The following is a 72089-nucleotide window of genomic DNA, read 5'->3' on the forward strand; positions in this document are numbered from 1 at the left end:
TGGCAGTAACCCACCTCCTGCAAGAGTCAGACATGGCTGCTGGGACCACTTTGGAGGCCTCCACCACCCCTCCCTGGACAAGTTCCCACTCATGCTGGGCACCATCCAGCCCCCTTTCCCAGATGAGGCATGCTGGGTGCTGGGAACCAAGAGTTGGAGTCCTCCTGTGAGGGGAGGTGGAGGGTTGCTGACTGTGGCCTGTGTGGGCCTTTTGTTGGTGTGGTGTGGGGTGGCCCAGGCCCATTGTGGGCAGCCTATGGGGTCCTCTCAGGTTGTGTTCTTGAGGGATTTTCAGAAAGAGCAGATGGGGGGGAGCTGCCTCCCATGGGCCACACAAGAGTTGGTTTGCTAGGAACTCTCATCCCTGCTAGATTCTGATTCATAAAATGGCATTTCAGGACCAAACTAAGTGTCACAACCACAGCAATGCTTTTAGGGCCATGTGAACTTGCTATCATCTAATCTCGTGGGCTGATGCAGCCCAGGTCTCATGTGCCATTTCTGTCCTTAAAAGTGGGGTCTGCATGCCAGCCATCCATGTCAGTTTCAGAGCAGAGTCCCCTGCATCATTCTGTGGCCATGGGAGCTGAATCCAGACTGGTGCCAATAGGCCACTAAAGAAGCAGGGCCACTGTGGGATGGCTGACCAGGGGTAGGTACCACGTGTTGTAGACAGAGTAAGCTGAGCACATTGAAGAGGGCTTGCTGCCTGGCAAGGGGACAATGGGCTCTATAAACACCTTCCACTGGTCAAGTGTGTGGTGCTGTGGGACACTGGATGGGCAAGGATTGCTAATGTAGGAGGTGATAAATTGCAGGTTCCATCCCACTTTCTTTTATAAATGATAAATTGTTTAAAAAAGTAGACAAACATCAAAATGAGTGTCATTTTGACTCATCTGACTCTCACTCCATCCTCTGTGTCCTGGTCCAGCCTGCTCTCTGCTGCCCAGTGCCCCTCCCATCCCTGCAGGGGCCTTTACTTCTGAGGGCACAGCCACCTCCCTCAGGGCCACCCCAGCCCTGTGTGCTCCCACTCCTGCAGGTGCTCTGCAGGCCCCACTCTCACCATTTCAGGTCCAGCCCTTGTCCTCATGCCTCCCTCCCCCAGGATCCCCGGGCCACCACACCCCTGCTCCCCTGTTCCCTGCCCCAGGACAGTGGCCCACATCCTCACTTGATGCCGTAACGCTCCCTGAACATAATATTGTTTTGGAAGGTGGCTCACATCCATGTCGATAAATTTGATCCAGAGAGTAGAGACTGGCCTGCTCTTTCATTCTCTGTGGGTAGAGCGGGGTTGGGGGGGGCAAGTCAGAGGCCTGGAACCCTAACCAGCAGAGCAGGCACTGCCAGCTCAATGTGAGTGTTTTTAGAGAAACCTTTCTTTTGCTTGTTTGGAGCCAGGCAGGACAAGGGTGCCAGGTCACAGCCTGTGCCCAGAAGCCCTGTGGATAATCAGCCGTGGCTTCTCCAGCCCAGACCCCCACCCAATGGTGACACACTGGCCAGGCCACCAGATCCCCTCCTCCCCCACCCCACACAAGGCAGTCCAGATGACAGTGCCTCTGCCCTGGTCTGGGCTTGTCCCCTGGGAGGCTCTCCCAGGTGTGTGTGTCCAGGGCAGTGGGATGCTGGAGGGCAACTGGGCCTCTGTCCTTGACCCCTCTGAGTCCCACCACACATAGGCTGGGTGAGGCAGAGGGCCAGAAGGGCCTTGTTTTCAGGGCCTTTTGAGAGCCTGAGGACTAAGTGTGATGCTGGCTCTTTTCCCACAGTGTCAGTGGGTGTTCACCATGCTCGGGGCCTCTCAGATCACCCATCATTGAGCAACTTGGACACCTGTGGCCACTATCACACCCGCTCCCTTGCACTTCTCCTGATGATGCGCTCAGCCGGGTGCATAGAGCACCTGGGCTGTGGGACTTAGGGTACCCATGGTGGATGGGGCTGAGTGGCAGGAACTGGCCATGGGTAGGGACCTCTCTTGGTTAATGGATTGAGACCTGTTTCTTGACCCAGGTCAGTCAGGCTGTGTTCATCTGGCCTGTGGTCTCTTCCATGGTTTCTGTGGGGTCACCTTGCTCTTTCCTCTTGGCTTCTGTCCCTTGCCCTGTGACTCTGTCCCCCTCAGGGGTATGGGAGGCCTTAGTGTGATGCTAGGTGGCACCTGTTGCAACCCTGGACTCAGTGTCTGCATGGTTGGCATGGCTTTCCTGGCAGGTGGGCCCTGGGCCTATAAGCCTGGGAGGTGCCAGGAAATCTGGGACAGGCGGGGTCCCTGAGGCACAGGTGGAGGGCCATACCTGGTATTTTCCCTTGGTTCTCTGCCTTCACCTTCTCCAGGTCCAACAGCAGAGACCATGCCTGTCCTCTCACCTGTGGGGGGATCCCCTTGTAGACCCGCCGGCGCATCTGCAGGTAAGAAGGGGCCCTAAGACTGGGTGCAAGTGACACCCAGTGACATGAAGCAAGAAGTTGCTCAGGAGAGGCCTCTCCGGCCTGCCCGTCTCAGCTAAGGATAGCTGTGGGTGGATGGCTGTCCACTCGTGGGTCCTGGCTGGTGGCCAGGAAAGCCCAGGACCCAGACCACTCCTTCAGGTCAGATGCTATTTCTACCTTTTACTGTCCCGTATTGCCCATTCCTCAGCATTCCCCATTGGGCTCGCCTGTTTGGCTCTTTGGGAAAAGGGGACATGGTGGTGTTAGCCAAGCTTCCTGCTTCCCTAAAGTAGCCCTGACTCAGGGCTCTGATCTTAGAGGAGGCATGAAGGCACAGACCCTCACAGCCCAAGGACCCCCAACAACTCTGGGGTCAGGCAGCAAGGAACCACAGCCACTGCGTGGCCACCTCCCACCTCCCACCAGCATAGCATGGACTGGCTCTCACCTTGACTCGTGGGTGCTGAGGCTGTGGATGCTGAGGCCCTGGGTGCTGAGGCTAGGCTGCTCCTGACTACAAGGCAAGAGAAGTAGAGCTGTGAGGACCAGGTGTCTGGAGGCCCCCAGCCCCTGCCACCCCCCATCTTAACCAGGGATACCCTGACGGAGGAGGACCCAAGGTGGGTGCCAGCTCTGGAGCAGACTGCAGCACCCCAGGCAGTGCCCTACTTCCACTGAGGCTGGCCACCCCCTCTGCACTGTGCACCCCCACTCCTGACCTGACAGGTGTGTGGCCCCTCCCAGAGCAGACCCAGAAACTTCATCCCAGTCTCCCCTCCCCCATCATGGCCAGGCCAGCCATCCTACCCTGAATCTCCTCCTGGCACCACACAAGGAGTCAAACTCCCCCTGCCTCTGTCACCTTCCTGTGAGCTTTTAGGTCCTACATTACCATCTCCTAACCATCTGTCCAATATCTGAAGCAACATCTCACTGCCCTTCACAGTGTCCCCACATGGCCCCCTGGCTGGGCCCACTGCCCTTGGAGACCTGTGGGCCAGGTGCCCCTCCCCCTGTGGCCAGGCTCTGTAGAGCCACTGCAGATCAGGCTGAGCCCTGACCTGACCCTGCTGGATGGCTGCCCTGGGCTCTCCCCAGTGTGGGTGTAGAGGCCACAGGGCTAAGGCCCAGGATGGCTCAGCCTCCAGTTTTTCCTGTATATTCTTTAAGCTCTCTCACCCCAAGCCTAGTGTGGACCCTGGTCCCCAGTGGCCACCAGGATTTGAGGCCCTGAGCTAGACAGAAGGGTTCTGCCTCCAGAGGTGTTTCTGCAAATGGTAACCCTCCCTGGGGAGGGGGGAGGGGGTATCAAGATGACTCACGGCAAAAAGCCTAGCCTGTCTGTGGCCTTGTAGAGCAACAGGTCAGCATCATCCCATGGGTCCGCTGGAGTCCCTGACCGGCGCCCCTGAAACCCAGATGGGGCACCAAGGTGAGGGGTTACAAGCAGAGTGTCCTCAGGAGCCCAGGAACCTCTGATGGTGGCCCAGCATGAGAACCTGCCCCAAGGAGAGCCACCTGCACCTCATCTTCTCCTACCTTCTCTGATCCTGCATGGGACACACCTGCTCCTGCTGCCTCTGAGCTTCACATGGTCAGCCTTTGCTCTGATCCCCCAGGGACACACTTGCCCCTTGGCTGTGATTCCCCACCTTGGGCCTCACCTTCCCCTCAGGGAGTGGTCCACACCTGGAATATTTTGATTCCCATTGGGGGATGTACCTGCTCCTGCTGATGACAATGACCTTTGGGCCTCACTTGTTCTACTTGGGTCTTGTCCCCACCAGGCCTCCCTGCCTGCCCTTGGCTCTGACCCCTTCCAGGGCTGCAGCTGCTCCTAATGGCTAAGCTCCCTCTGGTGCCTCACCTGTTCATAGCTGGCAATGATATCTGCTCGTTCCAGGGCCAGCAGGGTCTCCAGCTTTACCATGTCTGATGCTGAAAGAAAAAATCCAAATATTCCAGTGCATGAAAGAGCTTCAGAGAACCAACAGGTTGAAGTGGGCCCCCTGTTGGCAGCTCCCCTTCTATCTGATCAGACAGGAGAAAACCATGCTGCCTGGGTGGGTGACATCCCAAACATCCTAACACTTCCACTTACAGACCCTTGCCAGCAGCCTGGAGATCCTGTCACAATGAGATAAGGAGGAAAAAGAAGGCGGCCAGGAGGCCAAGGCCAGCAGCTGTCCTGCAGCACCGGGGTGTGAGCTCCCTGGGCCAGGGGAGCTGAGGGAAGAGAAGCTGCCAGCTGTGGAGGGCCTCACAGGCTCATAGGACTCATATTTTGCTTAGGCATCAAAAGCCCAGGGAACAAAAGATAAACATTGATAAAGTGGACTTGATTAAATTTAAAACAGCTGTGCCTCAAGTGACAAGTGACACTGTCAAGAAAATGACAACCCACACAATGAATAAAAATGTGAGACTGACCTGACAGATAAGAGCCCAGTATACAGAATATGGCCAAACTCCTTATTCCACTATAGAAATGGCCCAAGTAGACATTGGGCAGAGGGCCTGAATAGACTTTCCTGCAAAATCAAGGCCAAAGGGCACAGGAGACCAATCTCAACATTAGCATCAGGGGGATGCAAATCAAAGCCAGCAGAGGACCAAACTTTTCACCCACTGGAGTGGCTGTTACTGATCAAATGAGGATGTGGAAAAGCTGGCACCTTCCTGTTTGGCTGGCAGGATTGTAAAATGGGGCAATTTCTTTGGAAAACCAGGCTTTTCTCCAAAAGTTAAATGAAGAGTTGCCACATGATACAACAGGTCCTTTCCCAGGTATACACCCAAGAGAGAGGAAGACAGGGACACAGATAGATGTACATGCACATTCATAGCAGAGCTACTCCCAAGAGCAAAAAGAGGGCCCCATCTAAGTAGCCCTGGACAGGTGGCTGGAGGACCAGGATGTGGTGGTACATCATTCAACCAGAAAAAGAGGGAAACACTGCCACGTGCTGCAACATGGATGGATATGATGCTCAGGAAAGAAAGCAGACATGGAGACCACATGCTGTGAAGTTCCATGGAGGTGCTGTGTCCAGCAGAGCCAAGCCCCGACAGAAAGAGGTCAGTGGCCCCCAGTGCTGGGGGCAGGGTCCAGTGGGGGTATGAACTGATAGATTTTTTTCATGAGGTAGAGGAAGGTGGAAATAGTGGTGATGGTGGCATGGCTCTGCTAATACACTAAATGCCACTGAGTGGTATGATTTAGCACCTACATTTGATGTGTAAATTTTAAGAAAAAAGCTCTGAGCCAGATTCCCTGCCTTCTGGGCCCCAGGAGGCACTGAAGTTGGAAGTGGAAGGTGCACAGGTGAATATAAGGCCCAGTATTCTCCCATCCAAGGAGAGTCCTTTGCTCTAGCCCACTAAGCTCTTCCCTGACCATGTGCCCACTCTGGATGTGTCCACTAGGGAGGCAGGGTGGGATGTGGGCACCAGAGATCTCTAGGACAAGAGGCTCCCATCGGTTCCATTCCTTTTTTTTTTTTTTTTTTTGTCATTTTGTCTTTGGGGCCACACCTGTGGCATACGGAGGTTCCCAGGCCAGGGGTCCAATTGGAGCTGTAGCTACGGCCAATGCCACAGCCACAGCAATGCCAGATCTGAGACAAGTCTGTGACCTACAACACAGCTCCCTGCAATGCTGGATCCTTAACCCACTGAGCAAGGTCAGAGATCAAACCCTCAACCTCATGGTTTCTAGTTGGATTCCTTAACCTGTGAGCCATGACAGAAACTCCTGCTCCATTCCTCTTAACTCTCAGCTGATTCTTCCTGGTGAATCAGGGAAGAGCACCAGCCCATTGGGGGGGGGTGGAATTGGTAAAAGGATAATATATTTGACCATAGGCAGCCTCTGTGCTATGAGATCATCCCTAGGTTCACAGTTCTGAACAAGTCACAGGGGGAAGGGCCTCATTTTCCCTGTTCACATTGTGGGACACATCTGTTCTGGGACAACGCAAAGAGGGTCCAGCCAATGAGGAACACAGCTGGAGTCTGTGGTTCAGATGACACAATGGGGGACAGGATGCTGAACTGGGTGAGGCTCTTATGTCCCCAGCCCACAGGCCACACATGCTCACCCAGCTGGTGTCCCTGATCTCAGTGGGTTGGATGGGAAACCTCCAGGATCCAGGCCAAAGAAGAGGCTTGGAGGGACCATTGGGACCTGGAGAGTTGCCTGAACTCAGACCTCCTCCTCTGCAATTGCCCCATGTTGCTCCTCGTCCTTCCATTCCTGCCTCTCGACCTCTTCCTCTTCTGTCTCCCTAATGTCCGCCTCCCACCACCACTTTTCCACATTCCTCCAACATCCACACTCATCCACAGTGGTCTCAATGCTACATTCTGCCCATTCCCCAGGGCCCGTGTCTCCTTCATCCACCTCCGCAACAGTCCTCCACGTTCCTCCTCCCCATCCATGGCTCCTCCACCAGCTATTCATCCTTCTACCTCCTACATCCATCTCTCCACCTGATCCAGCTTCTTTGTAAGTCCACCTCTTCCTCCTCCTCCTGCATCCTCTCTCCTCACTACTCCTCCCCACCTTCCTTTTCTGGGCCAGGGGTCTGAGCTCAGACCTCAGGTTCCTCACAGGTATTCAGGTACCTCTGAAAGCATCCCACACACCACAGATCCCTGAGCGGGCTGCATCCTCAGTGGTTGGTGCTGTAGATCCTTGTCACATTGGCTACAGACCAGAGTGGTCCAGGCTCCCACCAGAGGCCCCTGTCCCCTAGTGTCAGTATGTGGTGAGGGAGCAAGTCACACTTACCTGTGTGTCCTCTCGCTGCTGGTTCTGTGCCTCTTTGGTGGAAATGCACCCAGGGACGGGGTGGGAGAGGTGGAGAAATGGACGAGCGTCAGAGCAGGTCAGAGACCACAGGGCCTCCAACTGCCTGGGGACAAGATAAAAGTGAGTGCCAGGCAGAAGACAGAACTGTTGGTCACTGTTATTCCAACAACAACAGGGCTGAGGGCAGAGGTCACAGTTCATGCTGAGCCCATAACTAAAGACTCATCATCTCCAGGGGCAGGGCTGTAACCCAGCAGGACAAGATGGCAGGGGAAGATGACAGGGGAAGCTCTAACCTGTCAGGTGATGGACCCAGGCACATGGAAACTCAGGAAGGCTTGGTCCCCCAACCCTCACCTTCCTCACTCTTTCTCTCTCCATCCCTCTTAGGAATTCAGGGAAGATAATGATGTGGACTCTAAGCTCCTGGCTTTGACATGACTCAGGCCAGCGATGGACCACCCAGGTAAAAGCAGCTCCCAGATTTCTCTGGGTCTGAGCATCAAACCAGTGGCTCACATGGGTACACTTTTAAGTGACACCACGTGGATCCCAGTAGATGAGGCTGTTGGCTGGCCTGGACCTGAAAGTGTACTTCAGCCCCTTCTCCATCTCACCTTCATTCTCTTCCATCCACCTCCCACTCCTCCATCTCCTCGTGCATGGTCCTCCCACTCTCCCTCCTCCATCTACATTTCCTCCATCATCCCCCTCCCCATCCATCAAAATTTTATTTTCTTCCTCACAGTCCTGTCTTTAATGCTCCTCATCACTCACCTGCTTTCTCCATCCTCCTGCATCCACCTTTTCTCCTACATCCATCTCTCCTCTGACTTGACCTTCCTTCCTCCCCATCCTCCTTCTCCTCCTGTGCCTGCATCCTCTCCCCTCCTCCTCCTACAACCTCTCCCCTCCCTCCTATTCCCCCTCTTCCACTTCTGGTCCAGGATTCTGAGCTCTGACCTCAGGCTCCTGACAGGGACTGAGGCACCTCTGTCAGCAGCCCACATCTCACAGAGACCTAAGTGGGCTACACACATGGTGATTGGTGCTGGATGTCCTTGTCACCTCAACCTCAGACCAGAGTGGTCCAGGCACCCACCATGGGCTTCTTTACTTGAAGTGTCAGTAGGGGCTGAGGGTACAGCTCTTGCTCACCTTTCTGACTCTCGCTGTTAGATGTGGGCCTCTCCTCTCAAGATGGTAACGAGGTAACCAGGCGGGTGTGGGGATCAGGTGGGTCAGAGCAGGGCAGGCAGGTGAGTGAGCGTCAGAGCAGGTCAGTGACCACGAGGGCCTCCAACTGCCTGGGGACACGAAGCAGAATGGGTTCAGAGCAGCAGATACAACTCTGGGGTCTCTGCCATTCCAACCAATATGGTGCCCATCCCACTGGCCAGGAGCATCACTGACTCCTTGACCTGAAAAGTGACTTTCTTTTCTGGGAGGGTCCTCTGTCCACACAGGGGAGCATCAGCAGGGGGAGATGGAGACTGGCTGTGCTGGAAACTTGCAACCAGCTGGTCCACCAACCCTTCTTGCACTCCACTCCCCTGCCTGATTGCAGTGCCAGGAGAATTCTGATGTGGACCCTAAGCCCTTGCCATTGGACTTGAATCAGGCCAGCTATTTCATACCACCTTGTCCTCACCCAGCTTCCTGAGGTCCCTGGGACTTAGCATCAACCCAGGGTCTCAGTAGGGTACAAGCATTGCAGGGACCCCATCCAGATCCCAATAGAGCTGGTTCTGGGCTGGCATGGACCCCCTGCTCCCCGCTCCATTCATCCATCTAGGACAAAGGTCAGATGTCTGGGTCAGTATTAAGCACATAACCAAGGAGGTTATCCTCTCCAGGGACAGGGCTGTAACATGGCAGGAGAAGTTGACAGGAGCAGGTGTCACCTGGCAGGTGAGGGACCTGGGCAAATAGGTCTTCACTAACATTTGGACCCCAACTCTGACCTTCATTCATTCCTCCTCTCCCCTCCCACTTAGGGTTTCCAAGAAAGTACTCATGTGGACTCTAAGCCCTTGAAGTTTGACTTGACTCAGGCCAGCAATGTGCCACCCAGGCCTCACCACACTGCCGGATTTCACCAGGTCCAAGCATCAAACCAGGAGCTCACTCAGGTACACCCTTTAAGAGACCCCACACAGCTCGCCATACTACCTACTCTGGGATGGCCTGGACCCCTTTCTTCCCCTCCCCCCTCTTCCATCTGTCCTTCAACCTCTTCCATCCATCCATCTCCTCCTGCTCAGTCCTTTCCTCCCCCTCCTCTATCTATTCCTCTTCATCCTCCTGCTCTTCATGCTCTTCCTGATCCATCTTCCTTGCATCCTCCTCCTCACCTCCGTTCATGTTTTCTCCTCTTCTCACTCTTGTCCCTATTTCTTATCCTCATTCACCTCCTCCCTCCATCCTGCTGCATCCACCTTTTCTCCTGAATCCATCTTTCCTCTTGCTAGACCTTCCTTCCTTTCTTCCCATCCTCCTCCTCCTCCTGCATCCTCTCCCCTCCTGCACCTCCTTCAGCCTCACATGTCCATCCTTCTCCCTCTCTTCCTTTTCTGGACAAGAGTCTGACCTCTAACCTTGGGCTCCTCCAGGTCGTCGGGCACCTCTGGCAGCAGCCCATAGTTCATGGAACCCAGAAGGGGCTTCATGCTCAGGGATTGGTGCTAGAGGTCCTTGTCACCTTGACCTCAGACCCATGTGCTCCAGGCACCCACCACAGTCCTCTTCCCTTGAGATATTGGTAGAGGGTGAGGGTGCAGCTCAAGCCCACCTTTCTGACACTCCCTGTTGGATGTGGGCCTCTCCTCTCAAGATGGTAAGAAGGTAAGCAGGTGGGTGTGGAGATCAGGTGGGTTCGATCAGGGCCAGAAGATGAGCAAGCTTCAGAGCAGGTCAGTGACCGCAAGAACCTCCACCTGCCTGGGGACATGATGCAGAGTGGGTTCCAGGCAGCTGCAAGTTCATTCTAATTCCACACAATATTGGGCTAAGGTCAGAAGTAAGGGTCAGTACTGAGCCCAAAATGAAGGAGGTCATCCTTTTCAGGGACAGGGCTGTAACCCAGCAGGGGAGGATGACCACAGACAGATGTAGCCTGACAGGTGATAGACTCGGGCACATGAAAACTCAGGAACACCCGGTCCCTAACCCTGCTCTTCCTTCACTCCTCCTCTCCCCTCCATCCTAGGGGTTCCATGGTGAACCCTAAGTCATTGCCATTGGACTAGAATTAGACCAGCAATTTCCCACCCAGGCCTCCCCCAGCTCCCTGTGGTTAGCGAGTTTGTAGCATTAAATTAGGGTGTAAATCAAGTATAATCTCTAGCAACTCAACTTGGAACCCAAGATCAACTCTCAGGGCTGGCCTGGACCCCCTGCTTCTCCTCCACATCCTCTTCCATCTCTGCTTCATCCTCTTCCATCCACTTCTTGCACCATCCATCTCCTCCTGCTCAGTCCTCCCCTTCCTCTAACTCCTCCTCCTCCATCAATTGCCTAACACTTCATCCATCTTTTTTCTTCTTTCTCTCACTCCTGTCTTCATTTCTTGTCCTCACGCACCACCTCCTCACCTACATCCAACTCTGGTGTAGCTGGACCTTCCTTCCTCCCATCCTTCTCCTCTCCTGCATCTGCTTCCCTCCCTCCTACTCTGAACCTTGCTTTTCTGGGCCAGGTGTCTTTTGCTCTGACCTCAGGCTCCTGACAGGGACTCAGGCACCTCTGGTAGCAGCCTGCACTGCAGGGATCCCTGAGGGGGCTGCATGCTCAGTGGTTGGTACTGGAGGTCATTGTCACCTCCCCCCCCAGCCCTGAGTGGTCTGGGTACCCACCAGTGACCTCTGTACTTGAGGGGTTGGTATGGGATGAGGGTGCAGCTCCTGCTCACCTTTCTCACTCTCACAGTTGGATATGGGCCTCTCCTCACAAAATGGTAACAAGATAACCAGTCAGGTGGGGGAATCAAGTGGGTCAAAAAAGGTTGGGCAGACAGATGAGCAGGCGTCAGAGCAGGTCAGTGACCACGAGGGCCTCCAACTGCCTGGGGACACAAAGCAGAGTGGCTGTCAGACAGCAGGCAGAATTGTGAGTTTACTGTCATTCCCCCCACATAGAGTTGATGGCAGAGATCAGGGTCAACATTGAGCGCATAACCAGGGAAGTCCTCCTCTCCAGGGGCAAGGCTCTCAGGAGAAGGTGACTGGGGCAGCTGTAGCCTGGCAGGCAATGGACTTGGGCATATCAACCCTCAGGAACACTTGGTCTCCTATCCCTGACCTTCCTTCACTCCTCCATCTTAGAGGTTTCTGGGAGGATAGTGATGTGGACCCTCAGTTTTTGCCTTTGGATTTGAATCAGGACAGAGATTTCCCACCCAGGCCTCACCCAGCTGCCTGAGGTTCCCTGGGTCACAGCATCAAAGAAGGTGCTCCCTCAGGTACAACTTTTAAGAAACACCATTTGGAACTCAATACAGCAGACCCTGGGCTGGTCTGGACACCCTGCTTCTCTTTCACTCCCCTCTCCATCTCACCTGCATTCTCTTCCATCCACCTCCATCTCCCCACCTCTCCTCCGCTTCCTTCCTCCTGCTATTCCCCTCCCCCCAACCATCTGTCTTTTACTACCTCACCCTCCTGTATTTTATACTCCTCTTCAATCACCTCGTCCTTCCTCCTTTCTCCATCCAATTCTGGTCCAGCTAGACCTTCCTTCCTCCCCATCCTTCCCCTCTTCCTCCTCCAGCACCTGGATTCTCTCCCCTCCTTCCTCCTCCCCCTCTTCCCTTCTGGGCCAGGAGTCTGAGCTGTCACCTCAGGCTCCTCAAAGGGACTTGGGCATTCTGGCCCTGAGGGGTGCTGCATGCTCAGTGGTTGGTGCCGGCAGTCCTTGTCACCTCAGCCCCAGACCTGAGTGGTGCAGGCACCCACCAGTGGCCTCTGTCCTTGAGGTGTTGGTAGTGGGTGAGGGAGAAGTTCAAGCTCACCTTTCTGACTCTCACTGTTGGGCTTGGGCCTCTCCTCTCAAAATGGTGAAAAGGTAACTAGGCGGGTGTGAGGATCAGGTGGGTCAGAGCAGGGTGGGCAGGCGAGTGAGTGTCAGAACAGATCAGCAACTCTGAGGGACTCCAGTAGCCTGGTGACATGAAGCAGAGTGGGTATAAGGCAGGGTGCAGAACTCTGGGATCCCTGCCTTTCCACCCACAGTGGAAATGGGCCATCCCCTTGGCCAGGAGCAGCATTGAACTCTTGACCTATAAAATGACTTTCCTTTGGTATGAGATCCTCTCTCCACACAGGGGAGTGGGACCAGGAGCAGGTGGAGCCTGGCTGAACTGGTCATAGGCACCTGGACTCTCATGACCAGCTGGTCCTCCAACCCTGACCTTCTTTAACTCCTCCTCTCCCGCTGCTTGTCAGAAGTGCCAAGTGGATATGGATGTGGACACTAAGCCCTTGCAGTTGGACTGGCATCAGGCCAATGATTTCCCACCTCATCCTCACCCAGCTCCCTGAGGTTCCTGAGGTCCAACCATCAAACCAGGGGCTCATTCAGGCATGGCTTTTGCAGGGACCCTTCCTGGAACCCATAGAGCTGGCTCTGGGCTGGCCTGGACCCCCTGCTCCGCCTCCATCTATCCATCTTCTCCTGCTCCTTTGTCCTCCTCCTGCTACACTTTTCCTCCTGCTCCTTTGTTCTTTCCTGCCTTTCCCCTCCCTCTTTCCTCCACTTCGTCTCCTCCTGAAACCTCTCTGTCTAATCTTCTTCCCACCATGCCCCCCACCTGAAGTCAGTTTTCTGAACTCTGACCTTGGGCCCCTCACATGGAATCAGGCACTGTGGGCAGCAGCCTTCACCCCTTGGAGACACAAGGGACTGCACGCAGCTGGCTCATGGTCAGGGCTGGGTTTGGCATCATCTTGGCCGAGACCAGGGAGGACTGAGTCACCGACCCGCTTGCCCCTGTCCCCAAGAGTCAGTATGCAGTGCAGGTTTTTCTTACCTTTCTGGCCTCTTGCTGTTAGAGCTGGTCTCTGCTGTATAAATGGACCCAAGTTCAGGTCGGTGGGTCAGAACAGGGAGGGCAGGCAAGTGTCAGAGCAGGTCAGAGACCACAAGGGCCTCCAACTGCCTGGGGACACAAAGCAGAGAGGGTGCTATGCAGAGGGTTGAACTTGGAGGTTGCTGCCAATCCACCCAAAATAGGACCAAGGTCAGAGGTCAGTGTTAGCACTGAATCCACAACCAAGGAGGTCATCTCCTCCAGGGACAGGACAGTCAGCTGGCAGTGGAAGGTGACTGGGCCAGCTGTAGTGGCAGGCAATGAACCCAGGCACAGGGCCCCTCAGAAACACTTGGTCCCCGACCATGACCTTTCTTCACTCCTCCTCTCCCCCTCCCTATTAGGGGTTCCAGGACAGTAGTGATGTGGACACTAATCCCTTGCCAATGGACTTAAATCAGGCCAGAGACTTTCCACCCAGGCCTCACACAGCTCCCTGAGGTACCCAGGGTCCAAGCATCAAACCTGGGGCTCACTACACCACTGAAGCAACCCCATCTGGATTGCAGTACCACCTGCTCTGGGCTGGCCTGGGTCCCCTATTTCTCCTCTTCCCCCTCCTCCACCTCTCCTTCTTCCTCTTCTATCCATCACTTCCATCCACCCATCTTCTCCTGCTTAGTTCTCCCCCTCCTTCATCTACTCCTCTCCATCTACCTGCTCTAATTCCTTCATCCTTACTCTTCCTGCTCTCACTCCTGTCTTTTTAACTCCTCCTAATTCACCTCCTGTATCCACCCTTCCTCCTACTTTCATCTCTCCTTGGCTAGACCTCTCTTCCTCCACATCCTCCTCTTCCTCTTCCTGCATCATCTCTCCTCCTTCCTTCTCCCTCTCTTCCTTTACTGGGCCTGGGTTCTGAGCTCTCACCTCAGGCTCTTCACAGGGACTCAGGCATCTCTGGCAGCAGCCCACACCCCACAGAGCCCTGAGTGGGCTACATGCTCAGGGGCTTGGTGCTGGAGGTCCCTGTCACCTCAGGCCCATACCTGCGTGGTCCACACACCAACCAGTCGCCTCTCCTTCCTTGAAGTGTTGGTAGGGTCAAGGGTGCAGCTTATGCTCACCTTTCTGACTCTTGCGGTTGGATATCGGCCTCTCCTCTCAAAATGATAACAAGTCAAACAGGAAGGTGTGGGAATCAGGTGGGTCAGAGCAGGGCGGGCAGGCGAGCGAGCGTCAGAGCAGGTCAGCAACCACAAGGGTCTCCAACTGCCTGGGCACAGGAAGCAGAGTGGGTGCCAGGCAACAGACAGAGCTCTGGGGTCACTGCCATTCCACCCACAGTGGAGCCCACCCATTGGCCAGGAGCAGCCCTGAACCGTTGGCCTGAAATTTGACTTTCCTTAGGGGGAGGGTCATCTCTCCATGCAGGCAAGGGTGACTGGGATGGGATGGACCTGGGCACCTGGACTCTCACAACCAGCTGTCCCTGAAGTCTAATCTTCCTTCACTCCTCCTCTCCCACTGCTTGTTAGCAGTGTCAGGAGGATACTGATATGAAGAGTAAGCTCTTGTGGTTAGTCTTGAATCAGGCCAGTGATTTTCCCCTCAGGCCTCAATCAGTACCTTGAGGTTCCCCACATCTGAGCATCAAACCAAGGGATCACTCAAGTAAAATATCTACAGGGACCCCAACATGACTCTTAAGGAACTGGCTTGGGTTGGTCTTGGCCTCCTGTCCTCCTGCTCCCCCTTTCTGTGCTGGTCCTCCTCCTGCTCATCCTTCTTGCCCTGTTCCTTCACTGTTCATCTTTCCTCCTTCTCCCCTGCATCACCTCCTCCTGCCCCCATCCCCCCACTTCCATTTCTCTTCATCCTCATTTTCCTTTCACCTACCCCCCTTCCCCACTCCAGAAATCTTTTGTCTTTTTTTTTTGTGGTTGTTGTTGCTATTTCTTGGGCCGCTCCCGCGGCATATGGAGGTTCCCAGGCTAGGGGTCGAATCGGAGCTGTAGCCACCGGCCTACGCCAGAGGCACAGCAACGCAGGATCCGAGCCGCGTCTGCAACCTACACCACAGCTCACGGCAACGCCGGATCGTTAACCCACTGAGCAAGGGCAGGGACCGAACCCGCAACCTCATGGTTCCTAGTCGGATTCGTTAACCACTGCGCCACGACGGGAACTCCCCCACTCCAGAAATCTTAGCTCAGACCTTGGCCACCTTCATGAGCCTGGGCACTGTGGCTGCAGCTGGCACCCCTTGGCTCCCTGAGGGGCTGCATCCCCCTGGCTCACCTTCTGTGCTCCAGTGTTGGTGTCAGCTCAGCCACAGCTCATGGGGAAGGGGGTCACCTGCCAAGTGGCCTCTGTGCCCAAGGTGCCCATTAGGGATGAGGGTGCCTCTCTTGCTCACCTTTCTGAGCTCTCGCTGTTGGAGGTGCGCCTCTCCTCTAGAAACAGTGACAAGGTGGATGAGGGGGATGGTGGGTCAGAACAGGACAGACAAGCAAGCTCCAGAGCAGGTCAGAGACCACAAGAGCTCCCAACTGCCTTCGGACACGAAGCAGAGTGGGTGCCAGGCAGCATCGGAACTATGATGTCACTGCCATTCCATCCATGAGGGCCCATCTCATTGGTCGGCATCAGCCCTGAGCCCTTTACCTGAAAGCTCTTGCCTTCGGGGGAGGGTCCTGTGACCAAACTGATCTCCCCCAGGAGGCCTGGCCTTGTCCCACTGTCCCTTGGCCCACCTCCCCAGGTGTCCAGCACCCCTTGGAAGGGTGTGTATCACAGTCGTGTTCTGTTCCTGCCCACAGGACACTGCAGAGCTTTTGCATTTATACCAACACTAGGGACCATCATTAACTTGGGGCCCGTGTCAGTGGCTGTGTAACATGTGTATTAAGTCACAATCATCACAGTATACCATTCATCATTTTTAGTGAAAGTTCTGCAAGTATTGACAAATACATATAGTAGTGTACTCACCATATTAATCAATATGCAAAATATTTTATCACCGCAAGTATCTCCCCATGCCTCTTTGTGTCACCTCCTGCCTGTACCTTGGAAAACACTTGTCTTGGAAAACAGTGACTCATTTCCATTCTAACAGTTTTGTCTTTTTGTCTTCCAGCTTTATTGAAGTATAATTGAGAAATTAAAACTGCATATATTTGGAGTTCCTTCTGTTTTGTGATTGGTTACAAATCAACTGCAGTGACTTGGGTTGCTGTAGAGGCACAGGTTCCATTCCAGGCCTGGCACAGTGGGTTAAAGAAACTGTCCTTGCCATAGCTGTGGCATAGTTCTCAGCTAGGGCTTGGATTCAATACCTGCCTAGGGAATCTCCGTATGCCATGGTTGTGGCCATTAAAATAATTGTATGTATTTAAGGTGTATGATGTCATGACTTTACATATATATATATACACATACACACACATATATATATATACATATATATACACATATATATATACACACATATATATATACACACATATATATACACATATATATACATATATATACATATATATACATATATATACATATATATATACACTCATATATACACACATATATACATATATATACATATATATATACACACATATATACTGTGAAATGATTACCACAGTCAAATTAACTTATATATCCCTCAACTCATGTGAATACCTAATCATTTTATTTTTTTTGCTTCCATTGTAAATGGGACTATTTACAAAATTAAAATGAAATTGCTTTTCAAATGATTCATATAGAAGTATATAAATGAAATTATTTTTTGTTGATTTTTGTATCTTGTAGCTTTGTTGAATTTGGTTATTAGTTCTAACAATTTTTGGTAAGGTTTTTTTCTTTTTTCCTTTTTCTTTTTTCTTTTTCTTTCTTTTTTTTTTTTTTTTTTGCATTTTCTGTATGTAAGGTCATGCCCAGTATTTTGTCTTTTAAATCTGGCTTCTTGTTCCTAGTATCCTGCATTTGAAGTTTATACATATTATTATATTTACCAGTAGTTAATTTCATTGTTGAGTAGTAGTCTAAACTGTATCCCCTGTATCACTGTTTATACTTTTCTCTATTAAGAGATAGTTTCTAGCTATTTGAGATTGTGAATAAAACTGCTATAAATATTCATGTATAGGTTTTTATAAAACCAAGGAAACAAATAATATGACATCATTATTTTCAAAACACTGGATGCCAGAAGCAATTTCCAGTGAACATTGAGCAATGGGAAACAAACAGGTAGGGCTCTAGGATTTTTCCACTTCATTACCTTTAAAATGTTTCTAAGTTTTGATACAGTGAGAGATACCTCAGAAGATCCTGGTAGACTTTCTGAGTTGAGATGGTGTTGAGTGTCTGAGGAAACCAATGAACCAAGGCAGATAGAATTCTGATGATAGAATATTACATAGGCTATACTTGGAGGGTTGAAAGAGAGATTAAGAGAGATTGAGGGAGGGGATGTTGGAGATCTGGAGAGGATCCCCATCAATTCATGGATTTGAGGAAACTGCTAGAGGCTGATGAAAGTTTTACTGAGTTGGATTAGAGAGAAGGGTCCCTGATGCTCACATTGGACCAGGAATGGTGCCTATTCTCACCAGCTAGAAAAATGTGTGGTTCACAGGACCATTGCAATGGGCTGAATATTAGAAAGATTTTGCATCAGTAGTGGTACATAATTAGCCCCTGACCAAGCACTGCTCCAGACCTGCCTCATAAACCATTACAAGAAAAAAAAAATCCCAAAATAAAACATCCAAAAAACTCATAAGTATTGTGTTTAGAATTTTGTGTTTATATTGATGTGGGATATCAATTTGATTATTTTTGTTTTGATCCCTTGTTTCATTCTAGTATAAAGGTTATGCTGGGTGCATAAGATGAGTTGGGGTATATAATAATTTCCTCCCATTTCTAAAATTATTTAGGTAGGATTGGTACTATTTCTTGTTTAATTTTTGTATAGAATTCATTAGTAAAGCTCTATGGGGATAGAATTCTGTTTAGGGAAAGGAAGGACTCCAAATAATTGATTGTATTGGGTAGTAGATTATTTTAGCTTTACATCATTTTATTAGTGTGTTTATTTAGAAGGTTGTGTGTTTCAAAGCAGTGACAGTTTACTTAGTTGAGAAGTATTTTATCATAAATTCATTTATCATATGCTTTAGTATCTTTTTAAGTTCTGTATGATCTGCAGTGATGACATTTTCTTGATTCTTGATTGATAATTTATTTTTTCTGTATTCTTCTAAATCCACTTTGCTAGAAGCTTATCAATTTTATCAAACTTTCATTGAACCAATTCCTGGATTCATATGTTTTATAGATATAAACATATTATATATATGTGTGTGCGTGTGTGTGTTTATATAGGGATATAAACATATTCATATGTTTTACATATATCTTCATATGTTTTATATATAGAGAGAGAGAGAGAGAGTCTTTTTAAGGCCATGCCTGTGGCATATGGAAGTTCCTGGCCTAGGGGACAAATCGAAGTTGTAGTTGCCATAGCTATAGCAATGCCAGATCTGAGCCACGTCTGTGACCTACACTACAGCCCACAGCAATGCTGAATCCTTAACCCACTGAGTGAGGCCAGGGATTGAACCCATGTCCTCATGGATACTAGTTGGGTTCATTGCTGCTGAGGCACCACAGGAACTCCTCAATCAATATTTATTTCAATGATTTATTTCTCCTATATCCTATTTCTATGCTATAATGTTTTCTGTACTTATTTTATTTTCCTTTTCTAGCTTTTTGACATAGAAGCTTAGGTCATTTCTTGTAATATTTCTTGTTTTCTAATACTTGATTTTAAAGCTGTAAATGTCTCTCTAGCCACTCCTTTAGCTGCACCTAGTTAATATTACATACATAATATGTAGCACAAATTGTATGTAGTTTATACATATAATTCATCAATATCTTTAATATATCTTGTATATATGTATACCATTATATTTCTCTTGAAATTTTATTTTTCAAAATGTTCATGGTTAAATTAGACTTGTGTTGCTTAATTTGCATATATTTGGAAAATATTATATTTTTGTTAGCAATTTCTAGTTGAATTACATTTTCTTTATTACATATCTATACATCTATCTCTATAGATAGATAGTCTGTATGATTTAAGTCCTTTGAAATGTATTGCAACATTTTGTGGCATATATGTGTGTGTGTGTGTGTGTGTGTGTGTGTGTGTATATATATATATATATATATATATATATAGGTTTTTTTGGTGAATCCTTCATAAGAAGCACATTGAGATAAATACAATTAGTTCCACAAATGTTTCTCTATCTCCACTCTTACATGAACACAAATTTTATCAACATGTCGCTTGAAAATCTGGGGCAAATTTTGTGACAGACTTTATCTGCATTAGAAACAAGTTTTAAATGATTTGTTCTGAAGTTTGCGTTCATAATCTTCTGGAAATGAGGTCAGATGTCATCTGCAAAGACAATTTTTAAACAGTTTTGCCTATTTTGGGGATAATGATTTAAATAAGAAAATTTGTACATATTTCATTTCTACCCAGGCTGGGCTTTTTCCCTTTTGGTGATCTGACCTCTATTTATTCTTTTATAATTTTTTGTAAGTCCTATTATATAAGGTGATTATCTGGAGATAAAGAGTCTACCTTCAAAATTATGACTAAGGTCCCTAAGAATTTAATTAGATAATGATCACCCTTGTAGATGCCCCAAATGAATGACTCAATAATATGTGCTGCAGTTAAACGTAGATAAAGTGTTTCCAGACCTTTGCCCTTACCTCAGAGAGTATTTGCCTGTACCAGTAATGACTTGACTGGCTTTTTCACAAATTAAAATGATTTAATCAAAACAATAGAGTATGTATACCAAATTATTCTTCATCCTCCAAGAAACCCAAAGTTCAACAATATGGAATGAAAACCAGATATTATAACTAGTTGAGAATCAAAACGTGGCAAAGACTGTTTCACTATTTCAATTTGATTGGTAAAACTCAAATAGCATTTTTTTAATCTAAACAATTCATCCAAAATTTACAACTTTCCCTTCAATCAAAATGTTGATTAAACATTTGTTTGTTCATAGGAGAAATTCTGCCTGCCATGAGTATTCTTAATCTCTGTTCACAATCAAGATTCAAATTTCTTCAGATAAAAGGACATCCATACTCAACTGGAAAATTCTCAAAAAATTGAAAAGTCATATTTTTCTGAAAGAATGACATAAATAAAATTTTCTGCGAGTATGGAAACAGTTCATGGTCCAATGAGGGCGCATGTATCTGGCCCTTTTGTGACTTTGAGATGACATCCGTGCATGAAGGACAAGGGAGAAGCCATCACCACCCAGAATATGGCTTGGATAACTGTCTCCTTGTGTAGGTAACCCAGGAACTGTATTTATACATAAGATTCTGAACTAGGCTTTTCATTTTGCAGGAGTTAATTGGTGGTGTGAGAATTTAGTTTTCTAAATGTTCCTCCATCTGACTCTCATGATCAGCCAAGTTAGTTTGTGATGGCCAAGATATGTGGAGATCAACTCTATGATGTAATACTCTTTTTGAATACTTTCATATTTAAAGATCTGGAGTAAACTTACCTTCTCTAACATCAGGTATACTTAGAAACTAATTTCAAGTGTAACAATTTGGGGATATTTTTTAAATTATTTTTGGCAGATATTTCTAAATTTGGGGGGGATATTTTTGGCAGATATTTCTAAATCTCATGATAGGTTCAATTGAGATGTTCTCTAAGCAGTGCTGGTTAATCTGATAAACTCCAGAAGGTGATGTGGCATCTATAGCACTTAACTGAGTGACTTTTTAATTCTGTAGTAAGGAGGCTGTTACTTCCATTCTTTTTTGCTGTTGTTGTTCACACCTGAATTTCAGCATCCTATTATGTTGCTTGGCCATTTAGATGTTTTCTCCTTTAATTGTTTTCTTTACATGTTTTATAGATAAATAGATGATATATAGATAGATGGATAGATAGATGATAGAGATATATATAGTTTAAATGTTTTTTAATTTTTATTACTCAGTGAATTTATTACATTTATAGTTGTACAATGATCATCACAATCCAATTTTATAGGATTTCCATCCCACAACCTCAGTGCATCCCCCCACGCCCCGAAGTGTCTCCTTTGGAAACCATAAGTTTTTCAAAGTCTGTGAGTCAGTATCTGTTCTGCAAAGAAGTTCATTGTTTCCTTTTTTCAGATTCCATAGTCAGTGAAAGCATTTGAGGTTGGTGTTTCATTGTATGACTGACTTCACTTAGCATGATAATTTCTAGGTCCATCCATGTTGCTAAAATGCCAGTATTTCATTCCTTTTAATGGGTGAGTAATATTCCCTTGTGTATATGTATCATGTCTTCTTTATCCACTCCTCCGTTGATGGACATTTAGGTTGTTTCCATGTCTTGGCTGTTGCAAATAGTGCTGCAGTGAACATCAGAGTACATGTGTCTTTGCGAATCATGGTTTTCTCTGGATAGATGCCCAGGAGTGGGATTGCTGGATCAAATGGTAGTTCTATGTTTAGTTTTCTGAGGAATCTCCATACTGCTTTCCACAGTGGTTGCGCCAATTTACAATCCCACCAACAGTGTACTAGTGTTCCTTTTTCTCCACACCCTCTCCAGCACTTATTGTCTGTAGACTTTTTGATGATGGCCATTCTGGCTGGTGTAAGATGGTACCTCACAGTTGTTTTGATTTGCATTGCTCTAATAATGAGTGATGTTGAACATCTTTTCATGTGTTTTTTGGCCATCTGTATGTCTTCTTTGGAGAATTGTCTGTTTAGAACTTCTGCCCATTTTTTGATGGGGTGGTTTGGTTTTTTTGGTATGGAGCTGCAGAAGGTGTTTATAAATTTTGGAGATTAATGCCTTGTCAGTTGATTCACTTGCAAAGATTTTCTCCCATTCTGTGGGTTGTCTTTTCGTTTTGTTTAGGGTTTTCTTTGCTGTGCAGAAACGTTGAAGTTTGATTAGGTCCCATTTGATTATTTTTGTTTTTACTGTCATTACTCAGAGGTGGATCTGAGAAGATGTTGCTGTCGTTTATGTCAGAGAGGGTTTGGCCTATGTTTTCCTCTAAGAGTTTTGTAGTGTCTGGTCTTATATCTAGGTCTCTAATCCATTTTGAGTTTATTTTTGTGTGTGGTGTTAGGGAGTGTTCTAATTTCATTCTTTTCCATGTGGCTGTCTAGTTTTCCCAGCACCATTCATTGAACAGGTGTCTGTTCTCCATTGTATATTCTTGCCTCCTTTGTCATAGATTAGTTGGCTGAAGGTGTGTGGGTTGAGTTCTTGGCTTTCTATCCTGTTCCACTGATCTATATTTCTGTCTTTGTTCCAGTACCATATATGGTTTTAATGATTGTTGCTTTGTAGTATAGTCTGAGGTCTGGGAGCCGGATTCCTCCAGCTCCATTTTTCTTTTTCAGGATGTCTTTGGCTATTCTGGGTCTTTTGTGCTTCCAAACAAACTTTAAAATATTTTGTTTGAACTCTGTGAAAAATGTCCTTGGTAATTTGATAGGGATTGCATTGAATCTGTAGGTTGCCTTAGGTAGTATAGTCATTTTGATAATATTAACTCTTCCAATCCAAGAACATGGTATGTCTTTCCATCTATTTGTGTCATCTTTGATGTCCTTCATCAGTGTCTTATAGTTTTCAGAGTACAGGTCTTTTGTCTCTTTAGGTAGGTTTACTCCTAGGTATTTTATTCTTTTGGATGCAATGGTAAATGGGATTGTTTCCCTAATTTGCCTTTCTGCTCTTTCATTGTTAGTGTATAGAAATGCCATAAATTTCTGTGGATTAATTTTGTATCCTGTGACTTTGCCAAATTCATGGATGAGTTCTAACAGTTTTCTGGTAGAGTCTTTAGGACTCTCTAGGTATAGTATCATGTCATCTGCAAATAGGGATAGTTTTATTTCTTCCTTTCCAATTTGGATTCCTTTTATCTCTTTTCCTTCTCTGATTGCTGTAGCTAGGACTTCCAAAGCTATGTTGAATAGCAGTGGTGAGAGTGGACATCCTTGTCTTGTTCCTGATCTCAGCAGGAATTCTTTCAGCTTTTCACCATTGAGAATAATGTTTGCTGTGGGTTTGTCATATATGGCCTGTATTATTTTGAGGTAGGTTCCCGTTATGCCCACTTTCTGAAGGGTTTTTCTCAGAATTGGGTGTTGGATTTTGTCAAAGGCTTTTCCCACGTCTGTTGAGAGGATCATATGGTTTTTATTCTTCAGTTTGTTAATATGGTGTATCACACTGATTGATTTGTGGATATTGAAGAACCCTTGCATCCCTGGGGTAAATCCCACTTGATCATGATGTACAATCCTTTTAATGTATTGTTGGACGTGGTTTGCTAGTATTTTGTTGAGGATTTTGCATCAATGTTCATCAGTGAAATTGGCCTGTAGTTTTCTTTTTTTTTGTGGTATCTCTGTCTGGTTTGGGTATGAAGGTGATGGTGGCCTCATAGAATGAGTTTGGGAGTATCCCTTCCTCTGCAACTTTTTGAAATAGTTTCAGAAGGATAGGTACAGCTCTTCTCTAAATGTTTGATAGAATTCACCTATGAAGCCATCTGGTCCTGAACTTTTGTTTGTTAGAAGTTTTTTAATCACAGTTTCAATTTCAGTTCTTATGATGGGGCCATTCATCTTTTCTATTTCATCTTGGTTTAGTCTTGGAAGATTGTACTTTTCCAAGAATTTGTCCATTTCTTCTAGGTTTTCCATTTTCCTGGCATATAGTTGCATATAGTAGTCTCTTATGATCCTTTGTATTTCTGTGATGTCCGTTGTTACTTCTCCTTTTTCATTTCTAATTTTATTGATTTGAGTCCTCTCTCTTTTTTGCTTGATAAGTCTGGCTAGGGGTTTATCAATTTTGGTGATCTTTTCAAAGAACCAGCTTTTCATTTCATTGATCTTTTCATGGTTTTCTTTGTTTCTATTTCATTGATTTCTGCTCTGATCTTTATGATTTCTTTCCTTCTACTACCTTTAGGTCTTGTCTCTTCTTCTCTCTGGAGCATCTTCAGATGTAAAGTTAGCTTGTTTACTTGAGCTTTTTCTTGTTTCCTGAGGTGGGCTTGTATTGCTATAAACTTTCCTCTCAGAACAGCTTTTGATGCATCCCATAGATTCTGGATTGTTATATCTATGTTGTCATTTGCTTCTAGGTATTTTCTAATTTCCTCTTTGATTTCTTCAGTGACCCATTGGTTGTTGAGTAGCATGTTGTTGAGTCTCCACGTATTTGTGTTTTTTGCAGGTTTTTTCTTCTTGTTGTTGATTTCCAGTCATATAGCATTGTGGTCAGAAAAGATGCTTGATATGATTTCAATTTTCATGAAGTTACTGAGGTTGGGTTTGTAGCCCAGGATGTAATCAATCTTAGCGAACGTTCCATGTGCACTTGAGAAGAATGTGTATTCTGTTGCTTTTGGATGGAATGTCCTATAAATATCTATTAAGTCCATCTGGTCTAATGTTTCATTCAGAGCCTGTGTTTCCTTATTGATTTTCTGTCTGGATGATCTGTCCATTGCTGTAAGTGGGGTGATAAAGTTCCCCACTATGATTGTGTTATTGTCGATTTGTCCTTTTAAGGTTGTGAGCCGTTGCCTTATATATTGTGGTGAACTTATGTTGGGTGCATAGATATTTAAAATTGTTGTATCTTCTTCTTGGATTGATCCTTTGATCACTATGTAGTGACCTTCTTTGTCCCTTAAAATATTCTTCACTTTAAAGTGTATTTTGTCTGTTATGAATATTGCTACTCCAGCTTTCTTTTGATCCCTGTTTGCATGAAATATTTTCTTCCATCCTCTCACTTTCAATTTGTATGGGTCCCTAGAAGTGAAGTGGATCTCTTGGAGACAGCATATATATGGACCTTGTTTTTGTATCCATTCAGCCAGTCTATGTCTTTTGGTTGGGGCATTTAGTCTGTTTACATTTAAGGTAATTATTGATATGTATGTTCTTATTGCCATTTTATTAATTGCTTTGGATTTGTGTTTGTTGCTCTTTTTTCTTCCCTCCTTCTCTTGCTCTCTCCTCTTCTGGTTTGATGACTATCTTTAGTTTCATATTTGAGTTGATTTTTCTTATTTGTTTGTGTATCAATTGTAGATTTTTGGTTTGCATTTATTCTGAAGTTTTATATGAGTCTATATATATCTGAGATTGTTTGAAGTTGTTATTCTCTTAATTGCAAGTTCATCTCCAGTGTCCTGAATTTGTACCCACCTCTTCTCAGGATTTCTGATTTTGGCGGCATAATTGTGCATGGATGATTTCTTATCTTTACTGTATATATACAGTATATTTCTTATCTTTACTGTATATATACCTTTACTGGTGAGCCTTGTCATTTGCGGTATTTTTGTTTCCTGTTGCTGTCTTTTCTTTTCTGCCTAGAGAAGTTCCTTTAGTATTTGTTGTAAAGCTGGTTTAGTGGTGCTGAATTCTCTTAGCTTTTGCTTATCTGTGAAGGTTTTGATTTCTCCTTCAAATCTGAATGAGAGCCTTGCTGGGTGGAGTAATCTTGGTTGGAGGTTTTTCGTTGAGTATATCATGCCACTCCCTTGTGGCCTGCAGAGTTTCTGCGGAAAAATCTGCTGATAACCTTATCAGGGTTCCCTTGTATGTTATTTGTGTCTTTTCCCTAGCTGCTTTCAAGATTTTTTTTGACTTTAATTTTGGTCAGCCTGATTAATATGTGTCTTGGCATAGTCCTCCTTGGGTTTATTTTATATGGTACTCATTGTGCTTCCTGAATTTGAGTGAGTGGTTCCTCTTCCATGTCAGGGAAGTTTTTGGCTATTATCTCTTGGAATTTTTTTTCTGTCCCCTTCTCTCTCTGACACCCCTATAATGTGGATATTGGTGCATTTAACATTGTCCCAGAGTTCTCTGAGACTCTCTTCATTTGTTTTCAATCTCTTTTCTCTTTTCTGTTCTGCATCTGTAATTTCTACTAATCTGTCCTCCACCTCGCTTATTCATTCTTCTGCCTCCGGTATTCTGCTGTTAGCTGCTTCTAATGAATTTTTTATTTTAGTTACTGTATTTTGCATATCCTTGTTTAAGTTTTATATCTTGTATCTCTTTGGTGAGTGTTTCCTGTAAGTTATCCATCTTTGCCTCTAGTTTATTTCCAGCGTCATGCATCATCTTCATCATCAACAGTCTAAAGTCTTTTTCCTGGAGGCTGAGAATCTCCTCATCACTTAGCTGATTTTCTGGGAGTTTTTCTTTCTCACTCATCTGAGGTATAGTTCTCTGTCTTTTCAGTTTTATAGATTTTTGGTGTGGTGACCTTTTTACAGATTAGAGTTGTAGCCTCTCTTACTTCTGGTGTCTGCCCCTCTTGTGGCTGAAGTTGGTATGGAGGCTTGCTGTTGGCTTCCTGATGGGAGGGGCTGATGCCTGCCCACTGGTAGGTGGAGCTGATTCTTATCCCTCTCATGGGTGGGGCTTTGTCTCTGGATGGTATTAGGGGTGGCTGTGTGCCTGGGGGTCTTTACATAGCCTGTTTACTGAGGGGTGGGGCTGTGATCCCACCTGGATTGTTGTTTGCCCTGGGGCTTCTCAGCACTGACTGAAGAATGGGGCCAGATTTTCCCAAAATGGCCACCTCTAGAGAAAGGCCCATTTATGAATATTCCCGAGAGCTTTTTTTCCAATGTCCTTCCCCCACAAACAAGGCAAGGGGTTGAGAACAGAGAGGTGGGGATGGTTTGCATCTGGGGCTGGGCCAGAGGCCCCATGCCAACCTCTGTGGCCCTAGGTACAGTGTTTTCTCAGTCTCCCCCCACTCAGCAGGGCTGGTGGAGTAGGGGTTGGGTTGGGGAGTTAGGCATTGGGGAGGGAGCAGCCGAAATCATAGTAATTAATAGAACAACTAGACAAAATGTTAGAAATCATTTAAGTTTTAGTAACACTATTAACAATCCTGTCTTAAAATAGCATGTATAGAACTCTTCTCATTCAGAGTACACATCACTAAAAGCACAGCTAGGCCGATGCTAAACATAACAGTTCTAGTGCATAAACTAAATCTTAAATAATTTAAAAAGTTTAAATCATATTAGTATGACATCTGACCACAAAATCATTAAACTAGAAATAAACACAAACATATACATACCCAAATATTTAAATATTAAAATCCATACTTTAAAACTACACATCAAAAACAAATCACAAGGGATATTAGACTATATTTTGAAATGAAAGATTATAAAGTCACAATGCATTAAAATTGACAAGATGTACTAAAATAGTGCTTGAAGAGACATTTATATCTTTAAAGCTCATGTTTAAAAGGAAGAAAAGTTTCAAGTGAATAACTTAAATTTGTGTTTTAAAAAAAGCTAGAAGAGAGGATTTCCAGTTGTGGCTCAGTGGGTTGTGAATCTGACTAGTAGCATGAGGATGCAGGTTTGATCCCTGGCCTCACTCAGTGGGTTAAGAGTCCAGTGTTGCCATGAGCTGTGATGTATGTAGCAGATGTGGCTCAGACCTGGTTTTGCTGTGTATGTGGTTTAGGCTGGCAGCTGCAGCTCCTATTGGGCCTCTAGCCTGCAAACTTCTAAATGCTGCAGATGTAGCCCTAAAAAACAAACAAACAATACCCCCACAAACCTAGAAGAGAAAAACAAAGCAAATGCCAGCAGAAATAAGGAAATAATGAAGATTAGAGTGAAAATAAGTAAATGAGAAAACAGAGAAACAGTGCAAAAGTCAATCAATCCAAAAGGTGGCTGTTTGAAGAGATAAATTAAATGGCTAAATCTGGAGTTCCCGTCGTGGTGCAGTGGTTAATGAATCTGACTACAAACCATGAGGTTGCGGGTTTGATCCCTGCCCTTGCTCAGTGGGTTAACGATCTGGCATTGCCGTGAGCTGTGGTTTAGGTCATAGATGCCACTCGGATCCCGTGTTGCTGTGGCTCTGGCATAGGCTGGCAGCTACGGCTCCGATTAAACCCCTAGCCTGGGAACCTCCATATAACGCAGGAATGGCCCAAGAAATGGCAAAAAGACAAAAGTAAATAAATAAATTAATAAATTGCCAAATCTTTAGCTAAACTGACTATGAAAAGAAAGAGAAAAGATAAAACCTATTAGCATCAGATATAAAAGAGGTAACACCACTACCAACAATACATAAATTAAAAGTATTAAAAAGAATACTATGAGTAACCTTAGGCCAATATATTAGATATCTTATATCAAGTGGACAAATTCTGAGAAAGACCCAAAATATCAGAAATGACACAAGAAAATATTAAAAATCTGAGTAATCCCATGACAGGTAAATAAATTTTATTAGTAATTTAAAATTTTCTCATAATGAAAAGCTCAGGTCCAGATGACTTTCTTATTGAATCCTATCAAATATTTAAAGAACAAATAACACCCATTCTTCATAAACTCTTTCAGAATATAGAGGAAGAGCAAATCTACCAATTCACTCAATGAGATCAATATCATCTAGATATAAAAGTCAGACAAAAAAATCACAAGAAAGGAATATCCTTCATGAACCTACAGATAAAATCCTCAACAAGGTATTAGCAAACAATCCATCAACATATATCATGGGAAGAATTTAGCCCAAAAATGCAAGGTTGACTTAGCATACCAAAATCAATCAATGACATTTCAGCACAAAATTTGGAAACTGTGATTCCCATACTCAAACCAAAAAAAAAAAAAAAGAGCTGAACAAACTTAAAAAAACTTCTCTTCTTAAATCCATCACAAGACAAAGCATTGCTCCCAAAATTGAGATATAGAGAGGAGAATAGAGAAACACAACTAACCATAGATGCCCAGGAAACAGAAACCTCTGTGGACACCAGTATCAGGGTATAAAAAATTAAAATGTAATTGTCAAATTTGCTGGAGGCTCACTGTGGACAAGTTTGAGAGTTAAAAACAGCAGGGCAGATCAGTCTCAAGGGAGACCCCAAAACTTTTTTATCTCTGGGAGTCCTACCAGGCTCTCAGAGTGAATATCTGAGAAAATTCCCCTCATGCTTCCAGAAAGAGAGGGAAAGGAGCCATTCTGAAAAGCACATACAGCATTCTGTTCTCAATAAGTTCTTCCATCCAGAGAAAATATTTTGCCAAACCATAACCAATGGGGACTAATTGAACAGGGGCCAGAAAATAGCCAACTCCACCTTCATTGAGTCTTCCACCTGGAAGAAGGAAAATACCCAACTCCAGGCCCTCTAGTCTACCTGTCCCACCTAAAGGTGGAAAAAGCTAAGATCAACTTGTGAAGGTCCACTGCCCAGGGTCACAGGATCACTAAAAAACTTAAGCAAAAGCCTAGAGACCACTTCCCTTCCCTCTTACAACTTACTACCCCATCAGTAAGGCTCCTGTTTACTAAAAAGAGAGTACAACTTGAAGTTCCCATTGTGGTGCAGTGGAAATGAATCCAACTAGAAACCATGAGGTTACAGATTCGATCCCTGGCCTTGCTCAGTGGGTTAAGGATCTGGCCACGCCATGAGCTGTGGTGTATGTCCAAGACACAGCTTGGATCTGGTATTGCTGTGGCTGTGGCATAGGCAGGCAGTTACAGCTCTGATTGGAACCCTAGCCTGGGAACCTCCATATGCCATGGGTGTGGCCCTAAAAAAAAAAAAAGCAAAAAATATAAAATAAAAATAAACCTGTGTTTTCCCACCTCATCTTTATTTAAATTAGTCTTTATTCTTCCAAAATCTAGATTGTTTATATCTACCTACCATTTATAGCATATATGTAACTAGCCTATCTCTGTCAGGTCAACTTATTTAATTTTTTTGCTGTGCCAGCAGCAAGGTATTTAATTTTGATTACTGTAAGATGAATACCAACAAGACTGATGAGGGCTGTCAGCAGCTTCTGTAAGGATGATGAGGGTCTTATCAATTTCTTTTCTCAGAGAAGGACATTTGATTGGCTTCAGTAGTGTAATGACTCAAAAACACTTGTGAGATGGCTGAGAGAAAATTACGATTTCAAAGGTGAAAGCAAACAGTTTCTATTTCAGTCTTTTAAACAAAGAACTCAACATGTCCATTTTATTCTCCATTTTCCCCAATACCTAAAAAAAAAAAAGTATCGAACCACATTTTAGTAAGATTCAGATTCCACATTGTTTCCCTACATTCTTGCCCTGATCCCTCCTGTAATATAAGTTCTGTTCAAAACTTCATTATCAAAGAGAATGGCAGAAAAATGGCAGACTCAAAAGCTCTAAGCTTTCATTTTTTTTCACAGAAACTTCTTTTTAAAATCAGAAACTGAAACAACTTTGTGAGAATTCTGGAAAACGGTAAGATTTTACAGCAAAAAACAAAAGGCCCAACAAGCAAAATCATCTTCAAAATAGAAGGAAAATTATATGGCATTTGTACACACCCTCATGACAATAGCTTTCCAGCGTAGTGTCAGTCCCTGTCTCTAAATGGTTCCCAATTCTTCCCTGTGAACTGAAGGAAGCAGATTTTACTTGCAAATTATTGTGTGTATCTATTCTGACCTATCTAGGGGATACCCAATTGCTGATGCAAGATGTTTATCTCTGTCTTGGTTAACTGATGACTCAAGTACAAAAATGATGGGCACTACTTATAAAAGCTACACAATGACTACAAACAGACCCAAAGATGCCTATGGCAAGAGATTCAAGGTGAAGACATACGAAATACCATGTAAGGAGTGGAGGAGAAACTAGGGTGGGACTATTTGGGAAATTAGGACATTCAAAATTTGTGGTGTGTCCTGGAGAATTTAGAAAGTATGCACAAGCTCAGGCAAGATACGTACTCAGAAAAGACCCAAGAAGGATTTAAGCTTTCACCTTGGGCTGATTTTTAGGTTCAGAGCTAGGCTAGATAAGTGATGAAGGAGTGCTCAGCAGAGCCAACCTGTAAATATTAGGAAGGCCCTTGGTATTCAAATAAATCTGTTCCAATATTACCTGAACACAAGCTAAAGGAAGAGAGAATTCAGTAATAAACAAAGGTAATGTCTTTTGAAAAAATAGTTTTGAAAATTCTCAAAACAGACAAATACAGCCTTCAACAATAAAAAAAAAAGCAAACTTTGGGGAATGGGGTGAATCTGATTTCCTTAGCTATGACGTTATAATAGTCAAATGCCCAATTTTAAGCAAAAGAATCGGAAGCATGCAAATTAACAGAAAAACATGGCTCTTAGGAGGAAGTGAATAATTGACAGTAATCAACTTTGACGAAGCCCAAACATCAGATTTACAAGTCAGATATTCTAGTTTATTTATTTATTGCTTTTTTTAGCACCACACCTGTGGCATATGGAGGTTCCCAATCTAGGTGTCAAATCAGAGCTACAACTGCCAGCCTACACCACAGCCCCAGCAATGCAGGATCCAAGTCACATCTGCAACCACAGCTCATGGCAATGCCAGATCTTTAACCCACTGAGTGAGGCCAGGGATCAAACCCACAACCTCATGGTTCCTAGTTGGATTTGTTTCCACTGTGCCGTGAATGGGAACTCCAAGGCAACTATTTTAAAACCATTGTTTTACATATATTTAAAAGACTAAAGGACAACAAGAAAAAAGAACTAAAAGGAAATCAAGAAAACAATATAAATGAGAATATCAACAAAAAAGATAGAAATTGTTTTTTAAAAGAACGAAATTCTGAAAAGTACAGTAACTGAACTGACAAAAAAAATCAAGATAAATATCTTTTTTAAAAGCCTAGCAGATTTCAGCAGGCAGAAGTTTAAAGAATTGGCCAACTTGAAGATAGGACAATTGGAATTATTTATTCTGAGGGATAGAAAGAAAATAAAATGAAGAAAAGGTAGATAAAGATGATAAAGTAGGAGGACATAGAACTTAACCTCCCATCATGAACACATCAAAATATATCTACATATGGGACAATTCTCACTAAAAACTAATTGGAAACTATCAGAAAGACTGCTGTACCATCAATGCATTAAAAAAAAAATCCACTTGGAATTGGATAAGAATAGAAGGGAAGTGATAAGGGTGAGACTTGTGCCCCTGAGAGGAGGAAGCGAAGAGAGATTACACAGGCAGAGATCCTTCCTGGGGAGTGAGTGGTTTGAGCTACATATTGGGTGATCCAGGGGATCAAACACCGGGAAGATAAGTCTGCCTGGTTGGAGAGCTGGTTGGATTAACAGAAGGACTGTGGGAAGTTTGGACTCAGTTGTGAGGAATGCACGCATGCTTGCTTACCCCTGAAACAAGGCAAAAAATGTGGATTGAAACTGTACCAGTCACTGTCCAGTTGTCCATGACCACTCCAGCACACATGCACCTGAACCAGCAACCACTCTGTCCCCCTTGCTTCACAATTTATCACCACTCCAGGGGAAGGGCTACCTCAGCTGAAGAGAGAGCTCAGCTGTCAGGGAAACATGTGGCTCAGAACTGCAGCACCATCTGAGTAGGGCAGGGGCAGCCATTATTAGTGCTTACACAGGTACCACATCAGAAATAATATTGGTGTCTGAGTGCAGCTGGACCACCATAGCCAGAGCCTTGACCCATGCCAAGCACCTGAACCAGCCCCTCCTGCTCCAACACTGCACATCTCTGGAGTGAGAGTACCAGTGTTAGGTGGGAAGAGAGAATACACTTAGAAGGGAGCCAGCTTGAACTTGACATTAGGACCCAAACTCTACCCCATAAAAGGTTGTGACAGCCACCAAGCAGAGGGAACACCCTGGCTCACATTTGGGCTCTGGACCTAGATCCTACATTTTTAGCTACACTACCTATCAAGTTGATGGCTGGCTACATTCACTAGGGAAAGACATGAATTAAGTGCAAGACAGACAAATCCATCTATCCCACCAAAACTACTAGGCATAGGAGTTCCTGTCATGGCTCAGTGGTTAACAAATCCAACTAGGAACCATGAGGTTGTGGGTTCAATCCCTGGCCTTGCTTAGTGGGTTAAGGATCAGCATTGCCCTGAGCCATGGTGTAGGTCACAGACATGGCTCAGATCTAGCATTGCTGTGGCTATGGCATAGGCCAGTGGCTACAGCTCTGACTAGACTCCTAGCCTTGGAACCTCCATATGCTGCAGGTGTGACCCTAAAAAGACAAAAAAAAAAAAACTAGGCACATACAGATTGTATAGGGACACTCCCACAAAAGAACACCACTTCAAGCTCACAATAGGTAAATTGCACCTACTTTCATAGAGACAGAGAAAATTAAGGAAATTGATAAGGCAGAGGAATGTCTTTCAATGAAAAGAGCAAGGGTAAACCCCTGAAAATCAATTAATTAAATATATTTCATTAAATATCTATTTAAATAATTAGAGATAAATAATTAAATAGATTAAACAATTATCAAAATGAAGAGTGTTAGGTTTGCTGAGGGAGGAATGTGTTAGGCCAAGTTGATAAAGCAAGAAAGACTTATTAAGACATCCAAAGCAGATGGGCTGAGCTCAATATGATACCATCAGTAACTATGGGAAGATGCTAGGCTTATAAATGATCTGTGGCAGGAGTTTATGGTGGGAACAGAGAAGAAGGAGTGGAGGGTCAGGGAGAGGGAGGGGCTCGAGTCCCAAGGCATTTAATCCCTGTAAGTGTTAATCTACAGTTGTTTTTCACAGGCCACTGTTTCTTGCTGCCCAACTTGGGCATCCACTTTCTGGGGAAAAGGTGCACCAGGACATACCCATGTCCACAGCAGGTCTCCAAGGTGAACAGCCACATTTGGCAGAGGGGGGGAAATCTGTCACCATCCTCCTGGGAGCCTATCAAAGAGTTTAAAGCTTTAGTAGTAAGAATGCTAACTGAATTAGAGAAAAAATTAAATGAGCATGGGGAGAATTTTAGTAAAACTAGAAAATATAAAAAAGAACCAGTCAGAATTGAAGAATACAATAACCAAAATAAAAAATGTTAGAAAAAACTAACAGCAGACTAGATGATAGAGAAGAATTAATAAATGATCTGGAGGATAGAATAATAGAAAACACCCAATCAAAAGAGAAAAAAAATTTTAAATGAAATGAGAACATTTTAATGGATCTCAAAGACAACATCAAGCCTATCAACATTCCCTTTATAGGGGTCCCAGAAAGGGAAGACAGACAACAAGGTCAAACATGTATTTAATCAAATTACGGCTGAAAACTTCCCAAATGTAAAGAAGGAAACATATCCAGGTACAGGAAGCACAGAGGATCCCAACAATATGAACCCAAACAAATCCATACCAAGACATACCATAATTAAAGTGGGCAGTTCCCGTCATGGCTCAGTGGTTAATGAATCCGACTAGGAACATGAGGTTGCAGGTTCAATCCCTGGCCTTGCCCAGTGGGTTAAGGATCCAGTGTTGCTGTGAGTATGGTGTAGGTCGCAGATGTGGCTCAGATCCTGTGTTGCTGTGGCTCTGGCATAGGCCAGCAGCAACTACAGCTCTGATTAGACCCCTAGTCTGGGAACCTCCATATGCTGCCAGTGCAGCCCTAGAAAAAGACCCAAAAAAAGACAAAAAAATATAATAAAAAAATAAAATGGCACAAGTAAAGATAAAGAGAGAATTGTAAAAGCAATAAGAAAAGAAAACAACCCCATACAAGGGAACCCCCATAAGGATGTGAGCTGATTTTTCTACAGAAATTTGGCGGGTCAGGAGTGGCATGATATGTTCAAAGAGCTGAAAGGGAAAAACCTGCAATGTAAGGTACCCTATACAGCAAGATGATACTTAGAGTAAAAAGAGAGATAAAAAAATGTCTCAGACAAGCAAAAACTAATCCAGTTCATCAATACTAAGCCAACATTTAAGGAAATGCTAAAGAGTCTTCTCTTCATGAAAAATAAAAGTGTACAACAAGAAGCAACTATCTATAAGGAAGGAAAAAGATCCACTAGTAGCCAAGTATATAGTAAAGGCTGAAGGATCAGCCAGTTAAATAAGATGCTACAAATATTAAAAGTCAAAAAAAATTGTAAAATAAATAATAATTAAAATAACTTCATGATGAACATGAAGTTGTCAAATATGACATCAAAAAACAGAGTATGGGGAAAGAGTGAAAAATGTTGATCTTTTAGAATGTGCTTGGATTTAAAGGACCACCTGTATCAAATAAACAGATACAGTCATGGGTCAACATATATGAATACCATAGCAACCACAAGAGAGGAAGGAACACAAATATACCACTAAAGAAAATTGTCAGAACAAAGAAATTAAAAGTATGAGAAAAGAATAGAGAAGAACTACAAAAACAACCAGATAACAAGTAATAAAATGGCAGTAAGTACACACCTATCAATAATTACTTTAAATGTTAATGGACTAAATGCTCCAATAAAAAGACATAGGGTGGATGGTTGAATAAAAATGTGACCCATCTATATGCTGCTTTCAAGAGACTCACTTCAGAGCAAAAGACAGACTGAAAGGATATGAAAAAAATACTTCATGCAAATGGAAATGAAAATAAAGCTGAGTAACAAAACTCATTTCAGACAAATTAGACTTTTAAATCAACTCCATAACAAAAGACAAAGAATGGGCATTATTTAATAATGAAAGCATTAATACAAGAGGGGAATATATAACATTCATTAACATATATGCACCTAATATAGGAGCACCTAAATATTCAAAGCAAATATTAACAGACAGAAAGGGAAAATCTGACAATACAATAATAGCAGAGGATTTCAACATTCCACTTAACATCAATGTGTTCATTTATCAAGACAAAACCAATAAGGAAACACTTGTCTTAAATGATGCCTTAGACCAGTTGATCTTAACAAATATCTACAGGATATTCCATCTAAAAACAAGAAAGCACATTCTTTTCAAGTGCACACAGACCATTCTCCAGGATGGATCACATCCTAAGACACAAAACAAATTTCAACAAATTTAAGAGGATAGATACTATATCAAGTTTTTTTTTTCTGACCCCAATAACATGAAAATAGAGGTCAATCACAGGAAGAAAAATGGGAAAAACACATGAGAATTAACAACATGCTGCTAAAAAAACCAATGTGTCAATGAAAAAATCACAGAGAGGGGTCTGAAAATACCTCAGGAAAAGTAAAAATTAAAACACAACATTCCAAAATCTTTGGGACACAGCAAAAGCACTTCTAAGAGGGAAGTTTATAGCAATACAGGCCTAACCCAAGAAACAAGAAAAATCTGAATCATACCTACCATATAAAGGAATTAGAAAAAAAAAAAAAAAACTCAAGCCCAAAGTCAGATAAGAAAGAAACAAATAATAATAAAGAGGAAATTAATGAAATACAGACCCCACAAAATGGAAAAAAAAAAACTATTTTCTTAAAAAAAATGAATAAGCTTTTAGCCAGCTCATTAGGAAAAAGTCCAAATTCTTTAAAAATTTGTGATTAATTTCTTACTAATTGTGACTAGTGAAGCTCAACTTCACTAATTACCAAAGAAATGCAAATCTAAAACACAATATAAGATACCGCTTCACATCTGTCAAAATGGCTATCCCCAAAAAGACCACAAATAAAAAAATGTTGGTGAAAATGAAAAAGGAACATTTTGTACACTGTTGGTAGGAGTGTAAATTTGTAAAGCCACTATGGAAAGCAGTATGAAGATTCCTCAAAAAAAATAAAAAAGGAGATAATTTATAATCCAGCAACTTCATTGCTGGGTATATATCCAAAGAAAATGAAAACACATATTAGGAAGGATAAATGCACCCCAATGTTCATAGGAACATTACGTACTATAGCCAAGATATGGAAGCAACCTAAATGTCCAACAGATGAATGGATAAAGATATGATATGTATATACAAGAGAATACTAGTCATCCACAAAAAAGAATGACGTTTGCAAAAATACTGGTGGACTTGGAACATATTATGCCTGGTGAAATAAGTTATGCAGAGAAAGACAAACGCTGTATATCATTGATACATGGAGTTGAAAAAATAGAACAGTCATGAATATAACAAAACAGAAACATATTCACAGTTATAAAGAACATCCTAATGGTTACCACTGGGGAGAGGGAAGAGAGGAGGAGCTAGATGGGGTAGAGTATCAAGAGGTACAAACTGCAACATATAAAATAAATAAGCTATAAGTATATGTTGTATAGCACAGGGAATATAGCTAGTATTTTATAACTTTAAATGGAATCTAATCTATAAAAGTAATTGAATCACTATGTTGTACACCTGAAACTCATATACTATTATAAATCAAATATATCTCAAATGTTAAAATGTTGCAAAAGTTTTTCATTTTTTATTTATTTATTTTGTCTTTTTGTCTTTTCTAGGGCCACACCCGCAGCATATGGAGGTTCCCATGCTAGGGGTCTAATCAGAGCTGTAGTCACTGGCCTACACCACAACCACAGCAACACCAGATCTGAGCTGCGTCTGCGACCTACACCACAGTTCATGGCAACGCCGGATCCTGAACCCATGGAGCAAGGCCAGGGATCAAACCCGTGACCTCATGGTTCCTAGTCAGATTTGTTAACCACTGAGCCACGATGGGAATGCCACAAAAATTTTTTAAATTAAATTAATAAAATAATGAGTTTCATGTTAGTTATATTTACAACAAAATAAATAAATAGATAAATGGATACATAAATAAGATTTGAAAGAGGCAATCAGTCAGCCAGATTTGACCTGAAAGCCAGAGCTGCTGAGCCCTGGTGATTTGTGTGATCACAAGCAAGTTGTCTAGTATCTCTCTTCCTCAGAAGGTTGTGTGAAGGTTAAAAGAGTTAATACTTAGCATTTAAGATAACACTTGGAATACATTAAATATTCAATAAATGCTAGGTGTTAATATTATCAGTATTGTTCTCAGTAAATTTTAGAACATTTGAGGATTTGAGGAAAGAGATGAATCTTGTCTTTTCACATGAACACATATGAAAGTTCCCTTAGATCACAAGCACAGAGGCAGTGGCTTAACTAGAGTTGCTAGACTCCTCTGCCCCCAGCTGCCTCCTGATGACATCTTCAGTAGAGTTCAATGGCTAAGAATAGGAAGTTAGCTCAAGGGTTCTGAGCCTGGGAATATACAGCTATCAAGATAAGGCTGGAAGAACTGGAAATAAAAGGGTGATGTTCTCATGAGAAAACAGGAGGGTCCCAGAGCCACTCTGCCCAGTAACAATTTATCTAGAATCTCCAGTGCCAGGGTTCTCTGAGAGTTCAGTCACCAACAATGCCAAGGCCACAGCCAAAATAGGCATGCAGGATAGACATCTGATCACTTGGGCACAGCTGGCATGACAATGCAGGCAACAGAGAATATAGAAATGTTATTCAGGAGGATCCACTAGCTGTTATTTGTGCTGTATTGGCTATAATTTATTTTCCTTTTTCTTTTTCTTTTTTCGCTTTCTTAGGGCCACACTTGTGGCATATGGAAATTCCTAGGCTAGGGGTCTAATCAAAGCTGTAGCCGCTGGCCCGTGCCACAGCCACAGCAATGCAGGATCTGAGCCACATCTGTGACCTACACCACAACTCATGGCAATGCTGGATCCTTAACCCACTGAGCGAGGCCAGGGATCGAACCTGCAACCTCATGGTTCCTAGTCAGAACTGTTTCTGCTGTGCCACCATGTGAACTCCTGTATTGGCTATATAATTTCTCTCTCTCTCTTTTTTGATTCTATGGCATTTAAGGCCTTGATCTGGAGAGATACCCCACAAGGGGCTAACTAATTCCTAGAGATAGAAAACAATACCCTTCAAGTGTACCTTTGATATAAAAACTAACAAATCCATAGACAACATTCCCAACTGTCTCCTTTAAAAAATAGACGCAAAGCCAATATTCCCTCTTCCCTAAATCACCCCAAGGAAGGATATTAGACAACTAGGGATCATCCTTATAGCCTAAATCACACCAAATTATTCGAACTAGCCAATCTAGGTTACTTGGTGTACCTACCTTTCCTCACCCATTCTGATGGCCATCTAGACCCTTAGAAAAGAGAAATTCACCAAGGGATCCTAAGAGTGCTGGACATAGGTAGTTGGCCACAAACCTAACACCTGGACTGATTTTTAGAAACTTTTTCAAATGATTGAGACCAAGGAAGAAATACAATTTGACTCATGAGCAAAAGCGTGAGTTGTCAAAGTGATTCGTAAACAGTCCTGGTCCAGTATCTTGAGTTAGCTGTCTACTTAGCTGTCATTTTTTTTTTTCTCTTCTTGGCCTGGTGATGTTGGTTTTAGAATAAGAAAAAAGAATTGCAGTTCATTCAGGAGGAGGCCTCAAAACCGAGTCTCTATCAAAAACTAAGGTGTAAGAAATTATGACCTATCTTTTATATTAGCATTCCATAGATTAGCAAACTTATAAATACTATTTATAGTTTCTAGAAAACATGTGCTTTTTTAAAAAAATGAAAAATATCTTAATGGGTGCCAAGCATACATATTAATAATCCTAAATATTTTTAGCTACTCTGTAAAAGGAAAGTCTATGTTCAGTAATTAATATTCCAGTATATTATTTGGAAATGACTTAGATTTTTAATGATTTTTCATCATTTAACATAATTTAGCAAAACTCAAGTTACCAATATCTGGAAAGACTATTTCCAAAATATAATTATAGAGTTTAACCTAAAAGCTTTTAATTCATTTACCTCTACTTTATTTGCTTAAAAGTTTCATCATACCAAGTTATTTTTCTTGCTAACAAACTTGTAACAAATAACAAGATCTTATTTGCTTTCTAATAAACCTAGGTACTATAAAAGTATTATATTTAATGTTGATAACTCTAAAAACATGCCTATAATAACTAAACCAAAGAGATAACATCTTTAATACCTGATATTAATTCAACACTGCATATTTGCCAGATTATGTGACCCCAAAATTCATTCCGGCCAGTTTCTTTTATATTTCTGAGTATTAATATAAATGCTTAATTTCCTATAATCCAATTCAATAAATAAAGCTTTTACAAATTAACTTTGGGAATAACAAACATCTACAACACAGAGGTATACAAACACAAACAGATACAGACACCCTCTAATTTCTCTTTTTTTTAAAGCATGCTCGTATTATGGTTTTAATAGGTGTACATGAACTAGTCAATATAAATTATAGATTTATGATTCTATACAGTCAGTGCGACATACACAGAGAGGCTGTATGTCTGAGAGCGGGTATGCAGTGTAGGCGGGCGTGGGGCCCTGGCAGCGCCCCCAAGCTCTCCAGGCTGGACTTTCGCACAGCGGCCGGTGAGGAAGGGGCTCTTCGCTGGGACAGGAGGCCACCTCCTAGCCAGGAAGCCAAGTGGAGGACCTGAGCCGGCGGCGAAGCTCGGGGGCTGAAGGCTCAGAGACGAATCTTTCCCACCCTCCATCCTGTCCACACCTCCAGCTGCAGCTCTGTGGCCTTAAAATAGGCCAGACGCGCCTGGCCGTTAGTGCTGGTCTACTGCGAGTCCCGGACCCTGGGATGGGTACCTTGATCCCCGGCCCAACGCCAGGTCCAACCTGCATCTGGATGGAGCTAAGGTATGCTCGGCCGCGCCCAGCTCAGAGGGGGCCTTTAGGTTCGCACCCTGCCAGGGGCCAGGCTTGCCCCGGCTCCGTGGCGCTCCAGTTCTCAGGCGAGGCCGCTCAGTCCGGGTCCAGCTCGGCGGGAACGCGGGTTATGGGAGCGCTCCCTCCGAGCTACCGGTCCCGGCCCGCTCCTCCCGCGCCGCATCCCCTCCGCGGAGCAGCCCCTCCTGCTGGGAGGGAGCGAAGACGAACCACCGGCACTATCCCGAGGAAAATTGCAGCTCATCCGTTTTTGTTTTTCTCCAGCACTTTTCTCTGACGTCTTTTTGCTTCGTTTTATCTTGTTTTGGAGGGCTGAGTGGGGTCCAGGAAAGCAAACACAAAACTAAGCCAGAGGTGGGGAGGTGGGGAGGTGGGGAGCAAGGGGCCGTGGAGGCGCCAGGTCCTCAGCGCCCGCCCCAGGGGTGCCGGGCCCACCACCGGTCCTCTTGGCCCTCCTGGGAGGTCAGCTGTTGTAGTGGCATGCTTTGAGGCCTGAGGCCGGTCCCTGCAGGCTGCCTGTAGCCTCACGAGGAGTGCTGCTTGGACTTGAGCTGTAGGCTGTCTAGGCTTGAGTTGCATGTGTCCGGGGTAGACGCTGTACAGCAAGGCGGGTGTGCCATAAGGGCAGGCGCCCGGTGACATGGTGGTGTTAAGTGAGGACCGGAGAGGTTGTTGATATTGAGGCCCGAGTTGGGCATGCTGGGCATGGCACCGGGGCCCATGCTTGAGGGCATGGTCATGGAGGAGATGGAGCTGGGGGCGGAGAACATGGACTGTGACGACAGCGGGCTCATGGAGTTGAAGAATGTGGAGCTCTTGATGGAGAGTGGCGCTGGCGCCAGACTCTTGGTGGTCCAGTTGTTGTAGGAGTAGCCAGCAGCATACACATCCTCAGAGGCCGCTGAACTGGGGAACGTAGACGTCCTTGCACAGGTCCAGCAGCTGGTTACCCTTGCACTTGTGCCACTTGGCTCACCAGTTCTTGAACCAGACCTGCACGTGTGGCTCGGTGAGGTTGGTCCACACAGCAATCTCCTCCTGCATGCACATACTCATGTCCGGGTAGTGGTTCCTCTGGAACGTGGCCTCCAGGTCCTGCAGTTGCTGACTTGAGACACCCTATCATTTCCATCCCCAAATTTCAGCCATGAATGAGGTACAATAATATAAAACCCATCAATAACAAAAAGGGTTGGATTCAAATTGGGTTTCTGGTAGATGGGACAAATCCAGATCACCTGCCCAGATCACTAAATCCTTTTTACTAATATTTATGGAGAAGACATTTAAGATCTCTATTTGTACCTAAGTCAGGCTCCAAATTACCTATTGCTCTGTTTTACCTTCCTGAAATTTATATTTTAAAGAGATGGTCACTTTCACATAGGCATTTGATGCTTTCCAAAAAGCTCTCAAATTTCCTAGGTTTCCCTCTCTATCAATGGGACTTATTGGGATTCCTATAACTACCTGTGTAATTATCCTACTCCATCCCTATAACTGCCTCACTTTTAACTATGGCCCTTGGTTCACATTTGATCTGAAGAGGCTAGCCTGTAACTTCAGATGGTTCCATTGTAACAAGTACTAGTGTTTTCAGATGGGGAAGGCAATTCAGACAAAAGATTATTTTAGAATGACTATTTAAATAAGGTTTAGAGGGGAGCAATAGTTAAAGTTATAGGTACATTTTTATCATTAATCTTTAATTAGCCTTCTGCAATAAATCTTTTAATGAGGTTATTTTGGAGTTTTAAAGCATTTGGGGGCTTCTGCATACCAACAAAAATCGGTACAATAGTTTAAGATGAGAGCTCTCTCAATTTTAACAATTTAGAAGTTTTTCCAATTCAAAGGATCCAAGGAGGTAGCCCTAAACATATTTTTCCCTGCTAATTAATTTAGAAAGAGAAAATTTTTTACCACTGTTGTTTCTGGCAGACCCTACTGCTAGAGACCCAGAAGACCATTGGCTTGAAAACAGTCCATAAAAAAAATCAGTTTGGGAGTGCCCCAAACAAGAAGCCAATCTTGGCCAGTTCAGGGTGGGGTTTCCTTTAATTCCCGTTTAAGTACTTGCGAGCATACATAAACCCATAGGTGGTTGCCTGCATGGGCGCTCTTTTGCCTTTAGGCTTTCCATTATTAATCTGGTAGTCTAATTCAGATATGAAATGATCTGAACAAGTTTCTGAGGACAGTATGGTGGATCAAATGTGTCCTTGCTTCTGAGTTTAGCTAACCAAAGAGTTACCCTTGAAACAGTTCAACTCTTTTTTTTTTTCCCTTAGTTTCTCCTTTCAACAGTTTACAGTTACCATGGGTGCTTGGAGTACTAGATTATCGGCCTCTGGTCATGCAGTATTTACTTGCTAGTTGTAGTGGGTCTCCCTTATTCTTCAGAGCTGAATAATTCAGGCATTTGAATTAATTCTAATTCACTAGCAAAATTTCACCAGCACAATTTTTCTCGGTTCAGAGTGTTGGGGAAAGGTGACCTCGGCTGGGATCGTCAGTGTTGGAAAGTGAGACACACGAACACAGGGAGATCTTGACAAGGCTCTTTATTTCTGCAGAAGGGCATGAGTGCTCAAAAAGTGCATGAAGAAGGAAGACCCCCCCCCCCTATTTATCTCTAACACAGGCAGTGTATCTCTTCCCTTCCCATTGGTTGGGTTGGGGCACACATTCTTCTCAGTTGGCTAATTTGAAACAAATTGTTACTGGGAGAAGAGGGAAAGAGGGGGGTAGAGGAGGGTGTCTCAGACAAAGCAGGAACAAAATGGAGTAACCAAGTCTTACTTTGTTAGAAAAGATATGTGTTAATTCTCTCAAGACCACATGTCAATTTGGTTTTTTTGTTTGTTTGTTTTTTCAATTTAATCCAAACTTAACAAAACCCAGCCACCTATGTTTTCTTAGGCCTCCTGCCCAGATCCTCATTGGATTCTGCCTAGGTAGTGTACCAGTGCCCCTTAAGACAAGTTTTAGAAAATTGACAGAACACTGTAAACCAAGTATAATTGAAAAAATAGAAATCTTTTTTTTTTTTTAAGATGGGGGGAGTTCCCATCATGGCTCCGTGGTTAACAAACCTGACTAGTATCCATGAGGATGAGAATTCAATCTCTGGCCTTGCTCAGTGGGTTAAGGATCCAGCATTGCCATGAGCTGTGGTGTAGGTTGCAGGCTCAGATCCTGCATTACTGTGTCTGTGCGTAGTCTGGCAGCTACAGCTCTGACTCGATCCCTAGCCTGGGAATCTCCATATGCTGAGGAGATTGTCCTAAATAGACAAAAAAAAAAAAAAAAAAAAAAAGACTCCAAGTTTTAAGTAAGAATAGTTTGAATAAAATTTTAAGGATCATCACTCACACAATTATAGCCAGAACTCTTCCTCTGCTCACTGGTACCAAAAAGAAACATGGAGACAGAGTTTTGGGTGAAGGAGAAATAATAGCTTTATTGCTTTGCCAGGCAAAGGAGGGTCACAGCAGGCCTATGCCTCAAAGACTGTTTCCCACTTAGGAGAGTTTGGGAAGTGGTTTTACAGTCTGGGGAGTGAAAAATAGGGCCACGGATAAGGATCAGGGTAGAGGCAAGCTTGCGTTGTTTTCAAAGCTGGTGTTCAGTGGTCTGGTGGTCTTCTTTCCAGAATAAAGAATGCTTCATTACTGTATTCCATTCATTGAGGGGTTTAGTTCTGTAGAAGAACCCAAAAATATTGTTATCTATATACTTTTAGGAGGAACCAGGACCCTGCCCCAAGGCTGCACTATTGTTTCTTGACTGCTCCTCCCTGGGGTCTCTGAATCCACTCCCTTCCCTGATGAGCAACTGTTTGAGCCTGCCCTTTGGAACTCAGGGAAGGTCATGGAGGCTGAAGTTTATTCCCTAAAAGCAAGAAATGGGGGCCACAGAAAGAAAGCCTTGTGTGCCCAGGAGTGCACAGGGCCCTGCTTGGTTTCACAATGAGATCTGGATGTCAGGGGAACTCACCAGAACTTCTAAGGAACCAGTGGGGCTCAATGGGCCTATGCTTCATACCAAGAACCAGTTCAGGATAAACTCCCAGTGGGTTATCTCTGATTTCCTGTTGGCTACACCATACATATTTGAAAAAAAAATTAATCAGTTGATGTAAGAAATGGAAAATTTTATTTGAGCCAAACTGAGGATTATAACCAGAAAACAGCCTCTCAGAAAGTTCCAAGAACTGTTCTGCCAGTTAGAATTCAAAGCACAGTTATGTAAATTTTTGAGACAGAGGACTGTATATTAAATTATATATTATTGATGGTTTACACAATCCATATCTACGCATACAAAACAAATATAGAGGGTCATGGTGAAACTGATAGCACTTATGGTTTGAACCTAGCCAGAACCCAGATTGGGACTTGAACCCATATGCCAGGACTCAAACCCAGCCTAAACCCAGAGTGGGGTTTGAACCCATGGATTTTAAATGAAAATCACTCACCCAGAGTCTGGACTTACTGAGGTTCAGCTTCTTTCTGTCTCAGAATAGAAGGAATTCAGTGAGAGACAAAGTGGCAAGCAAGAAATAGATTTATTTAGATACGACACTTGTAAGAGATGCAAGCAGGCAGACAAGGATGCTCTGCCCCAAGGATTAGGTGGGCTACATTTTTATAATCCAAGGGGAGTGGGGGTGGGAAAGGACTGCCTCTTCCTCTTTCTTCAAGTAGAGTAGTAGCTCTTCCTTGGTATCCAGTAAGAGAGTATTTGACCCTATAAGGTCAAACTAGGACTGTCATGGTGCTTATTCATATCAGTAGAATGGTGGTCCTTAAACTCCTGTCCTTGGTATGAACTTGAATGCAGCCCTCACCCCATCCCCCACCCAGTGACCTGAGGCATATCTCATGCCTCCACTAGTCAAGCAAGTCTGCTTTGTTCCTTCTGATGGCCCTCTTGAGCAATTATTAACTTATAGTGATCTCCCAAATTTCCCCAGATGTCCCTTTCTATCTGTGGTCCCTTATTGGGACTCCTACAACTTCTTGGTAATTATCCTACTCTATCCCTATCAATGGGTGCCACGGCCCCTTACAAGATGATGAAGGAAGGTTATCTCCTTCTTTTTTTTTTTTTTTTTTTTTTTTTTGACTTTTTGCCTTATCTAGGCCTGCTCCAATTGGACTCCCAGGCTAGGAGTCCAATTGGAGCTATAGCTGCCGGCCTACACCACAGCCACAGCAATGCAGAATCTCAGCTGCATCTGTGACCCACACCACAGCTCACAGCAACACCAGATCCTTAACCCACTAAGCAAGGCCAGGGATAGAACCTGCAACCTCATGGTTCCTAGTCAGATTTGTTAACCACTGAGCCATGACTGGAACCCCAGTCTCCTTCTATTACCTATGAGCTGTGACCCTGGATGAGATTAAGAAGCCATGTCTTCTCCTAAGGAGGTCTGGTTAATGCAGACACACAACATACACTAAAGGGGAGGAAAGAGACCCAAATGATCAAAGAAAAATTTTATATTTAAATTCTTCTCCTCTTCCCATAAAATATGAATTTTATTTCATCAGGAGTTAAAGACAGAAATTGTCATTTAATAATCTGTCACCTGCTAGTATTTAGTTTCACTGCATTTTCTGAAGTATAAATCATAGACATCTGTGGTTTCAATGTCCTCCTTGGATACATTTTTCATTGAGATTTTCTTTCTTTAAATTGTTGCTTTTGTATAGGTGGTACTCTACAAGTGGTTTCAGAATTAACTCCTCTCTTTCCTTATGAAAACCTCTTTCCTCTGTAAAATTTTGTTCAGCCAGTTTAAAGTAAGTGGACTCATTGAAGTACATTCATAGATTCAATATTAAATATTACCACTTCAACCAGATAAAATTTGAACATCAATATTAGACAAGGTCGTCACATGTAATGTAAGTTGTATATTTATAATTCACTGAACCAAGTAATGAGTATGCAGTTAGTAGCATAGCAGAAAGATTTGTTGAAAACCAGAGCTATTTTTGTTATCAGATGAGTGAGTATTCTCTAAGTGTTTTTCCTAAGGACAAAATGTGCTCCTCTAAAATGGGATAAGAGCCACTCCAAAATGAGAAGTCATCTCACTTGGATGCATTTTATTGGAAAACACTCACCAGGGGTCAATTCCTGCTTCAGCTGGTAGAGAACTAAGCAGACCGTGATATGTCATCACCAGATTCTATTCAAGGATTAATGGCTCCAAAGAACAAGATGCCTCTTTAAGTCTTCCTGTAATGTTACACCCAATAGTGACTCGTTCCACCATTCCAGTCCCTTTTGCACATTGAGGGGCAGAGGATGGCTTTTCACAAGTCTCAGAGGAACAGGGGACATGGATAATCCAGTACAGGTTCTAAGTCATCTCTTTTGGTTCAGGCCAAGTCATGGCACCCATGAGATCTGCCAAAACAGAAGCTCTCCTCCCCTGGGGTGGGTGGGGTAGCAATAGATGGAATTTGCTTAGAGTCATCTCTCACCACAAGGGAAATCTACAATGTCCCTGGAAAGATATGGTCTAATTCTGCTACTAATTTGGTTTAAATGACCTTGAAAGGTTGAGGGATTTCTGTAACTCCTTCACTCCATATATAAAAGGCTGTGATAATGAATTTCAGGGCAGCACCTGTTGGCCTTCACAAATCAGAACTGAGGATCCAGGAGTGGGACTGAGACTTGTCTTCCTTTGCACCTCAGCAGGATACCACCTCACCTGGAAATTCATCTTTAAGGTACAGTGTATTCATCTTGGTGTTGTCAGGTGCGGGATCAGCTTATACCTGGTGCTGGGAGTTGACACTCATTTCTTATACATGTGTCTTTGGTGGCCATTTGGACTCATTTTTCCCTCCCTTTGAACACCCCACTTTGCACTAGTCTGGGAACAGGGTTAGACCAATAGAGTTTTTCCATCTCTGTTTTCTGCATGTTGGTTATGCATGCATTTCAAGTTAGTATGAAAAAACATAAATCAGTTTTTGATCTCACTGAGAAAGTCTCTCTTGAGATTAAATAAAATACAGAACATACCTCATATTGATTAATGGACAACTTAGTGCCAAGGAAACATTTATTATGGGTGCCAGAATCAAGGCGGCATCTTAGAAAGCTGAAGGTCTTGAGAATTAATCTATAATTTGGGGTTTTTACTTGACTAAATAACATAGGACTTGGGAAAGTAAATTGTAGAATTATCTTTTGTTTTGGTTTATACACCTAATCATTATCTAGCCCCTCATTAAATGACATAAGTGGAGTTCCCGTCGTGGCGCAGTGGTTAACGAATCCGACTAGGAACCATGAGGTTTCGGGTTCAATCCCTGCCCTTGCTCAGTGGTTTAACGATCCGGCGTTGCTGTGAGCTGTGGTGTAGGTTGCAGACGCGGCTCGGATCCCGCGTTGCTGTGGCTCTGGCGTAGGCCAGTGGCTACAGCTCCGATTTAACCCCTAGCCTGGGAACCTCCATATGCCGCGGGAGCGGCCCAAGAAATAGCAACAATAACAACAACAACAACAACAACAAAAAAAATACAAAAGACAAAAAAAAAAAAATGACATAAGTGATTGAGCCTTACACAAAATCAAGGTTTATATAAATGTTATTTGATTAACTTGATATTTATTTAAAGGGCATTCTAGTATGCTTTCAGAGTAAGTTAATTAGTAAACGAAATTTATGAATTCCTGAAGGAGTAATATCTTTTCCAGATTGGCAATTTTTGCTGCAAATAAAACTAATTATTTGAATAGATATAAACTTGAGCAAAAAAAAAAAATCTTTGCTGTGAGGATGCAGAGAAATAGAACTGATTGAAGAACAGACCCCTTCTGCTAAAGTCTAATTATTTATATTTGCCCTTTAGTTATGTTCAAGGCAACCAGACATCCTCATTTGGAAGATATGCACTGAAATACAAAACCCCTATAATGCCAAAGGTGCAGATTATTCCCTTGAACCTGATACTAATGGATTTCCCCGACTCTTAGAACCAGAAAGAACCCTGGTGAACCTCTAAACCGAACACCTCATTTCACAGATGAGGATACTGAAGTATCTTTGCCAAAATCTAAAAAGAAAGTTTGTAAACAAAGTGAAAGAAAGTCATAAAATAAAAAGCATTTAAACATGTACCTAAGAAATAAATACATTAATAATAATAATATGGTTGAAATCACAATAGGCCAAATATCATCCAAAGAAAATAGAGGAAATAGAAATTAATAATTGGCCATTTAGAATATCTACTGTGAGAAACTTGAACATTTCTTTTTACTTATCTCAAACTATGTATCTTCCTTATTAGCACAAAAATGCAAATAAATTTTGTTAAAATTTGTGTTTTTTATTTGTTTAAGCAATGAGTTTTTTTAATGTTTAATACTATTGAACACATAGGACTCTATATCAGCACTGTCACAATTTATTCATTAATTCAACAAATAATTTTTGAGTGTCAACTACTTTCCAGTGTCTGTCTTGAGATGGCACATTCAGGTATGATCTCCTGAGTACAGAACCAGAAGCTGTGCTTTTGTCTTTTCACTAAGTGCTGAATACATCAATAGTTTGGTATTTTCTGCCCTAGTGGAGACTAAAAGCACCTCTACAAAAGAGGATTTTCTAAGTCTATAAATGTTCCAACACTCCCATAACAGCAGAGGGCCATATGGAATTATACAGTCAATATTTAAGAATACATAGCTTGTAATTGACCTGCAATTATAATTCTAGGAGTTTCTGCTCCAGATATGCTTGTGAACAAAATATATGATTCACTGCAATTTTTTGCAATAGATCCAAATAAATTTAATGTCCATCAACACAAGAATGATTAAATAAATTATGGCATATCCATTAAAAATGGCAACCATAAAAAAAAATACAGGCTGACAAGGAAATATTTTCTGAAGTGAAAAAATAATGCAGAGCAGTGTATATACTATGGTTCTGCTTGCAAAAAAAAATTCTCATATGTGGTTTCATTAAAATGGAAATATAAATAAGACATTATTAACAGTGGGTGTCTTTGAGAAGAGTATCAGGCAAGAGCAAGAAAAAAAGAAGACTTTTAGTTTTATATCCTTCGGTACTTTTTTTTTGCTTTTTTTTTTTTTGCTTTTTTTTAGGGCCACACCACCCATGACATATGGAAGTTCCCAGGCTAGGGGTCAAATCAGAGCTGCAAGCTGCCAGCCTATCTCACAGCCACAGCAATGCAGGATCCAAGCCATGTCTGCAATCTACATCTTAGCTCACAGCAACATTGGAATCCCAATGTGATTCCAATGTGAGGCCAGGGATCAAACCTGCATCTTCATGGATACCAGTCACATTTGTCTCTGTTGCACCACAATGGGACCTCCACTTTCAGTACTTTTTGAAATGTTTTGCTGTATACATGCACTATATTTACATGTTTTATTTTTTTCTTCTTTTTTTTTTTTTTTTTTGTCTTTCTGCTATTTCTTGGACCGCTCCCCCAGCATATGGAGGTTCCCAGGCTATGGGTCGAATCGGAGCCGTAGCCACCGGCCTACGCCAGAGCCACAGCAACGTGGGATCCAAGGCCCATCTGCAACCTACACCACAGCTCACCGCAACACAGGATCCTTAACCCACTGAGCAAGGCCAGGGATCCAACCCCAAACTTCATGGTTCCTAATCAGATTCGCTAACCACTGAGCCATGACGGGAACTCCATATATTTACATGTTTTAAAATACAGTCTTGGGAGTTCCCGTCGTGGCGCAGTGGTTAACGAATCCGACTAGGAACCAAGAGGTTGCGGGTTCGGTCCCTGCCCTTGCTCAGTGGGTTAACGATCCGGCGTTGCCGTGAGCTGTGGTGTAGGTTGCAGACGCGGCTCGGATCCCGCCTTGCTGTGTGTGGCTCTGGCGTAGGCCGTTGGCTATAGCTCCGATTCGACCCCTAGCCTGGGAACCTCCATATGCCGCGGGAGCGGCCCAAGAAACAACAACGACAACGACAAAAAAAAAAAAAAAAAAAATGCAGTCTTGGAGTTCCCGTCGTGGCGCAGTGGTTAACGAATCCGACTAGGAACCATGAGGTTGTGGGTTCGATCCCTGCCCTTGCTCGCTGGATTAACGATCCGGCGTTGCCGTGAGCTGTGGTGTAGGTTGCAGACGCGGCTGGGATCCCATGTTGCTGTGGCTCTGGCGTAGGCCGGTGGCTACAGCTCCGATTCGACCCCTAGCCTGGGAACCTCCATATGCTGCAGGAGTGGCCCAAGAAATAGCAGAAAGACAAAAAAAAAATGCACTCTTAAAGGAAAGATTTTGCTAACAGTGTAAAACTTCAAAACTTGTTGACCAAATCATTTGTAGTATTTTCTGAGAAGAAAGATTGAATAAATTATGGCCTGCAATAATTTTCATATGTATCTCCAAATATATGGACCATCACAACAAGAAGAAACAAATTTTAACTGTCCTATAGGAGTTCCCTTCCTGGCTCAGCAGTTAACAAACCCTAATAGGATGCATGAGGATGCAGGTTCGATACCTGGCCTTGCTCAGTGGGTTAAGGATCTGGTATTACTGTGAGCTGTGATGTAGGTTGCAGACGTGGTTCAGATCCTGTGTTGCTGTGGCTGTGGCACAGACTAGCAGGTGTAGCTCTGATTCAGTCCCTAGCCTGGGAACCTCCATAAGCTGCAGGTGCAGCTCTAAAAAGCAAAACACAAAAACAAAAACAAAACTGTCTTATAATACTCATAAAGAAAAAGGAAGTGAGAATATATACATGTATGTGTAACTGGGTCACCATGCTGTACAATAGGAAAAAAAGTAATGTATCGGGGAAATAAAAAAAAAATTAGAAAAGGAAAAAGAAAGTGAATCCTGCTCCAAGTCTGTATTTTGGTCTTGAGTGTCTTTTCTCTTTCAATACCACTACCAGTGCCAACTATGTTTGCTCTCCTTGTCCCTCATGCTCATTATTTCCTCCTCCCTCTCTAGTCTTCCTGAATTTGTGCATTTAGACATAGCTGCCTCTCTTGTACCACTTGATTTTCTAAAGAATCATGATTCGTTGATTACAATGATCCAGCTTATTTAGAAACTGCACTCTGTGAGGCAGAAATGTGGGATAACAACCCCATGATTTTATTCTTACTCAGCAGAGCAGTAGAGATGATTAAAGTGCCTTTGTTCCAAGTATTCATTTTCTAAAAGAAAAAAATGTTTCTGGAAATACAACTGTTTGGGGAAATCAGACTCCTTTAGAGCCCATTCTTTTCTAAAGATACACCGTTCATTTTCTGTTCAGAAAAAAAGTAGCATTGATTAGTGGCAATCAAATAGCAAATAGGCTGGGATCAAGTGGGGAAGGATAATATTTTAGCCAATTTTTATGTTTTAGCCACCTTAAACCTTTCAAGATTTTTAATGGTAGTAGAATATAAAAGTTGCTAGAGAAGTTATCACTTTTAGCTCAAAATTTTTTTGGAGAATTTTGACTCAGCAGACAAGTGATGCCAGCATGAGAGAATCATAGGCATTTTGTCCATTGGACAAGAAAGTTTAAGATGCATTGGGTGAAGTATGCCATATTAAGCAAGGTCCTTGGCCAACAGTAGTTTAGTCTAGTTAATGGGACAATGTTATGCCTCAGCTTTAGTGGGATTGGGCAAAGGCAGACCCAGGCTTCTCTGTGATTGGCAGGAGAGACTCTAATACTTCCCAATTCCCTTCCAACCCAAATTAGGTGACTAGACATCAAATGGAACAGCTGAGATGTTGTCAATATAACCTACAAAGGTTGGCAGTGACGAGGGGAATGGAGGAGGCTAAACAGTTTTCTCTTGCTTTGTAGTGTTTTACTGTTCCATTTTACAGATGAGAAAACAGACTTCATTCAAGCACCTTCCCCATATGGAAAGTAGAGGTCTACTAACTCCTAAAGGAAGAGGGCTCTTTCTATGACTTAAATAGGGCTGTGCTCCTGGAAGGGTTAATTCTTAGGGTATTGAAAATTTCCATCTGTGAGAATGATGCATAATTCATAATGGTGTCAGGAAGATGCATATATTGATATAAAGCCTTTTAATTTTTTTTTCCTTTTAGGGCCACACTAGAGGCATATGGAGGTTCTCAGGCTAGGGATCGAATTGAAGCTACAGCTGCCAGCCTACACTGCAGTCACAGCAACACAGGATCTGAGCCGTGTCTGTGACCTACACCACAGCTCACAGCAATGCCAGATCCTTAACCCACTGAGCAAGGCCAGGGGTCGAACCCGCAACTTCATGGTTCCTGGTCAGATTCATTTCCACTGTGCCACAACGGGAACTGCTGCTTTTAATTTTTTTTATTTTGACATCATTTTAGATTTAGATGGAGTTGCAAATCTGTCACCTCAGTTTTCTTTAATATTAATACCTTGGAGTTCCCATTGTGACTCAGTGGAAACATATCTGACTAGCACCCATGAGGACACAGGTTTGATCCCCAGCCTCGCTCAGTGGATTAAGGATCTGGTGTTGCCATGAGCTGTGGTATGGGTCACATACACAGCTCAGATCTGGCATTGCTGTGGCTGTAGTGTAGGGCAGCAGCTGCAGCTCCTATTCAGCCCGTTGCCTGGGAACCTCCATATGTCACAGGTGCAGCCCCCCCCCCAAAAAAAAGACAAAAAAGTAAATAAATTAAAATAAAAATATATTAATATCTTACATAACCAGTATATTTATCAAAACTATGAAATTAAAAATTGGTACAGTATAGAGTTCCCATTGTGGCTCAGCGGAAATGAATCTGACTAGTATCCATGAGGATTCAGGTAAGATTCCAGTCCTTGTTCAGTGGGTCAGGAATCTAGCATTGCTGTGAGATATGGTGTAGGTCACAGATGTGGCTCATATCCTGAGTTGCTATGGCTGTGGTGTAGCCCAGCAGCTATAGCTCTGATTCGACCCCTAGCCTGGAAACATCCATATGCTGCATATTCAGCCCTGAAGAGCGCACGCACGTGCACACACACACACACACACACACAAATTGGTACAATTAATTTAACTGCAGATTTTATTCTGAGTCCTCCAGTTTTTCAATTAATGTCCTTTTTCAGGATCCAGAGTAAAATACTACATTGTATTATGCAAAATGCGTAGATATTTAATCTCCTCCAACCTGTGACAGGTTTTCAGTCTTTCCTTGTCTTTTGTGACCTTGACACTTTTAATGAGTTGTGATCAGGTGTTTTGTAGACAGAGTTTTGGGCAAAGCAGAAGGAACAGTTTTATTGCTTTGCCAGGCAAAGGAGGCCACAGCAGTCTAATCCCTCAAAACTGTGTCCTCCTCTGAGAGGAGATAACAAGGGGTTTCATAGGTTTAGCTTGGAAGACAGGGTTCTTGATGAAGGTGTCTATATTATTTTCCCTCCATAGATCATTTCACAGTCATCAAGTCTGTTCTCAGTTGGTCAGGTGATGGTTTCCGATTGTCTTTGAGGTTATCATTTCTTCATTTCTTGAACTTTTTTTTTTTTTTTTTTTGTCTTTTGTCTTTGTTGTTGTTGTTGTTGTTATTGTTGCTATTTCTTGGGCCGCTCCCGCGGCATATGGAGGTTCCCAGGCTAGGGGTTGAATCGGAGCTGTAGCCACCGGCCTACGCCAGAGCCACAGCAACATGGGATCCCAGCCGCGTCTGCAACCTACACCACAGCTCACGGCAACACCGGATCGTTAACCCACTGAGCAAGGGCAGGGATCGAACCCGCAACCTCATGGTTCCTAGTCTGATTCGTTAACCACTGCGCCAGGACGGGAACTCCTCTTGAACTTTTCTTTAGAAAGAAGGTTGTTTACAGGAAAGGGATGATAGGGAGTGTTTCAATTACAAAAGAAAATACTAGGTCCAATATAACTCTAACTAGAATGTAACCATTAGGAAAAGAAAGCAATCAAGCAAGGAAGAAATCATTTGTACAAACTGGTAAGGATGCATTCACGGGCCAAGGCATGGCATAACATCATGGAGACTGTTTTAATTTTTTCATTTTTTTAAAATGTTTTTTTATATAATGATTTTTATTTTTTTCCATTATAGCTGGTTTACTATGGAGACCATTTTAACTAGTTTTTATCTGTAACCTATGTTTCTGAATTATTAACACTTGAGTCAGCCTTTTGAGACTGAGGGGAGGCCTGGGAGGCCAAATAAAAAGCATTGCTCTTTAAAACACAAGGCTTTAGAGTTCTCACCGTGGCTCAGTGGAAACAAATCTAACTAGCATCCATGATGACACAGGTTTGATCCCTGGCCTTGTTCGGTGGGTTAAGGATCCAGCATTGCCATGAGCTGTGGTGTAGGTGACAGATGTGGCTCAGATCCTGAGTCGCTGTGGCTGTGACGTAGGCCAGCAGTTGTAGCTCCAATTGGACCCCTAGCCTGGGAACCTCCACAGGCCACAAGTGAGGCCCTAAAAAGCAAATTAATTAATTAATTAATTAAATAAAACACAAGGATTTAGGGGCTTGTATATGGTTTCATATTTGGCACTATCTCTGGTGGGGGGAGGGGATGGTGATCAAGAATTTGTGGTCATATGTTAAAATAGCCAAAATAACAAATTTTGGAGAGGCTGTTTGAAGCTATGCAAACACCCCGTTTCTCCTTAAAAATTTCATCTACTAATTTGATCATTCCTCAAAGAATCCTACCTGCAGGAACCACTGTGGTGTTCTCATGGTGACTTTTCTATTCCTTTCATTCCTTCCACATGTACTCATTGGAATTATTCTGAAAGAAATAATTGCTTGTTCTCCCCCATTTATTTATTTTAATAATTTGTATTGGATTCATTCTTTGGGTTGTGACTAATAACATGTTATTTATTTTGTTGCTCAAATTGTTCCCAGTTCTAGCTTATTGGGAGCACATTCAAGTTGGCACTCCAACTTTTATCAATACCACTCACCTTTTTTAAGCCCTTTCATACTTTTTGGCATTATGAAATGCTCATTACAAAGAATTTCAAAAGGGAATGTGTGCCCAGGGTTTCTTTACCTGAAGTCAGTGGTCTGCATAAGAAATTTGGGGGGAAGGCATGGTAAATGTAAGAGAAGCAAGGTAAATAGCACATTTTTTCTTGAAAGAAGAGGAAAGTAATTTTTATTTCTTTAACTTTTTATTTGGAAAATAATCAATTGAAATGTTACAGGAATAATTCTTCTTAATTAAATTTTATTTTTTTAATTATTTCCCCAATACAATTTCTTTTCTACGGTACAGCATGGTGACCCAGTTACACATACATGTACACATTCTATTTTCTCACATTGTCATACTCCATCACAAGTGACTAGACATAGTTCCCAGTGCTACACAGCAGGATCTCATTGCTAACCCATTCCAAAGGCAATAGTTTGCATCCATTAACCCAAGCTCCCAATCCACCCCACTCCCTCCCCCTTCCCCTTGGCAACCACAAGTCTATTCTCCAAGTCCATGACTTTCTTTTCTGTGGAAAGATTCATTTGTACCTTATATTAGATTCCAGATATAAGTGATATCATGTGGTATTTGTCTTTCTCTTTCTGACTTACTTCACTCAGTATGAGAGTCTCTGTTCCAACCATGTTGCTGCAGATGGCATTATTTTGTTCTTTTTATGGCTGAGTAGTATTCCATTGTGTATATATAATATAACACTTCTTCCTAATCCAATCATCTGTCAGTGGACATTTGTGTTGTTTCCATGTCTTGGCTGTTGTGAATAGTGCTGCAGTGAACATGTGGGTGCACGTGTCTCTTTTAAGGAAAATTTTGTCTGGATGTATGCCCAAGAGTGGGGTTGTTGGGTCATAGGTAGTTCTATGTATAGTTTTCTAAGGTACCTCCATACTGTTCTCCACGGTGGTTGTACCAGCTTACATTCCCACCAACGGTGCAGAAGGGTTCCCTTTTCTCCATGCGTCCTCCAGCACTTGCTATTTGTGGACTTATTAATGATGGCCCTTCTGACTGGTGTGAGTGGTATCTCACGGTAGTTTTGATTTGTATTTCTCTAATAATCAGTGATGTTGAGCATTTTTTTTCATGTGCTTGTTGGCCATCTGTACATCTTCCTTGGAAAAAAGTCTATTCAGGTATTTTTCCCATTGTTCAATTGGGTTGTTGGCTTTTTTGCCGTTGAGTTGTATAAGTTGCTTATATATTCTAAAGATTAAGCCCTTGTCAGTTGCATCATTTGAAACTATTTTTTCCCATTCTTTAAGTTGTCTTTTTGTTTGCTTTTTGGTTTCCTTTGCTGTGCAAAAGCTTGTCAGTTTGATTTATGGTTTATTTTTGCTTTTATTTCTGTTGCTTCGGGAGACTCTGACCTGAGAAAATATTCATGAGGTTGATGTTTTGCCTATGCTCTCTTCCAGGAGTTTGATGGTGTCTTGTCTTATATTTAAGTCTTTAAGCCATTTTGAGTTTGTTTTCATGCATGGTGTGAGGGTATGTTATAGTTTCATTGATTTGCATGCAGCTGTCCAGGTTTCCCAGCAATACTTGCTAAAAAGACTGCCTTTTTTGGAGTTCCCATCATGGCGCAGTGGTTAACGAATCCGACTGGGAACCATGAGGTTGCGGGTTCGCTCCCTGCCCTTGCTCAGTGGGTTAACAATCTGGCGTTGCCGTGAGCTGTAGGTTGCAGACGCGGCTCAGGTCCCGAGTTGCTGTGGCTCTGGTGTAGGCCAGCAGCTACAGCTCCAATTCGACCCCTAGCCTGAGAACCTTCATATGCTGCGGGAATGGCCCAAGAAATAGCAAAAAGACCAAAAAAAAAAGGCTGCCTTTTTTTCTCATTTTATTCTTGCCTCCTTTGTCAAAGATAAATTGACCATAGGTGGCTGGGTTTATTTTTGCGTTCTCTGTTCTCTTCCATTGGTCTGTATGTCTATTTTGGTACCAGTACCACACTGTCTTGATGACTGTGGCTTTGTAATATTGCCTGAAGTCTGGGAGAGAGATGCCTCATGCTTGGTTTTTGTTCCTCAGAATTGCTTTGACAATTCTGGTTTCTTGTGATTCCATATAAGTTTTTGGATTGTTTGTTCTAGTTCTGTGAAAAATGTCATGGGTAATTGGATAGGGATTGCATTGAATCTGTAGATTGCTTTGGGTAATGTGGCCATTTTTACAATATGATTTTTCCAATTGGAATTTCTTTACATCTTCTTTAATTTCCTTGATTAATGTTTTATAGTTCTCAGCATATAAATCCTTTACCTCTTTGATCAGGTGTGTCCCCAGGTATTTGATTTTTGGGGGTGCAATTTTGAAATGTATTGTGTTATTATATTCCTTTTCTAATGTTTCATTGCTAGTATACAGAAATGCAACTGATTTCTGAATGTTAATCTTATATCCTGCTACTTGTTGAATTTCTTGATCAGTTCAAGTAGTTTTTGGGTTGAGTCCTTAGGATTTTCTATATATAGTATCATGTCATCTGCATACAGTGACTTTTTACCACTTCTCTTCCTATTTGGATGCCTTTTATTTCTTTTGTTTGTCTGATTGCTGTGGCTAGGACTTCTAATACTATGTTGAATAACAATGGTGAGAGTGGGCATCCCTGTCTTGTTCCAGATTTTAGGGGGAAGGCTTTCAGCTTTTCTCCATTGAGTATTATATTTCCTGTGGGTTTGTCATAAATGGCTTTGATTATGTTCAGGAATGTTCCCTCTATACCCACTTTGGCGAGAGCTTTGATCATGAATGGATGTTAGACTTTGTCAAATGTTTTTTCTGCATCTATTGAGATGATCATGTGATTTTTGACTTTTCTTTTGTTAATGTGGTGCATGACGTTGATTGATTTGCTTATGTCGAACCATCCTTGTGTACCTGGGATGAATCCTACCTGGTTGTGGTGTACGATCTTTCCAATGTGTTGTTGGATTTGATTGGCTAAAATTTTGTTGAGAATTTTTGTGTCTATATTCATCAAAGATATTGGTCAATAGTTTTCTTTTTTGGTGGTATCTTTGTCTAATTTTGGAATTAAGGTGATGGTGGCATCATAGAACGTCTTTGGGAGTGTTCCTTCTTCAACCTTTTGGAAAAGTTTAAGGAGGATGGGTATAAGTTCCTCTATATGTTTGGTAGAATTCACCTGTGAAGCCATCTAGTCCTGCATTTTTATTTGTAGGGAGTGTTTTTATGACATACTCAATTTCATTTCTAGTGATTGGTCTGTTCAGTTGGTCTGTTTCTTCTTGATTCAGTTTTGGCAGGTTCTAAGACTCTAGAAAGTTGTCCATTTCTTCCAGATTGTCAAATTTGTTGGCATATAATTGTTCATAGTATCCTTGCATGGTTTTTTGTATTTCAACAGTATCTGTTGTGATTTCTCCTTTTTAATTTCTTATTTTGTTTATTTGGCTTTTTTCTCTCATCTTCTTGGTGAGTCTAGCCAGAGGTTTGTCAATTTCGTTTACCTTTTCAAAGAACCAGCTCTCGATTTGATTGATTTTTGTCTATTGTTTTTTGAATCTTTATTTTATTGATTTCCTCTTTGATCTTTGTGATTCCCTTCCTTCAGCTGACTTAAGCTTTTTTTGTTGTTGTTGCTCTTCTTCTTTCTCTAATTCATTTAGGTAGTGGGTTAAGTTGTCACTTTGAGATTTTTCTTCTTTTTTGAGGAAGGCCTGTATTGCTGTGAACTTCCCCCTGAGTACTGCTTTTGTGGCATCCCATAGATTTTGAGTGGTTGTGTCTTCATTATCATTTGTCTTGAAGTATTTTTTTTTTCCTTCTTGATTTCCTTATTGACCCATTGGTTTTTTAGTAACATGTTGTTTAGTCTCCATGTAATACGTTTTTTCCTCATTTCTTTCCCTGTGGTTGATTTCTAGTTTCATGCCATTGTGGTCAGAGAAGATACTTGAAATAATTTCTATACTCTTAAATTGGTTGAGGTTAGCTTTGTGCCCTAATATGTGATCAATTCTTGAGAATGTTCCATGTGCACTTGAGAAGAATGTATATTCTGATCTTTTTGGATTCAATGTCCTGAAAATGTCAATTAAGTCTAACTTTTCTATTGTTTCCTTTAGGATCTCTGTTGCTTTATTGATTTTCTGTCTATAGGATCTGTCCATTGATGTGAGTGGGGTATTAAGGTCTCCTACTATGATTGTATTCCCATCAATTTCTCCCTTCATGTCTGTTAATATTTCCTGTAGATATCTGGGTGCTCCTATATTAGGGGCATATATATTGATGATTGTAATATCCTCTTCTTGAATGGATCCTTTAACCATTAAATAGTGTCCTTCGTTGTCTTTCTCTATGGCCTTCATTTTAAAGTCTATTTTGTCCGACATGAGTATTGCTACTCCTGCTTTCCTTTCTTGTCCGTTGGCATGAAATATCTTTTCACATCCCCTCACTTTCAATCTATATGTATCTTTTGCCCTAAGGTGAATATCTTATAGGCAGCAGATTGAAGGTTTTTGCTTTTTTATCCAATCAACCACTCTGTGTCTTTTGATTGGAATATTCATTCCATTGACATTTAAGGTGATTATTGATAGATATGTATTTATTGCCATTTTAAGCCTTGTTTTCCAGTTGACTCTATGTTTCTCTTTTCTTCTTTTATTTTCTTGGTTGGATGGTTTCCATTTATTTACTTGAGTATTTTCCTTTTCAGTTTTTGTGAATGTAATGTTTGGCTTTGATTTGTGGTTGCCCTTTTTTTAAGTATGTTAACACTTTCTTATATCTGCTTACTTTAGCCTGATAGTCATATAGGTTCAAACACATCATTAAGATAAAGAAAAAGAACCTATTTTTCTTACTTCCCTTCCCACATTGTATGATTTTTATGTCTTTTTTTTTTAATTAACATCTTCATGTTTGGATCTGTATGCTGGCTTATTTAAGTGATTGTTTTCCAATTGTGGTTTCCACCATCCTAGTTCTTCCTCTTTTTTTTTTTTTTAATTTAGAGAAGCCCTTTAAGTATTTCTTTTAGAATGGGTTTTGTATTGCTGTACTCTTTTAGCTTTTGTTTGTTGGAGGAATTCTTTATTTCCCCTTCTATTTTAAATGATATTCTTGCTGGATGGAGTATTCTAGGCTGCAGATTTTTTCTTTTCAGCACTTTAAATATATCTTTCCACTCCCTCCTGGCCTGTAGTGTTTCTGTAGAGAAATCAGCTGATAGCCTTATGGGGGTTCCTTTATAATTAACACTTTATCTTTCTCTTGCTTCCTTTAGAATCCTCTCTTTATCTTTAACTTTTACCATTTTTATTATAATATGTCTTGGTGTGTGCCTGTTTGGGTTCCACTTATTTGGGGCCCTCTGTGCTTCCTGTATCTTGATATCAGTATCCTTTAGATTTGGAAAGTTTTCAGCCATAATTTCGTCAAATATATTTTCAATCCCCTTTCCTTTTTCTTCTCCTTCTGGAATTCTTATTATGCATAGATCAGCCCGCTTTATATTATCCCATAGGTCTCTTATATTGCTTTCATGTTTTTTCATTTGGTTTTCTCTCTGCTGTCCTGTTTCGGTGATTTCCATTATTCCATCTTCTGTATCACTAATTCCTTCCTCAGCATTGTTCATTCTAGTCTTTATTGCCTTTAGCTTAGTTTGTATCACTGCAAATGAATTTTCTAGTTTATCTTGGCTTCTCCTTATATTTTCTAGCTCTTTTCTGAGGGAATCTGCATTACTGTTCATATCCTCTCTTAATTCCTTCAGTATTTTCACTATTTCCCTTTTGAACTCAAAGTCTGTCAGACTGCAGAGGTTTGTTTCATTGTTGATTGCTTTAGGTCAATTCTCCTGTTGCTTTAACTGGGAATGGTTTCTGAGCTTCTTCATTGTGCTTGTGTTTTTCTTTTTCTGTGAATTTGGGGAAGTCAAACTGTAATTTTGTACAGTCCAGGGTATGGGCAGGGCTGGCTCTTTGAAGGTGGGACTGGATCTGTGCAGGCTGGGCTTGGGTGCCAGGAGCACACAAGGGTGTCAGCAGGGCCAGATCCATGCAGGCGGGGTGCAGGTGCCAGGAAGGAGTGCTCAGCTCTCTGTGATCTGGTGGGCAAGCGTGCATACTGGGGCCCAAGGAGTTTTCTATGGTAGCCTGCCCCTCCTCCTCTCCCCTTCCCAACAGTGGCGCCTTGCCTCTCCTGCAGGTCTGGACCTTCTCCCAGGTTCCCTCTGCCTTGGCTTTCCACTCCCCATCCCTTAGAATACCACTCCCCCTGCCAGCAGCACACTGCTCCCTAGTCTCTTAGGTTTTCTCCACACGACCAACCCCAGCCCACTCCCTGGGACTGAACTCTGGAGCCTAAGTCTCAGTGCCCAGCCCCCACTGAGTGTCTCAGTCTGTGGTGTCTGTGTCAGTGGTTCAGATGGTCTGTGAGTCTCTCACTCTGCTTTTTGGATCTCAGAGCTGCTGCTGTGCTTTTTTCAGCTTCTTGGAGTTCTATCCAACTCAGCTGATCTTTCCGTTGGTTAGGTGGCTTCCCAGGGTGTAGGTTCCCTTTCTGTCACAATCCCTCACGGGACAGTTAGACCCATCCTGATTCCTTTTCTTTCTCTCTCTCTCTTTTTTCTTTTGTCCTATGCAGTTCTGTCAAGAGTTTCTTGCCCTTTTTGGAAGTTTAAGTTCTTCTGCCAGCATTCAGTTGATATTCTGTGTGAATCATTTTACATGTAGATGTGGTTTTTTTTTTTTTATTTTTTTATGTGTTTGTGGGAGAGGGTGAGCATGTTCTCTTACTCTCCCACCATCTTGCAAGACCCTTGAAATGTTACAAGATTATTTCTAATCTAGTTGCCAAGGCTCCCAGTTCAACCCTACAGAGGCACAGGGCCTCTTAGTGTTGCAGGATTCTCATACAAAGAATGGGACACTGAGGCTTTTTGCCAGGAAGCATCATTTATTCATGCCAGCACTGGCTCAGTGGATTCATACCCAAAGGCTGAGCCTGAACACAGCAGGGCACTGTCTTATATACCCTCTGTTATTTTTCTTTTACACTTTGGTCCCTTTGTCCCCCTTATGAGATAACATACATTCTGTAAATTCTGGTTGGATGGTCTATGCTGCAAAGTTTCACATGGATACTGATTATGTCATATTGCCACAAAGTTTTGAATGCGTACACAGATGCTGGTTGTGCACGTTGCCTTCCCTTTGTTCTGGGAGGGCCCTTATTAGGATAATGCATCAGTTGGACCTGGAGGAGTTCAACCAATGACCTTGCAGAGAATAATTATATTCTCTGATTACAGATAGTAATGGGTCTTTATTTTTTCTAGGACAGGGGAACATTCCCCTCTAGTGGGGAAAGTGGTTCAAACTGAGGGAGGTGATGTGAGGACCTTTGGAAACAGCCTAAGTTCAGAGTTCAGCACCAGCATTTACTCGTTCTGTGATTTAACCTGAAATTTAAAACTTCTAAGCCTGGCTTTCTGTATGGCAATGTAAAATATTAACACCTAGTTCCCAGAGCTATTGATATGCTGAAATGGATAATTTTCAAGATCTCATTAGCAAATGCAAAGCATGATTCTTTCTTGCTGTTACTTCTGGGTGATACTGACACCCAGTGAGTGAACAGCCCAGAGACCATGACATCTACAGGCCTGGGCCAAATTCCTGGCTTTCTCCCTTGTTAACTCTGGGACTGGTTGTAAGTCACTTAACCTCTCAAACTCACTTTCTCATCCACAAATATGGAAATAATAAAAACCTACCACAGTGTTCTGAGAATTAAATGAGATAACATTGGTACTGTACTTGATGCAGGTCACTAATTTTAATATAGATGAGAATAATGAGTGTTTTCCCATGGACCAGATATTATGTTATGTGTTTTGGATACTAATCTCATTTAGTTCTCAGACCATCTTTTGTGTGTGTGTGTGTGTGAAACATAAGCTTTAAAAATGTTGGTTATACATTTCCCAAGGTCACAGGGACTTGATCTTGGAGAAATGACAGTGAGTGATAGCTTGGAGCAAGATCTTAATTTTCTGCTCAGGAATTGAACCTGGGCAGCCTGGTTGAAAACCAAGAACCCTAACTACTAGCCACTAGATTAAACTGGGGCTAACTGCAGAAATGCCCTGATTTTTGCCCCCTGTTGAAAGAAAGACTCTTTCAAGGAGGCAAAGACTGTGAAAACAGGTATAAAGTTTATACCTGTCAGAGTTACAGTACGACATGTGGGAGAGCACACAGAATAGTAGTTTATTTATTTAAGTCAGAAGCAAAGATGAGTGTGGGTACAGGTGTCCCCCTGAGTGAGGAGTGCACCGGAGAGGTGATTTAAATCACTTCTATACCACAGTTCTTCTGGGACTTTGTTTACCTTTGTCCAATTATCTTGTTTCATTTCTCACATCTGACTGGACACAGGACCCTCCCTGATATGTGTATACATCTTTGGGCAAAAATAGATTCCATAGTAAAGGGTGACAGGATGGTATTAGGACTTGTTATGGCCTGATGCCCCCTCCCACTTTAACCCCTAGGAATCTTATAGTGCATGTGTAATTGGGGAGCTCTCCTTGACCCCAGGAGTGATTGAAGGGGTCATCTAATCTTTCTACTCCAGCAGAGCTCAGATCTTGCAATTAACTTTCTCCTTTGAGGTGTCAGAGAGAAGCTAGGCCTGTTTTACTCAGCCTAGGTCCCACCTGTTCTCACCCAGGGGCCCATCTACCACCTGCCTCAGACTCAAGGCCACTTCTTTACTTAATTGCTAGTTACTTGCCAATAACTGTTGGTGTCTTTCCTTCACACCTTGGTGTTGTTCCAATTAATTCAGATAAACCCCAGAGGAAAGAGCAGGGCTGAGTTATAATGGACACATTCAATATAAGAATTTTTTCCTTATTAGTCTTCTTTTTTTTTTTTTTTTTTTTTTTTTTTGTCTTTTTGTCCTTTTTCAGGGCTGCACCTGTGACATATGGAAGTTTCCAGACTAGAGGTCTAATCAGAGCTGTAGCCACCAGCCTTCACCACAGCCACAGCAATGCCAGATCTGAGCCACATCTGTGATCTACACCACAGCTTATGGCAATGCCAGATCCTTAACCCCCTGAGTGAGGCCAGGGATCAAACCCACAACCTCATGGTTCCTAGTCAGATTGTTTCCACTGTGCCATGGAAGGAACTCCTTATTAGTCTTGTTTTACTTAAAAATGTCAGCTATTTCAAAATTGACCTATACTGCCCCAAGCAGTCTTTTCTTTCACCTGCGCCTTTTATTAAGACTTTTACCAAGAGATTTATTAAGACACATACCATGCAGTGGGGGAAAAGCTGAAGTGGCTTTGAAGGACATTAATTGGAGGGAAAATTAGGGAGAGGAGCTCAATAATTAAATTCAAATTGCCTGTCTGAATTTTGGAGGAAAGGTTAAAGAGAAAATGTTTTCCAACAAAGTGCTAAACTGAGGACAAGTGCTTTCACATAATGCTCCAACTTCATCTGCAAAGGAGGTGAAGGGAAGAAAACTTACATTACTCTCTGTCTGGGATGGGAGGAGAAACCCATCAAAATATTTCTGAGCCAAGGTTAGTTATAGTCATCTTAACATCTGCTGCTGGAACATCATTTTCACTATGAGTGAGAAGGGCCACCTTAGAGGAGATGAAGTGAAAGCTGTGTCCCCTGACACTTGTAATGGCAGAATTTCCAGATTATGGGATCAACAATTACGTGGGGTGGGGGAGAGTGCCTTTAGTTTGTGTGGTTGTGTGTTTTAGTTCCTATCTTGGTGCACAGAAAACTGATAAGAGTGGGTACCTCTCACAGAGATATTTGAGAAGAAGGGAAGTTTGTCTTCATGGAATAAGCATAAAATAACCTTGGACAAAATTAATCCAGTTCTGCCTTGATAAAGACTTGATGGTTTGCATATCACTCAGAACCGATTGAACCAGGGCATATGTTTCTTGTATTTCCCATGAGCTTCCATCTGTTTGATGGGCTGACCAGGTAGTGTGAGAGGGATGAGCACAGGCTTTGGAGCTGGGTAGAGTTTGAATTCCAGCTGCATCACCATAGATGAGGTGATCTGGGGCCATGGCTTTTCTCTTTGCACCTCCTCTGTCTAATGTACATAAGGATAGTGTTGTGAGAAATGAATTCAAGATACAAAGCATTTTGGAGAATGAAAGTATTCCGTAAATACTCAATAGAGAGCATAAAAATAATCCAGAGATCACAGACTAGCAGCCCATCAGCTAGTAGGTGAAGGCATGGCAGCAGGTTTTCTCTGGCCCCTTAGTGGGGACAAGAGCTCACTTCATACTTGAACTTCATTTCTACTCCTTTTTGTCATCTCAGAGTTTAACACCAGTTGCCAATACCAATGCACTTTACCCTATTATTTATCTTAAAGAGGAGAATTATCTCTCTGTATCCATATTTTTTTCAACATTGGGCAAACCAAAAATAAATGTAGTAAACATGATATATATTTCTCTCTCGCTCACTCTGGCTCACTCTCTCTAGATTTTTTTTTTTTTTTTTTTTTTTTTTTTTTTTTTTTTTTTGCCACCCCATAGCATATGGATCTCCCAGGCCAGGAATCAGATCTAAGGTTCAGTTGCAACTTTTGCTGCAGTTGTGGCAACACCAGATCATTTAACCCACTGTTCTAGGCCGATGATCAAACCTGTGTTCTGGCACTACAGAAATCCCATACATCCTGTTGCACCACAGTGGGAACTCCAGTACATGTTTTTAAAGGTTGGGAATTACAAGAGATTCCTAAGTGTTAATTATGGGAAAATTATTTGTGTGAAGTTATGGCCATGATAGTTACTTAAATTTGCTGTTCCTGTATTCCCCAAATTGAGGCAGGACTGTGCCCCATCTCAGCAGGAAGTAGCCAGAGCAGACATCACCCCATTCCCTGAAAGACTTGGAGAAAGATAAAACAGAAATGGGGATTTGTTGCCGTAATTCAACCTCTGCTCACTGGTGCCAAATAGAAATGTGGAAACAGAGTTTTGGGTGAAGGAGAAATAATAGCTTTATTGCTTTGCCAGGCAAAGGAGGGTCACAGCAGGCTAATGCCTCAAAGACTGTGCCACCCTAAGGAGAGATGGGGAGGTGGTTTTATAGTTTGAGGAGTGAAAAACAGGGCCACAGATAAGGATCAGGATAGAGGCAAGCTTGCATTGTTTTCAAAGCTGGTGTTCAGTGGTCTGGTGGTCTTCTTCCCAGAATAAGGAATGCTTCATTAACATCTTCCATGTGTTGGGGGGTTTAGTTCTGCAGAAGAGCTCAAAGATGTTCTTTGAGGAGGGACCAGGACCCTGCCCCCAAGGCTGCACTATTGTTTCTTGACTGCTCCTCCCTGGGGTCTCTGTATCCCCTCCCTTCCCTGATGAGCAACTGTTTGAACCTGCCCTTTGGAACCCAGGGAAGGTCATGGAGGCTGAAGTGTATTCTCTAAAACAAGAAATGGGGGATGCAGAAAGGCTTGTGTGCCCAGGAGCCTGCAGGGCCCTGCTTGGTTTCAGATTTAAAACCAAGTTCCCCTAAAACTGAGTACCTCTGCTGAGTTTATGATTAACCTCTCTATCCAAAATGAACATTCTCTTGTCTAACATCTGTTCTCCTCAAGATTGAGAAGTACCAATGTGGGGGGGGGGGTGGATATGAAACCAAGCAGGACCCTGTGGGGCTCCTGGACACACAAGTTTTCTGTGACCCCCATTTCTTGTTTTAGGGGAATGGGTTTCAGCCTCCATGACTTTCTCTGAGATCCAAAAAGCAGGTTCAAACAGTTACTGATCAGGGAAGGGAGGGGATGCAGAGACCAGGGAGGAACAGTCAAGAGACAATAAATAGTGCAGCCTTGGGGCAGGGTCTTGATTCCTCCTCAAGGAATATATATAACAATATATTTAAGCCCTTCCACAGAACTGAAACCCTCAACAGAAGGAAGCAGTTGATGAAGTATTCTTCATTTCAAAAGAAGGATCATCAGAACCAATGCTGGGACCACTTAACAGCAGCTTTGAAAAATAATGTAAGCTTTCATCTATGCTGATCCTTATTAATGGCCCTACGTTTCACTCCAAAATTATAAAACCACCTCCCAATTTCTCCCGAGGAGGGCACAGTCTTTAAGGCATTAACCCGCTGTGGCCTCCTTTGCCTGGACAAGCAATAAATCTTTTTCTCCTTCACCCCCAAATAAATAAATAAATAAAACTGTTGTTCCTGAATTTTGACCCATTGAGGGTGGAAGAAAACACACCTATCTAAGAGTGAACAAAAAGAAATTAGCCTATATTCTTAAAGACTCTTGTGACTGGAGTTTTCTTGTGTCAGCAGGTTGAGGATCCAGCATTGTCACTGCAGCTTCTCAGGTTGCTGCCATGTCTTGGGGTGGATCCCTGGCCCAGAAACTTCTGTGTGCTATGGGTATGGCCAAAAAAAAAAAAAAAAAAAAAAAAAAAAAAAAAAAAAAAAAAAAGGAATCTCAGGATTACAGAGAACCAAAAAGACATTGAAAGAAATTGTTTGAGTTCCTGTCGTGGCACAGTGGTTAATGAATCCAACTAGGAACCATGAGGTCGGAGGTTCGATCCCTGCCTTTGTTCAGTGGGTTAAGTATCCCATGTTGCCGTGAGCTGTGGTGCAGTTTGCAGACTCGGCTCGGATCCCACTTTGCTGTGGCTCTGGCGTGGGCCAGCGGCTACAGCTCCGATTCGACCCCTAGCCTGGGAACCTCCATGTGCTGTGAGAGCGGCCCAAGAAATGCCAAAAAGACACCAAAAAAAAAAAAAGAAAGAAAGAAAAAGAAAATGGGTAGATTTATCTGAGAAGTCTATTCCCTTCTAATCTGCATATACCATGGGATAAAAATAGCAAATTGAAATTTAGAAGCATGGAGTGTAAAGACCTAAACTTGGATTTCTTAAAAAAAATCAATTTCACAAGAACATAATGGAGACACCTGAGTTTGAAAATGTCCTCAGTGAAAAATAGGATCTTAATCTCAAAGACCTTTAAGAATGACTAAGGAGGTTTCAGGTACCTGATGGGTTTATGTATCTGGACATTCCTTAGCAATTCTTATTCCTATGACTATAAAAGCATCACTGATTCATCCCACAGGAAATCACAGTGGCTTTCCCTTCTTCCTGACCCCACTCAGAGAACAATTAGGAAAGTAATGCCTTTTCATCCTTATCCAGCATCACATACATAGTTAATGAGTTTCTCTGCCTGGACCATGTGAAGATGCAGCAAAAGTAACTGCCAGTGCTTAGGTTTTATGTCAGTACCCCTAAGAAAAATGACAGCTTTTATTTTCTGTTCTTTGATTCATCTTGATGTTTGTTAAAATGACTGTCAATTCTGTTTCTTGAAGCTACAAAGGGGACAATACCAGCTACCAACACACTGCTCACAGTGAGCACAGTATATGAGGCTACAGACATAAAACAAGTGAAAAAGGAGGTGGAGTAGCATAGCTCATCTAAATCAAAATGCATTTCCTCTTAGAGAAGTTCTTATAAGTGGTCATGATCCTAAATGCTGAAATTCAAGTTTTCCAGAAGTTTCCAGGAAAACAAGCAATTAGATTATGAAATAACATGAGATTGAGTCGAATCTTTAGCAGAGTGTCAACTGTCACCTTTGGTAAAACAATCATTTTTTAAACAAATTGGGCATCATTCAATGTATGTGATTATAAGATCTGACCACAAGGGAGTTCCCATCATGACTCAGCAGAAATGAATCTGACTAGTAACCATGAGGACACAGGTTTGGTCCCTGGCCTTGTTCAATGGGTTAAGGATCTGGCATTGCCATGAGCTGTGGTGTAGGTCACAGACACGGCTTGAATCTGGCTTTGCTATGGTTATGATGTAGGCTAATGGCTACATCTCTGATTCAACCCCTAGCCTGGGAACCTCCATATGCCACAGGTGCAGCTCTAAAAAAAAAAAAAAAAAGTACCTGACCACAAGGATCCCCAAATGTAACATCTTAAGTGATATAAGAGTGAAACATCACCAAGACCTTTTGCTAAAGTGTTCTCTGTACAGAGTCCAACTGATAAAATCTAAGGTATTCTATTTCTGACAGCTCAGCAACACAGACAAATAAACCTTAATATGTTCTGAGTATACAGCATTTAATACTGTGTATAAAGACAATGAGAGCTTCTTTAGGAGATGGTTCAAATTCAGTTAACATTGTTGACCTCTTATCAGGGATAAGACTCTGAGCTCCCTGAGGGCAAGCATGTATTGTGTTAGTGATGAAAATTTGGGGAAAAAGTGTACAGAGAACACTTTAACAAAAGCTCTTGGTGATGTTTCACCTTTACATCATCTAGGATGCTATATTTGTAACCCTCATGGTCAGATCTTATAATCACATACACTGAGTAATGCCAATACATTGGCAGTACTAGGTGATTTCCTCTCTTTTGTCACATTTAAGCTCCACTTCATGGATAAGCAAACTGGGGCTCAGAGCACTCAAAAGCTTATTGCCCAAAGTCACAATAGTGACAACTGTCCTCTGTCCTCCCTCTTAGCGCCCTGGCCATCGTGGATGTCAGAGCAGAGCTTATAGGCCTGATGAGTGAGGCGGGAACCAAAGTAGTATTTGGCAGGCGGTTGTGTCTGCAGTCCTCTGGTGGGTGAGGTGAGGCTTGGTGTAAAGTTTCAATCCCAGTTGCTGCTAGGATGAGAGCAAGAGCCAGTCTGGCCAGTGAAGATGGTATTTTCACCCTCAGGTTTGGAGGCAGGAAAGTGGCTGCTCAAGGAGACTGGTAGGAAGAGGGAGGCAGGGAGAAAGTGAAATAGTTCAGGATGCCCTGCAGGGAAAGCCTGGGGAGGAGGTTTTTGAGAAAAGCTATGTGTCATGGTGTATGCATGTGGGTGGAAAAGGAATTTTCTGGATTCAAAGCAAGGTATAGAAAAGACAAGTTTATTGAGGCAAGAGACACTGTTAACACAGTGGGCTGACTTCTTGATAATCAGGGAGATGCATGGTCATGTCTGTTTTATAGCCTGGAGACAAAGGAGAGAGAGGAGAGTCTCACCATGCACCTATTGACCTGCTGATTGGTTGGGGAAGGATGGGGTCTTTGGATACACTTGCTGGTTGGTTGGGGGTGTGTATTACCCCTATAGGGGTTGGGTAAGGCATGGGCCACATACCTTTCCTATCGGGGCAGGAAGGAGTAGGCTAAGTTGCTGGGGTAGGGAGATCCTTTGGATCATTGTACCCATTACACTGAGACAGGAGGGATGCTAAGGGCCTGGTAATTCTTATCTCAGCTGGAGGCTTTTTGAGTTTTATCTCCTTGAAGAAGCCTTAAATCCTACACTAAGGAAGAAAGACACAGGCTAAAGCTGTAGATAGAGAAAGCACCACTTAAGAGGAACTAGGGAGCCATTGGACTGCATATAGCCAAAAACCCTCTTTTTTTTTTTTTTTTTTTTTTTTTTGGTAATCACAGTGTTCCTGTCCTTCAATGTAATGTCTTGAAGCAAAATGTGTGCTCATTGCTCCCTGCCCCCTGCTTCCTGTTGCTCAGGTCCAGTAGCTTCACTCCTTCATGAGTGAACAGCACCTTGCTTGCCCCTGAGAGCATCCAAGTTCAACCTCTCCTGAAGCCCTCCTGAAGCCCCGAAAATGCTTCCTTACTCAAAGAGAACAGGAAACAGAGCCACCATGCTTCAGATTCTTCAAAGCCTTCTGCCTGATTTCCTTTGGACTTACTCTGATTTAATTCATTCCTTGGGTGTGTAGACACCACTCTGCTTTCAGCTGTTTCTCTTAACCTAATTCACAATTACACAACTATGCTGTCTTAGAATAAATCCTCCTTTCATATCTAAACCACATTTTTTTTCCAAATAAAATGAAGGTGAAATGATGGGATGATGTGAGCAGTCTGCATTCCTGAATAGGCCTCTTTTTTTTTTTTTAATGAAAATCTTTTTAGAATAAAGTATTAATTCTAAATTTCAAGAAAAAAATGTAGTGAGTTCCTATTTGACCAAACTATACTTTCTCTGAACACTGG

The 72089-nt window shown here is 42.8% G+C and overlaps 2 long non-coding RNA genes and 1 pseudogene across 5 annotated transcripts; 1 reads left to right on the forward strand and 2 right to left on the reverse strand.

The window, feature by feature from the left end:
- Window positions 1-2331: 2331 nt before the first annotated feature.
- On the forward strand, window positions 2332-21322 carry LOC110258990. Of its 4 annotated transcripts, none has more exons than XR_002341292.1 (5): window positions 2332-2421; window positions 4546-5520; window positions 7646-7721; window positions 9253-9387; window positions 20408-21322. It is a non-coding gene; the product is annotated as an uncharacterized LOC110258990 (long non-coding RNA). The 4 variants fall into 4 exon arrangements; XR_002341291.1 differs by lacking the exon at window positions 20408-21322 and adding an exon at window positions 16423-16576; XR_002341293.1 differs by lacking the exon at window positions 20408-21322 and adding an exon at window positions 12576-12703.
- On the reverse strand, window positions 6485-13367 carry LOC110258991. The gene is made up of 4 exons (XR_002341294.1): window positions 13281-13367; window positions 10047-12412; window positions 8414-8562; window positions 6485-7358 (listed from the first exon to the last, which is right to left on the reverse strand). It is a non-coding gene; the product is annotated as an uncharacterized LOC110258991 (long non-coding RNA).
- A 20141-nt stretch (window positions 21323-41463) lies between the features above and the next one.
- Window positions 41464-42119, reverse strand: LOC110258992 (annotated as a pseudogene).
- Window positions 42120-72089: the final 29970 nt, after the last annotated feature.

Source organism: Sus scrofa, unplaced genomic scaffold (assembly GCF_000003025.6).
Source record: "Sus scrofa isolate TJ Tabasco breed Duroc unplaced genomic scaffold, Sscrofa11.1 Contig604, whole genome shotgun sequence".
Lineage (NCBI taxonomy): Eukaryota > Metazoa > Chordata > Mammalia > Artiodactyla > Suidae > Sus > Sus scrofa.